The 70,221-nt window shown below is 37.0% G+C and overlaps 8 protein-coding genes across 11 annotated transcripts in view; 7 read left to right on the plus strand and 1 right to left on the minus strand.

Annotated features, from left to right (window-relative positions):
• LOC122059471 (probable WRKY transcription factor 14) overlaps window positions 1-804 on the plus strand; it is a 3,827-nt gene extending 3,023 nt beyond the window's left edge. Inside the window, exon 3 of the mRNA XM_042622260.1 lies at window positions 1-804. This exon is cut by the window's left edge and continues 523 nt beyond it. Coding sequence (XP_042478194.1) covers window positions 1-48 — 48 coding nt within the window. The 3' untranslated portion in view covers window positions 49-804.
• Window positions 805-7,191: 6,387 nt separating this feature from the next.
• On the plus strand, window positions 7,192-16,529 carry LOC122060062 (ribosome-binding ATPase YchF). Of its 2 annotated transcripts, XM_042623217.1 has the most exons (11): window positions 7,192-7,431; window positions 7,799-7,987; window positions 8,137-8,190; window positions 9,137-9,247; window positions 9,515-9,577; window positions 9,704-9,958; window positions 10,286-10,432; window positions 10,510-10,537; window positions 11,096-11,166; window positions 13,197-13,256; window positions 16,160-16,529. In XM_042623217.1, the coding sequence occupies exons 1-11, from the start codon at window positions 7,228-7,230 to the stop codon at window positions 16,226-16,228; spliced, it is 1,251 nt and encodes a 416-aa protein (XP_042479151.1). In that variant the 5' UTR covers window positions 7,192-7,227; the 3' UTR covers window positions 16,229-16,529. The 2 variants fall into 2 exon arrangements, with proteins under 2 accessions (XP_042479151.1, XP_042479152.1); XM_042623218.1 differs by lacking the exon at window positions 9,137-9,247.
• A 4,242-nt stretch (window positions 16,530-20,771) lies between these two features.
• LOC122058959 (auxin-responsive protein SAUR78) lies at window positions 20,772-21,468 on the plus strand. Its single transcript, XM_042621678.1, has one exon. The coding sequence runs from the start codon at window positions 20,944-20,946 to the stop codon at window positions 21,325-21,327; it is 384 nt and encodes a 127-aa protein (XP_042477612.1). The 5' UTR covers window positions 20,772-20,943; the 3' UTR covers window positions 21,328-21,468.
• Window positions 21,469-21,663: 195 nt separating this feature from the next.
• LOC122058958 (C-factor-like) lies at window positions 21,664-27,206 on the plus strand. Of its 2 annotated transcripts, none has more exons than XM_042621675.1 (6): window positions 21,664-22,178; window positions 23,541-23,693; window positions 24,385-24,478; window positions 24,658-24,740; window positions 25,050-25,203; window positions 26,691-27,206. In XM_042621675.1, the coding sequence occupies exons 1-6, from the start codon at window positions 22,038-22,040 to the stop codon at window positions 26,924-26,926; spliced, it is 861 nt and encodes a 286-aa protein (XP_042477609.1). In that variant the 5' UTR covers window positions 21,664-22,037; the 3' UTR covers window positions 26,927-27,206. The 2 variants fall into 2 exon arrangements, with proteins under 2 accessions (XP_042477609.1, XP_042477611.1); XM_042621677.1 differs by having other exon boundaries at window positions 26,766-27,206.
• Window positions 27,207-31,127: 3,921 nt separating this feature from the next.
• LOC122060208 (thiosulfate/3-mercaptopyruvate sulfurtransferase 1, mitochondrial-like) lies at window positions 31,128-48,981 on the plus strand. 2 transcript variants are annotated; one of them, XM_042623403.1, is made up of 12 exons: window positions 31,128-31,412; window positions 32,874-33,062; window positions 35,875-35,934; window positions 36,114-36,176; window positions 37,425-37,549; window positions 37,691-37,853; window positions 40,405-40,464; window positions 43,783-43,841; window positions 45,597-45,678; window positions 46,758-46,821; window positions 48,359-48,426; window positions 48,522-48,981. In XM_042623403.1, exons 1-12 carry the CDS (start codon window positions 31,311-31,313, stop codon window positions 48,615-48,617), a joined length of 1,131 nt encoding a protein of 376 aa, XP_042479337.1. In that variant the 5' UTR covers window positions 31,128-31,310; the 3' UTR covers window positions 48,618-48,981. The 2 variants fall into 2 exon arrangements, with proteins under 2 accessions (XP_042479337.1, XP_042479338.1); XM_042623404.1 differs by lacking the exon at window positions 31,128-31,412 and adding an exon at window positions 31,743-31,802.
• An 11,424-nt stretch (window positions 48,982-60,405) lies between these two features.
• LOC122058807 (transcription factor bHLH52-like) lies at window positions 60,406-62,167 on the plus strand. Its single transcript, XM_042621495.1, has 3 exons — window positions 60,406-60,569; window positions 60,929-61,603; window positions 61,702-62,167. The coding sequence occupies exons 2-3, from the start codon at window positions 60,941-60,943 to the stop codon at window positions 61,900-61,902; spliced, it is 864 nt and encodes a 287-aa protein (XP_042477429.1). The 5' UTR covers window positions 60,406-60,569; window positions 60,929-60,940; the 3' UTR covers window positions 61,903-62,167.
• Window positions 62,168-63,248: 1,081 nt separating this feature from the next.
• On the plus strand, window positions 63,249-65,248 carry LOC122060179 (putative leucine-rich repeat receptor-like serine/threonine-protein kinase At2g24130). Its single transcript, XM_042623376.1, has 2 exons — window positions 63,249-64,494; window positions 64,707-65,248. Exons 1-2 carry the CDS (start codon window positions 63,261-63,263, stop codon window positions 65,027-65,029), a joined length of 1,557 nt encoding a protein of 518 aa, XP_042479310.1. The 5' UTR covers window positions 63,249-63,260; the 3' UTR covers window positions 65,030-65,248.
• Window positions 65,249-65,979: 731 nt separating this feature from the next.
• Window positions 65,980-70,221, minus strand: part of LOC122058935 (alpha N-terminal protein methyltransferase 1) — a 6,767-nt gene continuing 2,525 nt past the window's right edge. Inside the window, exons 4-8 of the mRNA XM_042621649.1 lie at window positions 70,035-70,154; window positions 69,752-69,853; window positions 69,038-69,092; window positions 66,886-66,983; window positions 65,980-66,372 (exon numbers count right to left, since the gene is read on the minus strand). Coding sequence (XP_042477583.1) covers window positions 66,247-66,372; window positions 66,886-66,983; window positions 69,038-69,092; window positions 69,752-69,853; window positions 70,035-70,154 — 501 coding nt within the window. The 3' untranslated portion in view covers window positions 65,980-66,246. The remainder of the gene's footprint in view (window positions 66,373-66,885; window positions 66,984-69,037; window positions 69,093-69,751; window positions 69,854-70,034; window positions 70,155-70,221) is intronic.

Raw genomic sequence — 70,221 nt, forward strand, 5'->3', positions numbered from 1 at the left:
AAGGCCTTAGATCCCTTCAGCCTCTTTGATTGGACAGGAAACAACTGATAATTAGATAATATAGGAGGGGTTTATGGCAAGACCTTGAAACAAAACTACTAAACCTAATTGCACTCATGGTGCAATTTCACTTCAAGGTCTGGTTATAAACCTTAAAATCCAGTTTGATATGATATGATATGATATGATATGAGAAGGAATTCTACTTTTTTTACTTCTTGTTATTTACCAGAACAGTCTGCAGATTAGAGAAAGAGAATAGAGTGTTGGTTGATTGGAAACAGACCCATGAGACTCACATTCTTTGGAATATTGGTGGATGGGACAGAAAGTTGAGGAACAGAAGCTCTCAACAGTTAAATCAAGTACAGGTTTCAGACATGACTGAAAAGCCTTGCAAGGGAGTTGATATAAGATGGGACCTTTTGTTTCCTTTCTCTTACTTATCTTTCCAAGTGGGGAAAATAATTCAAGCAACAGTTTGTTTCGTGGGTACTCCTTAAAAAGAATAGAAAACCCATGATTTTCTTGCTTTGATCATGAGAAAAAAATGAAAGATTACAAGAAAGAAAAGAAAAGAGAGCTGGAGGGGAGAAAAAGGAAAAGCTTGACTTATCTTATCAGTCCTTTAAAGAGAAGTGAAGAGGAGAGAAAGAGAATACAAGGTTTTGTGTTCCACAGCTTTCTGTTCTTGAATCCCCTTTTCTCCAAATTATATGTTTTGGAGGTTTACATTAAAGTGTATCAGCTATTATAGATTGCTTGTGAGAACAATACTTTATTTTTCAACTAATTAATTTTCTATCCTTTGTCTCTTTTCTCTATTCTCTAGTTCATCATGGTTTGAATTATAAGAAAAAAGATTTCGTTTTAATTTTACACATTCATTACTCTAAGAACACATTGTTGAAGCAAATGTTTCAACTTGCAATGAAATCTCTTGCCTGTGCTGATGATGTTAATTAATAACCTGCATGTTAATGGCTTTATAATGAGACGACTTGCTTGATCTAGATCTGAGGAGCCAAGTCAATAGGATACATTAATAACAAATAATGGTGGTGGTGATGATAACAAAGATGTTCAATTTCATTAAAGCTCTAAAATATATGGTACCATTTTTCTTTTTTGAGCCAGTCACTCTTGATTGAATATGAAGAGACAATGTGGATGAACAACCTCGAAAATACTTTGAACATATCTTATTCTTAGAAATCTTGTATCTTTGGGTTGTTGTCGCAATTTTGATTGGCATCTTTGTCTTATAATGTTCTTTCTATTTTTTTCTCCTTTTGGGTTTAATATATTTATTTATTCACCCGGAAAAAAAAATGTGGATGAATAGCAATCAGCTGTAATCCCAGATCAAATCTCACTAAGCTTCCACTGGAAATATAAAATTAACCCTTTTTATAGGTAATATAATGACTTTTCATTGATATGACAAAGAATTACAATCTATGATAAATACACTAGTGATCAACATTAATTACACACACACACACACATATATATATATATATATATCAAATGTAGAGTCTTATATGATTCTACTAGTAAACTAATAAGGCTCCATTTTCATTTCTAGCCACAAATGCATTTTAGAGAGTAATTTTTTTCTTAAAATCATCAACCCACTTTGATAAATTTTCCTACCACTTGAACAAAAATGAACAGTCTAAAGTTCTCTTCAAATGGGTTTTCTTATTTGATTGATGGGGAAAGGTCACTAAATTTTTGAACTTTTGGGCATTATAGTTTATGGATCAAACTGTAGTCATGACTATAAAAAGACTAGAACGGTTAATTGAAACCATGCAGAAAAGCTTCATCAGGACCCTTTAATTACTCTTCTTTCCTTGAATGATGTTATGGGTATTGTTGTCGTCTTATCCTTCATACATGAATTTGAAAGATCACTTGTATTTTGGTCAAATGCTAAATAATTCACAAGAAGATTTTTCTGAAATGGTCAAGAAAAAAAGTCACCTAACTTGCTGAGGAAACTCTCTAATGACAAAGTAGCTAGTGGATGATACGATTAGTATATGGTCCCTTGCTTATGTTATCTTCCAATCTAAGAACAGTATATTAATTAGTACATTCTTGCTTGCTGAGTTGGTGAGGCATTTATATTTATTCCATCAATTTAATTATATTCTGTATATTAGTACATTCTTGCTTGCTGAGTTGGTGAGGCATTTATACTTATTCCATCAATTTAATTATATTCTACCAAAAAAAAATTATTTTAATTTAATTATACATACATAGTATAATGCAGTTTTCTTGAGTCACTATAAAATAAACACATTTTTCACGCATGAGACAACTAACTAATAAGAAGCTAACTAGGCAGCTGATGAGGTTGTGGTGTGATAAGCTCGCTCACCAAGAGCTCTCGAGTTCAAGTCTCCTATAGTTGTTATCTTCCCCCTCCCTCTTCTGTAGTGTATCCAATTAAAAAAAAAAAATGTAATAAGAAGCAAATATATATTGGACTATATTAGAATTCCTTTTTAGTATCAGCATGCAATACACAATATCTATCTATGTGGGTTAATATGAGTGTCAATATATGTCAAAATAGACCTCTCAGAGATGATAAACCATTAACCCTAATTTATTTTTCTTATATAAATATCAAAAATAATATATTAAAATATCTAAATTAGTATTAATTAGGAAAAAAGTTTGAAATCTTTTTAACATATACTTCAAGAAAATTCAATTTAATTAATCATACAATATTGTATGCTATGCATGTTAAAGCCTCTAATTAAGGTCAAGAGCTTCTCAAAGTTGAGTAGAGTTGAACCCACAATCACAATAAGGATCCAAAAAATTCCATTATAGTTTTTTTTTTGGTTGGAATTTGTGTTTGGCTGCCTTCAAAGAAAAGTGATCCCATGAGAATTACAGGAAGGTGTTTCATTGTGACCAGACACTGTAGAGAAAATCCCTTTTCTTTCTTTATTTCCTCCCACACACATCTTTCATGGAAAGCAAACCAAACACGGCTAAAAAGGATAACTTTGCTGGAGTGTTAGGTTAGTTAGGCATCTAGTCTCCCAATGGACTAGATCTTACCATTCTTCAAGAACTTGTCACTTGTAGTGTCGCCTTCTATGTTTTAATTAGTCAGCACCCTATATAAAACATAGAAAAAATCACACACATATGAGAGAGAGAGAGAGAGAGAGATAATTTAGTAGTAGTAGTAGTAGGTACTAGCTCGTACCTGCTTGACAACTCAGTAGATTTTCTGCACATATAATTGGAGAAATGGGTGACTTGTTCTTCCATCTCTCTCTCTCTCTCTCTCTCTCTCTACAGTGAATGAGTGCCTATGGCTATGGACATTAATTTATGACTACATTATTATTGCAAATTATATAGGAAATTTACTGAAAAAAATTAGTTAGGAGAGAGATAAGATTAGTTTTGTATTTAAAAGCTATGGAAATAACTTGGTTCTTCAAAATCTTGTCAAACAAGGGGCTGTTTGAATATAAGATTGATATTGCTTATCAAGACAGCTTGATGTTACAGATAACAGACTTCTAACTTCGAATTTCTTTTATCATTCTTCAGTCAAATTGTCAGCCGGGAAAGACAAAAAGACAAAAAGACAAAATATATATATTTTTTAAACTTTCGTTGAAAGATTTTTTGTGACTAATTCCTCATTCATTTCTCTATTTAATAGTGACATCTGGTTTCCATATATAGATTTTATTTTGGGGAGACAAAATAGATGATCAGAAACAATTCCTTACTTTATATATATAAGAGGTTAAGATGTAACTAATAGAATTAAAATAATTATCAAAATGTGTACAATGACTTCCCTCCTCAATTTTTTTTTTTAGTTGAGGATCTAGCTGAAGCTTGCGCATAGATTACCACATGTACATACACACTAGTAGTTATGCTAATTGATTTACTTTAATTTGTTTCAAACCTAAGATCCCTATGATAGAAAATGCATCTTACATAACATGGAGAATACACACTAACATGCAAATTAATACAGAGATGAGTGTTTAAGCATGTCTAGATCTACGATAGGAGAAGACGATTGTCTCTCTTGCTATGATGGTTGTTGGTCTTATCTACCCTTTTATCTCTCTCAACTCTAAGGGTTCTCAATCATATATTTAATGGGCCAATTTTGACAACATATGGAGTGAAGATAGGAACCAAACTTCAACTGCAAGAAAGTGAAGATCTCATTTCCCATTATAGGATATTAGAGTCATGTCTACACATGATGCATATAAACAATATTTATACTAACCCAATATGGGATCACTTCCCTATAATGTACTTACAGACGTACCCCAAATAATGGTCCACAGTTTGACTAATCTGATTTTAAAAACCAAGACAAAGACTATGCTAATCCACTAGAAAGGAAGCCTTATACTCTATTTATAGAAATAATATAGTTCATGACATAATCAATTTTGTTTAGATTAAAAACCGACTCAAAAAATAAATATTAGCTTAAGCTTGATAGGTAATAGCACTAAATATGCAGCTAAATTAAGATTTTACTAAGAAAAATAAAAAAAAAAAAATACTAAGCCTTATCCTAGAATTACCAATGAACACTACAAAATTATGACTCGATTTATATAGTTATAAGGTTAAACTTTAAACTATGGTGCAACCATAAAAAACCTAGCCCATTTTGTATAATTTGTTTTTCTTTCACATATTTTGTTTATCAATGTGTCTAACCTTAAGTCAAAATGGAAAGGGAAAAATATTGGTCGAACAATATAAATAGGAAGATCATCATGTATGGTCTAACCAATTATGGAGCATGGAAGGGTGGGTGATTTGATAATTCTGACTATTAATATATTTGAGATAGTTTAATGCATTTATCAAATTTCAAAGCCAAATTCATTTGTTAGTACCTTATCTATATTTGAATTTTTCCTTGCATTTTCAGATTTCCATTTGTTGTCAATCAATTTTCAAGAATTTTCATTTTCAATAATTCTATAGAGCTTTCTTTTTCACGAGGTCAATTTTGTATGAGTTGAAATTATTTGACCTTTGAGCTTAGAGCCTTAGGCCCCATTCAACCTTGCCACATAGCAAATATTACTTATATTTGTATGGCCCCTTCCTATGTGTGTTGGTATGGTGGTTGCGATGGGCCACGTTGAATGGATTGCCATTCATATGGCCTTAGGAAAACTCAAGTCATAAAAAAATTTACAACGCCACCCCCTAGAGAAGGCCACTATTATAAAAACATTCTTTATGTTTCACCAAATTAGAACCAGACCCCTTATCGTCAGTCATTGTTAAATGAAGAATTAAAATGACCAGTATACCCTTATGTGGATTTATATCTCTTAAGTGTTTCCTTCCTTTGCTTCCACCATGCCGTCATACCACCTTCGCCTCCTTCGCTGCTGCGGCTTTTGTTCGCACTAACCGCCAGACCATCACCGCCACCGCTGCCGCTACCACCACTTGATCCTCCCAATACTAATAATCACCACAACCATAGCGGCTCTCATCTCATCCCACCGATTTCCGGTGCCACCGCTGTAGGGATTCTCTTTGCAAAGTCCGACGGGGTCACTCAAACCTGAACACGAGGAAGAAGATGAAGAAGGAGCAGGAGCTGGCTCGCTCTTGTCACTGACCATCATAACTCTGTTCTCCTTTAAAGGGTAAATTACCCTTTGTTTTAAAACCCTTTATTTGTTTTAAAAAGAAAAGAAAAAAATGAGAGCCGCTCCTACTCCTTCATCAGAGCTGGCTCCTTCTCCTTTAAAGGGTTTTAAAACAAAGGGTAAAAAATGATGGTCAGTGACAAGATCTCGTCATAACAAAGGGTATGCCTAACTCTGTTCTCCTTTAAAGGTTGGGAGAATATCTCATCATTATTTTTAGTACTCTTTCTCTTCAAAAATATGCTACAGAGAACCCAATCTTCCACTTGCATGGTACAATCCGGCAAATCAAAGAAGAGAATTCGAATTAATTACAAATGGGTTTTCTTCCACTGAGGCTAAGATAAAAACCATTAAGATTACAAACTCACTTGGGTTGGGTTTTTCTTTTGTGGGAAAATGCAGGGAACAGTTCCAGAGTCAAAGCCAGCCAGATGATATGCATGCATGATCCAATCGGTTCTAGACCCGTAAGGAGGCTTTCCCCTGTAGAAAACTAGGGTCTTCTTTATCCCTACTACATGGTTGGTTTTAGAAGCTACGATTTTCATTTCAATTCCGGTGGCCTTCTAGTAATCGGAACCTGTTGCTGTCAAAAAATCGTCGTTAAGCTTATGGATTCCACTCTTTATAGGGTGAGCGAGAGTTCCAGAATGAGTTGTCACTCGCTGGGAAGATCAATTGCGGCCATATGGTGTCCCTCCTTGATTCCGGCGACGGCGAAGACTGGGAATGAGAGGATGATGAGGAACAAAATCGACTGAGAGTCGCTGCTAGTTGACGGTTGTGAGTCGTTGTTGGTTGCCGTGAGTTCTTGCTGGTCGCAGCTATCGCCATCCATCGTCGATGCAGCTGCTGCTACCACCGCCGCCATAATCTTAGGTGCTCTGAATGATCGCCGTTGGTCCAAATCTATCGATTTGGGAGAAGGTAAATTAAGTAAATTATTACATGGGTATTATAGGTATTTCATATTTAGTAAGGGTATTTTGGTATTTAAAATAAAACATAGTTTCTAACATCGGCATATGTGATATATTCCTTAACAGACGGTAGGGGGTCTGAGTAATTTGATGAAACAGAGCGGATGTTCTTATAATAGTGACATTCTCTAGGAAGCGGCATTGTAAATTATTCTTTTTTTATTGTGAAAAATACCAGCCTCGCCTTTTGAAAACTAACCTAACTTAAAAACTGAAAAAGCCCAGCCCAATTTTGGAAATATTTGAGCTGGCGTCAGATTTTTTGGGCCCAACTTGCGCCCTAGTGTTTTTTGTGTCATTCATAACTTGGGCTTTTACATCACTCTTGACAACATATTGAGCATGGACTTGTTCCTTAAGTCCATTGGCCTTCACTAAAGCCCATGGACCGTACGAAAGGTGTCTGTTGTCATTAAGGTAAAGAACAGGGGTATTCTTGGTAAAAGAACTGAATGGATTTCATCTCATTTCCCTCTATTTTCAATCCTCCTATTTCTTTTCTCATCGCAACCCTCTCTCTGTCTCTCTCTCTCTCTGCAACCATGGCGAAACTCGTCTGCCACCATTTTATTCCTCTTCTTAGGTCTTCTATCTACAGAAGCCAATCCCTTATGGGAACTATTCATTTCATCAACGGTCCTGTTTATCGGAGGCGATTCTCTTCTTCATCAAAGATTAGCATGAGCTTGAAAGCCGGCATCGTTGGACTCCCTAACGTCGGAAAATCTACTCTTTTTAATGCTGTAGTAAGTTCTTGATCTTCATTAAGTCTCTACTTTGCTTCGCGTGGATACTCAAATCCACGAGGGTTTTGTCCTTTTGATCTCTCACCTTGAAGAGGACTTCTCATTGTGTTTATTTTAGGAATAGTTTAGAGGGGAGTGTATGGTATTTGTGAATTCTTCAAGTAATTTTACTTGCTTGTTTTGATAGAGATTTCTAATTTGGACTTCTTTTCGAATTGGGCTTGAATTTTTAGTTGGAATTTAAATTTCCTTCAAATTGAATTTTTCCCATCTGGAAGAGAAAAGAAATATAGTGAATTCGGAGTGTCTGTTGTCTTGCTGGTATAATTATATCTAATAGATATGGTTAATGTTTTTTATTGAGCAGGTTGAGAACGGAAAAGCTCAAGCTGCCAATTTTCCTTTCTGTACAATAGAGCCCAATGTTGGAATTGTTTCGGTTCCAGATCCTCGGTTGAGTGTGCTTTCTGATCTCAGCAAGTCTCAACGTGCAGTCCCAGCATCTATTGAATTTGTGGATATTGCTGGGCTTGTAAAAGGGGCCAGCCAAGGGGAGGTGAGGTGATACTTTTATGATATGTACACTATTAGCTTTTGTTTCATGGTGTGAAGTAAAGTTCTGGTTTCAATACTATAAAATTTTCACTTTGTTTGTGCTTGTGCCACAATTTGTTGACTTTGAAATATTTTCTTCATACATTGCAGGGTTTAGGAAACAAGTTCCTCTCACATATCCGTGAAGTGGATTCCATACTTCAGGTTTGTGTATCTCTCGATATGTAAGCTATTTGATTTTTCCCAGCCACTTTTATGCTTTGCTAGGACTGAGAATTGAGATATGTATGTTTTCTTGTGCTCTATTAAATTTTGTTTAGCATTTTGTTGAAACACTAATGCACCATTCCAATTCTGCCATCACCCATTATGGGAAACATTTGGAGTGTTTGGATGTGTACGGGAAACTTATCTGACTGACTTCTTTTTATCAGCTGAGTTAGGCTATGGATTGTTCTATATGAATAAACATGAATCTGCATCTAGGTTCTGTCATTAGTCTTAAGACATGAAGCTGTTTTGACTATGGAATCAGAAAACATTTGAACCAAAAAAATCGAAAGAGTGCTTATTTTTATTATTCAAATATCAGTGCAGTTCTGACTGCATATTAGCAATTTTAGACCATCAACATTTGTGACACTTTTAATTAAAAGATCTTGCAGTTTGTGACCAAGTTGAGTTTGAGATAAAGAAGGGGGAAATGGTACAAGTAACTTCAATATTGAGAATTTTTTTCTCTAGTGCCCTTTGAAATCCTATAACATTTTTGCAACCAACATGTACTTGAAGTCTTTACTATATGTCAACCTAGGTACAATGCATCGGCATTTGTTGTGTTGCATTGTGTATTTGATGAATTACTTGATTTTTGTGATTTAGAGGCATCTATGAGGAATCAGCCACAATCAGCCAAATTTGAGCAGTAAACTTGTTCTAGTACATTCCCTTTTCTTGATCATTCTACAGTGCATTCCCTCTTCTTGATCATTCTAATTAGAATTTGCATATAGCTTCTTGTACTCTCCAAATCCTTTAATAGTGAAGCCATTCTAATAGATTTATTTGACAGATTTTTTGTTTGTGTGATCTTTACTTTCCATTCCATTTCACCAAAGACCTAATTTTCCTAGATAATATCTTGTCTCAGGTTGTACGCTGCTTTGAGGATAATGATATTGTTCATGTGAACGGGAAAATTGATCCAAAGTCAGACATTGATATTATAAACTTAGAGCTAGTTTTTTCAGATTTAGACCAGGTATGCAAGTCAGAGCTTGTACTGTCACAATTACTTCTATGACAACCCTAAGTGATCAGTTGGATTCACAATGATGTGCAGTAGGAACTGTAGAAAGAGTTCTTGTTGCTAACCTCTTCTGTAAACAATATTTAGAATAATAGAATCTAGCTGCAACCTTGAAAAAGTTGTACTCTTTTATAACCTTTCTTGTTGTGTTTTGGTGCTTACATTGATGAAGATATTTTAACTAATGGAACTAAGTTCTATATTTGATAAGAAATGCAGATTGAGAAAAGATTGGACAAACTAAAGAAAGGAAAAGGGAATAATCCACAATCGAAACTGAAGGTATTTTTTTTCTTCTTTCTTCCAACACTCCTTGCAAGCAGTATGGAGTCTGGCATTGCTTTGTTTAATGCATGTTCAAGTCTTATGGAGGCCCTTACACCGGGTATCTATTTCTCTTTTTCCCAGGAAGAAGCAGAGAAATCTGCCTTGGAAAGAATTCAGCAGGCACTTATGGATGGAAAACCAGCACGATCTGTGGCTTTAACTGATTTTGAAAAGGAATCCATAAAACATCTTTGTTTGCTCACAATGAAACCAGTCATATATGTTGCTAATGTGGCAGAATCTGAAGTTGCTGAACCTGATAATAATCCTCATGTTAAGGAAGTGATGAACCTTGCCTCGGAGCTGCAATCTGGACTAGTGACAATATCAGCACAGGTATGAGACCATGACTGTTCCAAATCATGCTTGGGAATTCATCATGTCTTGGTTGCCTTACCTAATTGGAAGAACTTTACCATGTCATCTGTTCCTTTGAAGAATATCACATCTATTTTTTCCCCTAAAACTTTTAAGACATCTTCGTGGACTGACAAATATTTTTGAGAGTCTTATCATGCCATGTACTCTTACTGAAGTTTGAACCTGCAAGGCCTTCATCTATTTATATTATCTGTTCTTTCTGTTAATGCATAGTTGTCATTAATGCTGCATTTGTCAACCAGCAGAGTGAAGTTACTAAACTAGCTTGCTCTTTCATTCCAGGTTGAGTCTGAGCTTACTGAGCTTCCTTCTGAAGAAAGAACGGAGTACTTAAATTCTCTTGGTGTGAGTGAAAGTGGTCTTGGAAATCTTATTAGAGCGACATACAGCCTTCTTGGTTTGCATACTTACTTTACATCTGGAGAGAAGGTGAAGCAGACAGTCAAGATGGTAACAAGTTACACTCTAGTTCATTTGATTAACTGTTTTTCCCTTGTTGATTGCAGGAAACAAAAGCTTGGACTATACTTGCAGGTCTGTTTGTGTTCTTTATGTTGTTTGTTAATGTACACCATACTGTGAGGTTAAACTCTTGGTATCAGACCCTGACTTTGTCAGGCAATGCCATTGAGTTGCAATGACTCAAGTATATTTGATGAGATCAGGACAAATGGATTATGACCTAGCATTTTTGGTTCGAGAGATTGGACTTGGATCTTGGTTCTGATTTTTGTCACATGTGAAACTGAAGTATTTTAGTGACCTCCAACAACATCAGTGCCATTTTTTGTGTGGCCTCAATCGATTTCACTTCTGTTTGGTTTAGTTGAAACCCAAACTTTTCACAGAAATCACCAAATTTTACTGAAACTTGAAACTCCATTGTCAATAGGAAAAACTACTATTGAATTGACTAGGACAATCCTCGGCCTGGATTTGTGCTTCTGTGTTAGATTGGTCGTAGGGTCTGATAAAATGTTAAGATGCATACTTACATGCTGAAACAGTATGATGTTATCCCTTTTTATCCTGATTAAATTTTTAGTTTGGTTGAAATGTTTGCTTGATACTTAAGCATCTCTGAATGTGTAGGAATGACGGCACCACAAGCTGCTGGAGTTATACATTCCGACTTTGAGAAAGGTTTCATTAGGGCTGAGACAGTAAGAGTCATCATCTGTTGTGCATTTCCTCTGAGCATTTGCCAGATCTTAATCCTTGCACATGCAAATTTTGGCAATGAATTATTGCTAATGGGTGCACATGATCACTCAATAAAATGTAATTTAATTTAACATATTGCCCCCACAGAATGAGAAAGAGATATGATCTTTTCTTGAAGCTCAGTAGTTTATGTTTATCTTATTTAATGGGAAGGGAAAGCTTTTGACAGCCATTGGCACTTTTATGATGTGGGAGGGCTTTCTCAACCATTATCAAGGGCAAGGGCAATAACTGTCAGAAAAAAAAAACACTCATTGGCATGAGGCTTGTTTTGTGGTTTTACTTGGGCTTGGAGTGGGCTTGTTCATGGGCCTCCAAGTGGATCGATCATAGGCTGCAAGCAGGCTCCATTGCACCCCACAATTTGGTTCTTTGGCCCCTTAATTGAACAATCGATACTAGCTTTCCTTCTTGTGTCTTATTTCTTTTGGGTCCTACAGTCTTATTTCCTTATATGTAAGCTGTCTGGTATACTGGTAGTTAATTACATTCTAAATTAGTATTTTTTTTCTTAAGAAAGCTTTTTGGGGTATTTTGTGTAGGTTCAGAGTCATTAATTAAAGATATAGTTAGGATGGTTTAGTCTTCAATAATCTCTGGTCGATTTATGTTATTAATACAAAGTTTGTGGGAAGTCAATATAAACTGGTAGCCATCCTCTTTTGTTACAGAAAATTGGACTGAAATAAATTAGTTTGAGACTTTGAGCTGGAGTAGCAGTTGTGAAATACTAGCTGTTGAGAAACTATCAACGGCCTTTTATTCATCTGATTGCTTCCATTAGGGAGTTCCTATTTTTCATTAGTATATCCTAAACTAGGTATGATCCTTTTATAAACCCTTTCTTTAGCAGTCAAACTAGAAAATTTATGACCGTACCTTATGCTGCATTGGGTTTGTCATCAGAGCCAAGGATCCTTACATATTTTTTGGAACCAAATCTTTTACATCACTGTGCTACTTCGTATCTTTCATTATGAAGTTTTCTTTACATTATTTGGCATTATGAAGTTCAATAGGTGGAAGGGTCCTGACCAGGTGAAATCGTTGCTCGATGTTGCCTAATTGGTGTTTTGACTATGCTACAAATACTCAAGCTTGACCCTGGTTATAGGAAAGGGGAACAATATAAAATGCTCATCTCTCTCTCTCTCTCTCTCGAATAATTTGACTTTCTTTCAGAGCCTATCTCAGGTACTGTTTGTGCAAGATGAGTCACTTGTGCCAAAATTTTGATTAAATTGAATGTCACTTTGTCAGCTGACATAATGGAAAAACTTGATAATCTGAACTGGTCTGGCATGTTCGAAAAGTTTCATGGAAATTTAGTATAATTGACCCAATGTACTACCGTCTCTTCTCTGAAATTCTTCTGACTATAATGTCTCAGATCATGCTGGCTCTTCCATTTTTTCACTGCTTAATCCATCATATCTCCGGTTTCCAAACTCCTCATATTCTGTTCCTACTTATATTTTCAGTGAATTGGTGGTGTTTCAATTTTATACCTGCATTAACTGGCTTTTGGTTTTTAGCAAATTCATAATATATAAAATAGGCCACATGGATGTGCTTTTTGGACTTCTTAATTTTCTGTAAATGGTACCCTGTATCACTTTCATCCAATATTGCACAAGCTTGCATCCCTTGTTGCATATGATTCAATCGTTTTGTAATCACTGGATACTTTATTCGTTCCCTCTAGGACCTTGCTTGAGTTATGATGAATATAATTATCTGTTGATAAATATTAAAAATGGTAAAGCAATTAAACAACAAAAACATTAGACCAAATAGACTCCTTGGTATGAGTTGTTGGTCCATGAAACCAATGCTAATGGTTTTACTTTATAGTAGAATTATCTTACAGTTCCTTAGATAGTAACTAGGTTTCAGGAGTTTGCCATTGCACATTAACCACATTGCCTTGTTTTACTAACTATTGTGCTTTTTGACGTGCTCATATCAGGTTGCTTATGATGACTTTGTTGCTGCTGGTTCGTTTGCAGCTGCAAGGGAGAAAGGACTTGTGAGTTGGGAATGAACCGTCATCATGGTTTCTTGCATGCGCACATTCACACATTCATTCTAATCATTCATGCTCAGTTTATTTAGATATTCTTTACCACTGATGCCCCTATGTTGCCTCACTCAACCATTTCATCCCAGTTTTGGTTGTTACAAGATTCACTTAATTTCCATTTCAATGAATTCCCTCAAGAAGTTACGGTAATTTAAATTTAGGGAACTCTTGTTAGAATATTCTGAAGTTGTGCAGACCTTGGCATAACGGTTAGGTTGCTCAAGTGTGACCCAGTGGTCGCGGTTTTGAGCTGGAAGCCTGGAAAACAACCTCTCCGCAATGCGGGGGAGGGTAAGGCTATGTACATTATGACCTTCTCCAGATCCCGCAGGAGCGGGAGCCTCATGCATTGGGTACATCCTTCTTGTTAGAATATTCTGAAACAGTGAAATTTTGCAAAATATGGGAGTTACTGGTAAAATAAAATGTTGGAATGACCTGGGGAGAATGGCGACAAAAGAAATCGATGTCTTTGGGTTGACAATGATTTACTATAAGTAGAGTTGAATACTTGAATGGAAAAACAGGATATACGGGAAAACGAGGAAGGATAAAGTAAAGAATGAACATATTATAGCTGATTTAGAAGTTGCCACAATTAATGACAAGCTCTGAGAAAGTCGTTTGAGGTGGTATAAGTCGTATGAACATGTTCAACGGGGGCCTAGGGATGCCCCAGTAAGGAGGAGTGATCTGATTCTGATTTAGGAGTTAAAGAGCTAGGAGTAGGCCTAAATTTACCATAGAAGAAGTTGTGAGGAATGGCATGCATAGTCTAGGGCTTGTCCTAAGTAGGACCTCGGGTAGAGGCGATTGGAGGGCTAGGGTCCATGTAGCTGACCCCATCTATCTGAGATTCTCCTGGCTTGCTGGGATGTGCCTCTTTCCTCTTAATTTCATTTTTTTTTTCATTTTTCATTTTCCATTCCGTTTCTCATCTCGTTTCTCATCCCTCATTTCTTCATCTCTTCATTTCCCCTTTTCTTTTTTGGACCCTCAGTTTTCCCTTCTTTCTTTTGCATAGATCTATTTAGCTAACCCCATTAAGTTGGGATAAGGCTGAGTTTGTTGTTGTATAAATATAGCTCATGCAACCATCACTGGAATCCAAAAAGAGATAAAAGCAGCTAATTGGTGATACGTTTCTTTGATGAATTTTCTGGTTACATGTGTTCTACAAGGGGATAGAATCTGCCTTTAGGAGGCTAATATGGGTTGCTGCAAGACATTTTGAGATTCTATACATTGTTGATGAGGCTATAGTCAGCTTATGCTATGACATCTGAAATGATGGAAATATATCGTGCCACCCTTTTAAATAGAAAACTAGAGGAATGCTACTATTCATATGATGAGTGACAATTAATCCACAGTGTCGGGACAGCACTAGAATGAAGGCAAAGCTTAAATTGATAACTTGTTACTCACCCAAAAAAAGAAGAAACAGAAAAAGAGGAGCTCAAATTTCTCCACTAACGTAAAATCATACTGCAAGTGACTTATTGGGGAAACTGAAAACCTCATCCTTTAAGAGCTACCAGTCTCTCCAAGAGTGGGAAACTTTTTATTTTGAGCTAGTTCACAGGGTCCTTGCCACTTAATAACCGAATGAAGGTTTTCAGCTGGGTAAGAGATGTCCCATCTTCAAGAAAGAAAAGAAACATGTCGCCTCAATATGTCTACTCTGCAAATCTAAGTTATCTGACACAAATATTTGGTGGTGCTTAACAAAGTTCTTGGAGACGCATGCATAACATCAATATCTGCATATGACCTATGCTGCCTGTTGAAGCATATTTGGGGTAATAGAAGATGGTGCCTTTGACATCTTTACTGGAATTTGTAAGGTGTTCATAGACTGATAGAAGAACCTTAGATGGTGGAAGACAGAACCTATGCCTAGCCATTGTGCATAGAACTTGTTTATACATACTATCAGTTGAGTTTTGGGGCATGCAAGGTACACCCTTATATATCTATTTTAGATCAATAACTTTTGTTACTGATGAGGAAATAGATGAATAAATAAAGGGTGCAGTGCACCTTATCGTCACCAAGGTGGTGAAGTGAGAAGTCGTAACTTCCTTTTGATTTCCCTTTGTCTTATTCTCAAAAGTTATTTAAGTTGGGTAAAAAAGGATTTTCAAAATAATTTTGAAAGGTATTTTTGATTATGTCATTTTCAAGAGCTGTCATTGTTCATATGAACTGACCAGATTCATCCTCATTGAAAAAATAAGTGTCTTATACTAAAAGGGCAAAAGAGTCGGGTTATAAATTTTTTTTCACCAATTTTGGTTACATGAAGATTTTTCCATAAATAAAAGTATTCAAAGTTGTAAAGCTGCATAGAGCTTCAGAGGTTGAAATGTTATAATTTGTGGCAGAAGAATGCTTTGTTCTATAGGCTGGTAGGGATGAGCTGGGTACATTCTGGGCTTGGTAACAAATCTCCGTATTCCATTTTCAATGAGAGTCTGGAGTTTCCACAAAGTTGCACTGACTGGAACTGGGAGTACATGAGAGTACATTCCTCTTTATTTGTCCACTTTATCAAACAGGGAAATACGTGAGATTCATTTGGATGTTCTAGATAGATGCCCTCATTGCTGCTTTGATAGATCCAATCATTAATTGCCAACCTCTTATGTTTATGCTTGAAACTAAAGACCTTTTCTGATCTAATTATAATTCTAAAAACTAATTCAAAAAGTTCAGGAATACAAATCAAGACATGGAGCTATATATTGCATGAAATCTGCCTATAACTTGCTGCAGTAATTTCTGCCCTGAACTGTAGTAGTTTGCTAGATGTGAAATGATGGATTTGAGTTGTCTTCTTAATGCAGTTGAGATCTGAGGGGAAAGATTACATAGTAAAGGAAGGAGATGTCATGCTTTTTCGATTCAATGTCTGACGGACCTCGCTACTGTTTTCTCTACTGTTTGAATTGAAGAGAAAACATTACATATTCTATATCTTTGTTCAATTGTTCGGAGTTATGCAGCGCGATTCATGGCAGCCCTCAGTTTTGATCTTATAAAGGCTCTGGTATTTTTTTGCTTTTTCAAATGAATGAGCTTGTTTTGTAAGAAAAATGCCACTTGGTTTATGTTATTCTTTCATATTGTATCAAAGGGAAGTTGTAAATTTTGCGTATTGAATAAATTAAGAAGCTCAGTTTCTACACAGCCATGGTAGAATCCTTTCTTACACCATTTTTAAATGCCAATGACTGCTATGTGGTAGATCATACGGGTCCAAAAATTTTGTGGACAAATAAACCCATGGGTCCTTTATTCACATGTCAAGTTTATCCTATCGGTGTCAAACCACGTGTCTAAATACTAAACAGGGCTTTGAAAATCTTGGCTATTTGATTGAATGAGACTGAAATTTGATATCCAATTGTAATAATATCTACAAGAATAGTGAACATGCGGAATATTCTTGCCAAGGCCATTTAAGAACTATGTTCCAAAAATTAAAACATGTAAAGCAAATATAAATTTAGGGGAAATGAATTTTGTCTGGGACTGCCCCCTAATCTCTCTCCTTTCATATGAAATGACCTTTATGCCACCTTATTAATTGAACCAATAGGGGGCTCTAATCGATTGTTTCTTGCTCATTTAGCCCACGCTATTAGACATGAAACATTTCTTCTAATTCTTTCGATTGCAAAATCAGTGGACAGTTAAAATATATGACATGTGGATTAGTCATTTAGTAAGATTCTAAGATGAATTCAATCATATGACTCATCACATATTAAATCTTTTCTTCAATAATCCAATCCGAAGTATATTTTACCCATATTGTAATATTGATATGATTGAAGCTTATGACATAGGGTGAAGGACAATATTTTCAGAAATTTTTTGTTAATCCAATCAATCCACACATGGTAAAACACGAAGCCAAGAGAAATTTAATGACATATACAACATGTCCATAAAGTTTGATGTCCAATTAAGCTGTCACACGGATAAGTAAATAGATATTAACAGATCATGAAGGAAATACCCAACTTACATGTGACATGTTATCTTTACCCAGTTATATTTTCAGATTCCAACCCCTTTAAAAAGAACAGATCCAGGATCTGACCCATTCCATCATGTCCCTTCTCAGAGGCAGTACTGGAGTAGGGTAAGGACCAGGAAAGGCAGCTCAATTGTCCTTGTTTAGTTTCATTACTAAGCAAAGGATTAGATACCCTAACTCATGAAAGTAATTGGATAAAGAAAGAAGGTCTCCATACCAATGGCAACACAGAGAACAGTATCATCCATATGGGTCCCAAAAATAAATCATCTTTCAAATATTCTTCATGTAGGGTAAGCCCTTCTTTTGGCAGAACTTAAGAATGGAAGATAGGAGGTCCCTTTCTGAGCTAACAGCACAATTTGTCTTTTATTTGCTCTCTTTTCTCATGAAAGCTGATGTTTCTCTGTTTGGTTCTTCGTTGAACGAAAACTTTATCAATTGAGAAACTGATGTTTTTGCTTCTAAGCAAATTTATAACAGCTGTTTCCTTGGAAGCAAAGCTTGAAAACCAAGCTCCTTTAGGCTTTTAACAGTTTCAAATTGGTACCCACTGGAGTGTTCAAGGTCCACATTTGAACACCACTTGATCTTCATCTAATGGTGGAAAAGTAAAGCTGGGTCCTATATGTGATGGTGTTCTATTCAAGCTAGGTTTACAAGTGGGATTTGCAATCCAAGAATTAGGGATTTTCTTGGATTGTGACAGCCCAAAGCTAAAGATTTGAGTACCACTGAGTAGTACATTTTTGGAATAGAAAGTTTAGATGCAAAGCTGATGTACTATCCATAAGATGGTCCACCTATCAACCAGTCTAGATTACATTTCCTAGGCTATGCTGTTACTTACGAGGCTGTGGATCCTGACCATTCCCTTGGTGGGCCACCTCTTATCATAGACTGGATTATTTATATATTATATTTTGTTAGATCAAACACTAAGAAACACGAATAATAAAGAGACAATAGATCCGTACGACACAGAGATTTAACGAGGTTCACACACCAGGGTAGTGTGCTACATCCTCGGGCGAAGAAGAAGATGATTCACTATGCAGAAGAGAGATTATACCCTAGCAGTGGCGAGGAAAAACTCGCCCTGAATCCCTAGCTGCATGAAAACCCTAGAATACAATAACTTTCTCAACAAGCAACAGTACATTATATATACTCCAAAATCGTGGGTCGACCCATCGGGTCGCGGTCGATCCGGTAGAACCATACCGCATCCTCATACGAGATCAGTGATGGGCTCCAGGCTTGGGCCTATCGGCCCAAGCCCTCTGCTTCCATCACAGATCTCAGAAAATTTTCCATTTGGGTCGCCACCAAAATATGTCGGAATCAGGTCAATCTTCAAAACGGGTCAAGAATTCGAGACAAACTTAACATATTTTTTGTTGGAGTTTGGGGGGGGGGGGGGGGGTTGTGGTTTCTAGAAGGTTTGTGACTATGTAAAGCCATTGTGGGCAAGAGTACCCCTATAATGTTCAAGGGCTGTGCTCTGGGTTAATTGGTTCAACCTATAGTGGATGGTTCCTCTATGTACTACCCTAATATCTGTCATGAATAGCCTTCCTTTCCCCTTTCTATCTATTGGATCAGTAAGGAGATCTTATGACTGTCACTGGAGCTCTGGAGGGCACATGCCTATTGCTGACACCCTAAAAGAGGAGTCCACTCCAACTTCTTTTCTCACTCTACCAGTTTACCATAGTAACAAAATCCGGACTAGTCTTGTGGGAGGAATTGGCCAATCCTAAGAACCAGCCTCTTACTGGATTAAACTGGATGATCCAATGACATTGCTCTGATTTTGGTTCACTCTAAAGTTATTAAGAAACTGTTTGGACGACATTGTTCAGACTTCAGGGGCTGCAATGTTGATAGCAATTAGTAAAGTAGGGAAAGTTAATTTGGTGATTCTTAACCACATGAATTGTCAATAATACATATGATCTAGATTGATGACTTCATTGAAGCTGTTAAGCTAATTAATAGGGTTTTCTAACATTAATTGTATTATCTTGGAAGGATATTTATCTCTATGGTTAATGTTGATTTAGGTGAGTAATAGATGTTACTAATAGGTGTTCCTTCCATTGCTCGTTTGTTTAGCGGGGAGTTAGTGCGTGAGAATGAGGGTGCCAATGTGAGCCCCGGTTTTTGAATTTTGAGTCCTTTACTTGTGAGTGAGTTTCCAATAAACATTTAAGTTAAGTGGCACTCTTTGATCCTTGTTATCATATACTTAATTCTTTATTTGTAATAGAATTATTCTATATTTTCTATCATATTTGCATTTTCGCTGTAAGTTGTATCAATTTATAACAGAGTTCTGATGCTTGGATTGATTTGAAATTCAAGAAGCAAACTCAAAGATTGTAAATGTGGTCAACAATCAATTTCTAATTCTAATCAATTAGAACAAATTCGGATCCGACTCCTCTCCTAAGAGGTGATCGTCCAGGTTAGCCCATATCTATCTGGGCAATTGACATGTGTCCAAGCGATGATTCAACGACTGTGTTTCTTCCAACTAGAAAAAGAAACCACACAAAGAGCTGTTGGATTACTGCATGGACACGTGTCGATCGCCTAGATAGTTATGACAAGACTTTGGTGATCACCGCTCAGGAGAGAATCTCAATTCAACAAACTCTCAATATTTGATGAATTCTTTGACAAAAATGAAAACTCGAAGACAAGTTTTTTCCAAGTGGAGAGCAGCCTATGGCAAAGCATTAAATTCTATGCATCTCTCTCTCTCTGTTTATGTTTTCTCACTCCTAATGTCACGCCAAACAAGCTTTTGAGTTTATTTTATGAAGTAGAAATAGATTTATTAAGAGCATTTAACTTTTCCTCCCAAACACGCCATAAACATACAAGTTAGGGAACTTGACAGTTTATCAATCTAATACTCAATTGGACTTATTTAATTCAGATTGGACCAAAGCTTCCCCATGAATGATCCATGTGGATAGGTCTAAGAAGGTGACAATACTACACGTGCAAAACTTATCAGATCATACTTCCTAGGTGAGACAGACAGTCAAGCCCCATCACTATGGCCCATTTCACCACGACACACACATTTCACTGAAAATTGGATGGGACCCACTTACGTGGCTCAATCCTAAAAGCCGATTCTACTTTTGTAGAACTCTTCTTGGATCCTAATTTGTTTTAGCCTTTGTTCAAAGAACCTCAGACAATGAATAGTTTCTGTTTTCTGTTTTTTTCCTGTTTTAAGTCTTCTGTGTGTTTGCACCCACCATTAAAAAAAAAACAAAAAACAAAAACAAAAACTTTATCAAGATGACTTGTTTTTTTCATTTCATTCGTTTGGTTGTGATGTGGGTCCCTCACATTCCTAGCACCGGAAAACAAGGATTGATCACCAGCCTCCCCCTTACAATCCACCAGTTTGAGTGAAATCTGAGTGTATTTCAAGGCATATCTCTGTATGTGTCTTCTCTACACTTCTTTCAAGCCTCTAAGCTCTTAACCCAATAACCCACTTCTCTTTCTCTCTCTTTTCTCTCTCTGTCTCTCTCTCTACATCTATGTGTAAGTGGATGAATGGTTAAAGGGATGAAGAAGATCAATTTGATAATAAAGAAGTGCAAGAGTTTATCTAGGCAATTGGGGAGGTCTTCATCTTACAGTAGCTTGAGGTCCAAATCAACAAGAGAAGAAATTCATGGGGAAGACACAACAGAAGAGGAGCAATGTGAGACTGTGTTTGTTGGAAGCTCAAGGAAGCGTTACATGATCAGTTCAAAACATTTGAATCATCCACTAATAAATGCACTCATTGAGAAATCAAAGCAAAAGCCTGGTGGAGGTATCTCTGTGAAGTGTGAAGTGGTCCTGTTTGATCATCTCTTATGGATGCTTGAGAATGCAGATCCAAACATTACTTCTGATTCACTAGAGGAGTTGGCTGATCTCTATACTTACTGATCAAATTCCAATATGGGTCTGTTAGAGAATGAAAGTTTAATTTGATTGTCAATGTTCCTAACTCGTTGCCATCATTACTGTTTGGTCTAATTCTATGTATTGAGTTCTTCATGCTTATTTATGATGATTATGTTGTGATCACTCATCTGGTTCGTCAATCTTGGAATCAAAAGAATAAGGATCTTAATCCATTCAAACCTTACAATGACAATCAGATTCTCGTATGATTCATTTTACTGTATGAACAGAACTAATCTGCAGACTTGGTTGAGATCCAAAATTTCTCAAGTTGAGGTGACAATGAATCATGGAAGCATTCCTTCTGAAACTTACATGGAAGGACTTAATTGTCTTTATTGAAAAGGATAAGGCTACTGTTGACATTCAAAGTTCAAAATGTAAAACAGAGCAGAATACTTTATTGCAATTTAGGTCTTAGAATTCTTATTAGAAATGTGAATAACCATAAACACCATCATCTACTTTAAATTTATCAAAAAGCCATTTTTTTTCATTAATTGCAACCGTTTTGAGCTGCTCCGATGTTGAAAAAAGAGCAGAATACTGATACACTTAATTCCTCTTATGGGTAGTTTTAGAAAGTTAAAAGTTTTGATTATATGACAGAAAAGTTTCTGCAATTTTGCATTTTCTTGAGATACCCAGATCCCTCAATTGAGTTTTCTTCCATTCTGAGAGGTGGGTAAGCTATGAAGCTCCTTATGCAGCGAAATTTCATGGCCACACCTCCGAGATCATTCCGCAGGTCTTCTTTCTGCAACTCTGCTTTGAAATGGGAAGGTGGTGTTTCTATGGTGCAGGGAGCTTCAAGAGGAATTGGGCTTGAATTTGTGAGAAGCACTAGTAGAACATTTCCATGTTTTTGATGGATTTTTTCATTCCTATAGTTTATTGACAAGAATACACCCCCCCGCCTCTGGATTTTTTATTTTTTATTTTTTATAATGTATTCTTAATCTTTGAAGATTTTATTTCTTATCTATGGAATGCTTATACAACAACCGTTTCATTTTTTATTAATAATTTGATTTTTTTTTTTTATGAAATTGATATTCTGCATCACGTTTACCGCATTTTTATTATGGTTTTACTAAAAATTTTGAAATCAGTTTTCAACCCTTCACTTGATTTTTTATTTTTCTTGTTGCAATTTTCAAAGGTAATGTTTCACACTGAATTTTATATTTTTTAGAATAGAATATAGTATGTTGGCTTCCACTTATATGATCATTTTAATTTTTCTTTTGTTCCAACACAAATTCCAATTCATATGAATATGAATATTTTCTTCTATGGTTTAATGGCAACTCGAGGAGAACCATCACTCTCAAGAAAAAGAGCCAATTTACTTTTGGGTTTTACTATTCCGGAATTTGATGCTTAGATGAAGGAATGAAAGTGACACCATGAAATAGGTTTCTTTGACTATAATAGAACAGAAACAAATTAGATTCTTTGGACAAATGCAGTCACAATCAGTACTAATGCATAGCTGAAGTCAGATTTTCATAGTTCTTGTGTCATGGATGACCTAGATCAGTTTCCCTTTAGTTAGTATAATTCAGATAAAAAATTGACAGCCATAATAAATTCATTTCTATACAGTATCTCTAAAGATCAGATACTGACTCTTGTACCAACTCCATTAGTGCCTGAGTGCCCGACAACCTTTTCGATCATGACAAACTGCTGATTTGATTTTACCAGGTCCATGATCAACTCTTCAGAATTCTGTTGATTTTTTTCATTTTTCTTGTTTTTTTTATAAATTTTAAATTTATATCTCTTATTATTTTTTAAGGGCTCCTTTTGTGACAGAAACCATGAAATTTAGACTTCAGTTTATTTTAGTTCAATGCTTTCCATCTTACAACAGCAGTCAAAAGTATAAAAACATGAACAAGCTCTGTAAATACTAAATAGTAACTAAGTAGTTCCTTGAGACTTTTTTTTTCTCAGACAATTAAGAATTAGTAATCATCTTCATATCTTAAATGTTGTCAATTTTTACTAACTTAAAGTGAAATATTTCAGGTAATTAACAAATATTTTCACTTTTGGCTATTATGACTGATATTTTGTTTGCGAAGAAATTATCCTTGTTTCCTGATTTCTGTTAAATTATCCTTAAAGGAGGTTTTGTTGTTGATGCTGCTCTCACATGCTTTTGTAACTTATCTTTTGATTCATAGGTCACACAACTGTTGGAGAAAAAAGACAAGGGGCACGTCATAGCCACATGTCGCAATCCCAATGGAGCAACAGCCCTTCTTGATTTGAAAAGGAAGTTTGATGAACGCCTTAGCATACTACAGTTGGATTTGACAAATGAAAATACCATAGAGGTAACTTTGCTGTCTTCTTCTTGATATATTAATCTCTTTCCTTTTGGAAGTTTATTCAATAGAATGCCAAAGCGAAAACTGTTGGTTGCTTTATTTGTAATTGCATTTTTTTTTTTTTTTCATTTTAGTCTTATACAGACAGAAATCTCTATACCTATACAGAATGAACCAGTATATCAATAGGGCATATGGCACATGACAACCTGTTGAAACTTCTCCAAAAGGATTCATGCTGCAACTATAGTTTTAGAAATAGAAACTCACTAAACCTATACAAAAATGAACTTTTAGATCAATAATGTTCAATAATGTTGAAACTTCTCCAAAAAACATTTGTGCTTCAATGATGTCTAAATGAAACTGTAAAGGAATGTTTTGCTTTCAATGTCCCACTAGTTACAGCAAGAGAAAAAATATTTTACAGCTTGCATTGTCAACTTTTAGATGTGGTGTCTCAGGGTTGAATGTTCATAATGTCATCTTGGGATTTCCATGTTAATTAAAATTTTCAAGTAAATGAATTTTGGCTTTGGAATTTGCAAAGTTCATAGATTTCTCTCTTAAACTTTTTATGGTAGTTTGATTTGTTTCTTAATCTTAGTTGCTGGATGCTTGCTATTACATTACTCTTTGGTCTTGAGGTGCCTCCTAAGGTCAACTTGAGATCACCTGATATAAATCATATTTTCAGGCATCTGCGAACTCCATAAGAGAAAGATATGGATCATTGAACCTTCTAATTAATGCTTCTGGTATTCTTTCGGTACCTGATGTGTTGCAGCCAGGTGTGGGTTTTGGACTGTGCTTCTTGAACTTCAAAGTTTAATAGTCATAATACCTCATATACTAGCAAGAAATGGAGTTAAATACCTTTAACTAATTGATGTGAATTCTTGAACAATTTAGTCTGGTTCTTTTTTCTCCTCTCCTTTTGCAAATTTATGTACTTGTATACCCTGTACAGAAACAACATTGAGTAAAGTACAAAAGTCATCTCTGCTGTTCGCTTATGAGGTTAATGCAGTGGGGCCCATTTTAGTGATCAAGGTAAGACCATAAGAGACTGATTTTCTTGCATCTCATATGATTTGTTTATTGCCTCCTTCCATTTTAACTTTAGCATTGAATGAAAGAAGTTTTTAACTGCTCAAAACCTATGAAGATGATTCTTACCCAATTTTGTTTTCTTCTGCAATTAAACATAAAGATAATGATTGTTCAAAAACCTTCCTTTCTTGAGGGTTTTCTCCCTGAAATGTCTTTCAAATTCTGTTGTAGTTGTATTACCTCTATCCTTTGCCGTCATGACTATCATTGTCGAAGAAAACTAATCCGTATTTTGTGGGTCTTGATTAGCATATGTGGCCTCTTCTAAAAGTTGGAGGAGTCTCCGGAGCTGAAAAGGATATTGCAGTTGTGGCAAACGTAAGTGCAAGAGTAGGGTCCATCGGAGACAATCGGTTAGGGGGTTGGCATTCATATCGGTCGTCAAAGGCAGCACTTAACCAGTGTAAATTTTTTACTTAGAAACATCTTCATGCTGATTTACCTTTTTTTTTTCTTCTTTTCTTTTTGGTGTTTGTATTTTCAAGTTTTGTGACTGGGCAGCAGGAAAGGCTATTAGTCCTCGCCCATCTGCCCTGAACCGGCAACACAGTCAAAGAATTTGAACAATTCAATCCACATGGCAAACCTGAGATACTGTTTTAGGAAGGAAGCTAAAGTATTATTTTTAACCATTTGGCAGGTCATGTAGGTTAGGTTTGACCTCAAGTATGATTGTCAAATCTTGTGATACATGGGGGGGGAGGGGGGAGTCAGGCCAAATTTGGGCTTAACTTTGAACCAAGATGACCCAGGTGGGTCTGTCTTGGGCTCAGTTTGGTTCAAAACTTATCTGTTTCTCCTACATAGGCCAACCCACCTGCACCCGTACAGTGATAATAATAAGCTGATTCTATGGCTTTCTTGGGGAAGAAAACTTTTCCTTCAGGTGTATATGGTGTGACTTTATGCCCAGGGTTCTATATATTCCAATTTAATATTTCAAAAAGTAGATAGCATTAGGAAATCTTCACAAGATTAAATGGTTTGCCACAGTTTATAAATATAACTAGAGCTTTGACTACAGAACTTGATGAAAGAATGCATTAGAGTCTCACCTTAGACCTCTAGTTCAAGATTGAGGTGATACGAGATGTTGCTGTATGAAATAACATGAATTTCCACTTAAATTTGAAGCATGAGTTGGTATATACAGAACCCCCCCCCCTCTTATAAATGACTCCATTTGTGTTGGTAACCACCTCTTTCTAAATCCTAAACTTCTGGACGTTCTCTAAAAGTTCAGAAGTAAAATCTAAATATGCCCAACCCCACAAGGCCAAAAAACAAACTGCTAAAGGACCTAAAAGTAGAAAGTAGTATCCTAGAATTGTTTTACCAACAAAGGAGTTGGACATATATAGGAAATATTCAAATCTCTTTCTGTTGATAAGAGGGCACTTGCGAAATTGGGCTTTTCGGTCCAGTTTGGTAGTAGTTCGTTTCTTTTTCGAGTATCAGATTTCTACATGGATGGAACACTCTTTTTGGTGATGGAAGGGAAGACAATATTTTTCTTGGAAATCAAGTTCTTGCTTCTTCGTTCTTTGTAAATATTGCAGTCTCAACTGCAGTACAATTCTTAGAGGTTACAGGTGGAATAATCATATTTCATTTGATTGGCTCATAACCATTAATGAATGCATGCTGCAATATTATCTAAGGACTTCATCTCACAATTTGAGACTTCTTAAAAATATTCCAAAATCTAAACAACGAATTTGAAGTGAGAAACCCAATGTTATATTAAGATAATAGATTTTATAGGTAGAAAATGGAAAACAGAGTGATGAAAATTCTATACCCAACAAGCAAGTATCTATTTCACTCTTTTATCTTTTCTCTCAATTAGGAATCCTTGTTTTAGGTTTTTGTCACTGTTTATCCTAGCAGTGACAAAAACTGTGTCAATGGAGTTTGCACAGAAGAAAAATCCAGTCATTTGTATTTTATTGCACCCAGGAACAGTGGATACAGATCTCTCAAGGACATTCCAGAGAAACGTTCCTGAAGGCAAACTCCTCACCAAGGAATTCTCAGTGCAGAAGCTCTTAGGCATCATTGACAATGTGAAGAGGAATGACAATGGAAAGTTCTTTGCTTGGGATGGTCAGGAGATTCCTTGGTAATTTACAATTTTTTTCTACCACTACAACATAATGTGGTTCTTTTATTCCATGGTTCCCAATGCCTCGAATTATGAGTAAAAGTTACATGGGTTTTTATTTATTTTTCATCTTATCATGGTTTTTTCTTCTTTCTGCAACTATTCCATTGTATCATTCCCACTAGTAAAAGTTCCATGGTGAAAGCAGGATAAGAAAACTTTACAAGCTTGTAAATAAGCTGAAGAGTAGAGTTCTATTGGGTATGTGTAACAATGGATCTCATGAAGGGCTAGTTGAAGTATCTCTCTGCCCCAGCTTCCAAACTTCCATTCAAAAGTGTGCCAGTGCCTCCTTTCAAGTAATGACATGCCCACTGCCATTCCAGGCAAGTAAACAAAGAGACCAGTTGGAAAATTCAGATTAGTCCATTCAAAATAAGTTTGCACCATCCAGATTGAGGCTTTGACCTTGATATAGAAGTTGACAAAGAAATATGCAATGAGTGGCAGGGGAGTGTGTTGCAATATTTCATTAATACAAGAAACCAATGAAGTAATGCTAACATGGCCAGCATTTTAAAGGAGCCATGTGAAGCATCCTGTTATAGTTACATCCTAGACTGAATATTTAGTCCTTGTAGATATCTAACTAGCTTGATTCTTTGTAGCATGTCTTAACATTTTACTCTTGGTGGACATTTTGATCTGTTTAGTTCTATTAAATAGCATTTTTTTTTCTAATTAAACTTGATTTTCCTGAACTAGACAGATGATTAAGGGCAAATCAGTTATTAGTAGTGATCCAGAAAGCAGGTTCGAAGGTACGGATCGACACACTGTAAACAAGGCATGATAATCTGTCTCAGTATACACCAGTGGACAAGCCAGTCCAAGTATTAAGAACCTGCTATCTGAATCTTTTCCTTTGGCTGTTAGAGTTGCTCTTAATTTTCAAATTTAATTTCATCATATAGGGCTTAAAGGACTTGGAAAGAAGAGATGAAGATGACAACTCATACGCTAAAGCTTGGTGCAAATTACATGACAAAGCCAACAGTAGGGTCTCATTTAAACCCTAAAACAAGGATTCCTAATTCTATTTATTCAAACTCTTCCCCACATTTCTCAAAGTTTTCTACTCCCATGCCACTGCAACTTCATGGCAGCTCAATGGATTCTACAAAATATGACTTAGAATCAATTGAAACTCTTCAACCAAACATTACAAGACAAAAATTGTAGAAACACAACCCTAAAACAATGCAGAAGATAATGGAAAACAAGAACAAGCAATGCACACAAATTTACGAGGTTCGGCAACATTGCCTACATCCCCTGTGAGATGAGATTTTGCTTCACTATCAACGGAGAATATGGTTACAACTCTCGTCCCTCACACCTCTCAGTATTGTTTGCATTACAGAGAAAGAAACTCTTGCTACAAATATAGCGAAAAACCCTAATCTAGAAAGTACACAATTGCCCTCAAATAAAAAATTCGAATGGGGGGTTGTGCCCCCTACACCCCCTGCTATGCAAGGGGGCCTCCTGCTCCCTTGCAACCCCCACGGCCTGCTAATTGGTTAGGGGGATCGTCGTCCTGCTTGTCGAGGCACTGCACCAGTACTCCCTGGATTAAACTGTGACGGAATATAAAACATCGTACACAACAAAAGTTACATGTTCAAGACCTATAGATCAAATATTCACACTTCACAGTACATGTTCATGGACACTGTGAACCCAACATTGATGTTGCAGGTTTAGGTATTGATCCTTCAAACTAGGAATCAACTTAGCTCTGGCCTTCAAGTACCGGCAGATCGCCTTCTTATCATCAAATGTCTTAACGGATTGAGCAACCTATAATACATGAAGCTGCCTTGGCATTGATGGTACTGCATGGTATGGCAGCTTCGCTCACGTAGGCAGTGAAGAAGAGGAGGAAGAGTTGGAGGAGGGAGGAGCATTGTTACTTAATGGTTAACTAACTTGTTAACTGTATTTAACTACCAATAGTTTCTCCTCTTTTGAGTGTTGGGTCTTGGGTGATGGTGCTGTTATGGGATGGTGGGTTTGGATTTAGCCTTTGGGTTTTGGAAAGTTTGGTTCTTCCAAAGTGATGTGGTAAATTCTGACCAAAAAGTAAATTCTTTAGGACTCTCCGCCTTCCCACTGCAAAGATGAATTAGTCAGCAAATGGGCACCAGCGCGGCCATAACGCAATCAAGGTTCAGGTAATTGTTGAGGTACCCCCCTTTTATCACAAAGCATTATGCTGCACAAGTTGCAGGTTATTTCATCAAGAGTAATTAAAGTTTGACTTGAGGGTTCCTGCCTGCCCCAGATGTGCATGGGAGCATGGGACACAGAATTCTGGCTCTGTGGTCTGTGCCTTCTATTGTGAATCCCAGGTTTCAAGGTTTAAGAACAATTATTGTTGCACCAACGAAGAGAATGGAAATAGCATCTAAAGGGTGTTTTGGTAAATATGAGGATGGGAATGGGCCGGGTCAAACTTGGAGCCCACCTCACCCACACAGCTTAATCAGCTCATAGTAATTTCAGAGCAGGAAAAAGCTGGATAGCCATATGTTTGATACGCTGGTTGAGCCTGGCCAAACTCCACTACATGTCCATATAAAAGGTTAAAAGTATGGGTATCCATGCCCTAGCCTATAAGATTCGATTAACTAAATGGTAGGTAATGTTACGGGCCTTAAATTGGTTTGATAGAGATTAATTAGACCTGAACAAAATTGGCTGGACCTAAGCAGTTGACACCCATAATTAAAAGAATTTGATGCAAAATCAAGCCGTTTTGAAACAAAAGAAAATTAGATTGGTAGGCTTAATGATTGAGATTAGTAATAAAACTTGAGATACAATCAGGGGACCTCAGCATCCAACAATTAAAATGATCAAATCAATCTAAAGATAGTAAAACATATTTACCATTGGCATGGTCCTGACCTTTGTATTGAGCCCTAGGGTTTTTCAAATCCAGTTTGGTTAACATAAGGGAGATGCCAAAGCCATATTAGTTTAGCCCTTTAGCTAGGTTGAGATAGCCCAAGTTAAGAATGAAGTACTCAATCTAAACCTGGCCCGTTTACTAATTGTTCTGAAAACACCAAACCAGATCTAATATTATCACGGGGAGTGTTCGCTACGACGTCAGTGTAATTTCTCACCAACAAGGGGTGTAAAAGCAAATCTTCTAGTAAGGGGTTTTAATGAGAGAGAGAGAGAGAGAGAGAGAGAGAGAGAGAGCCACTTAGGATCTGAGAGGGCGTGGCATGAATCTACGCATAATATCATAGAGAGATGATATCCATTTGAGCATTAGATGGATAAGACATGATCTACATTAATCACATGTCAAATTTTAGAGTTTAATTCAATCAAATACTCTTTCTTTTTCTATTTACACACACCTCTTGTATGTCTATGCATGTGCACCAATTTATTGTGCACGTCCTCAAATTTAAGAACAAACAATGTAAATTAAAAGAAATCATAAAATAAATTAGATTTAAATGTAATGGGAAATTGTGACTCGTCCAAATTAGCTATGATTAATCACCATGTGTTTGGGGGAGGGGTTGATTAAAAAAAAAAAAAAAAAAAAACCTTTTTTTCTAATAATGTTTTCAACAAAAAACTGAATAATTTAACAAAAAAAAGAAAATTTGAGAGGTTGGACCTTGTTCGATGGGTTGATCAGACCACAATGGTGGTTCATCCAATTCAACCAAACTTAAGGAGATACGCATAATGGCAGAACTTCAGTTCTATAAATAAAAATATGTTATATAAAATATAGAGAGAAAATGCAAAAAACTAATCTATGGTTGCGTGGCCTGCAATCCTCGCCTTTTTATACTTATATGCGTTTTGTCATTGGCCCATATTGACAGAGACTGCGCACTCAAGAAACATTCTTTACCACAAAGATGGAAGATTGCAGATTCACTCACCTGCTACTCATGCGAAAAGTTTCGACACGATAGAAATTTTCTTGGCCAAATAAAAGGTTTTGAGATTTCTCATATTACTCACAAATGTTTTTTTCCCATCAGACTAGTGCCAATTAATTGTCAGAGTAGTAATATTAGGTTTGTTTGGGAAAAAATAGGATGATCGAATGGTCAGGGACTCAGGATCAACAAATCACTGATCCACGTGGCAAATATACAAATATCCACTTGAGATTCCTTTCCACCTCCCCGCGAAACGGACCTTCGCCCATAATATAAATTTCTCTTGGTTTCTGCTGCTACTGTTTACGTCTGATCAGCAGCTATGCTTGAATTCTTTTCTTAAATTCTCTGTGGGCGCAGGCCTGAATAATATATTTTCAATTTTATTCAATTTTTTATGTTGTAAGAAAATTTTCTGATAAAATGGCTTCTTCCCTTTTAAGGAGGACATTTGTGGGACTTTGTTCGATTCGGCCCTCGATTGCTTATTCTCAGAAGTCTCAAATTTACAGTTCTTTCGTCAATGTAAGTTAGATACTCTGGTTCTCAATCTCCCAACTGTTCTTTTTTTTTTTTCTTCTGTTTGTGGGTTTTTGTTGATTGGGTTTTCTACTAGCGGATTGAACCCGAAAAGTGTTGATTTTTATGTGTAACAGAGGCTTTCTGTGGTCAATGCCTCTGAATTTTTCTGTTTTCTTCTGCGGGTTGTCTATTACATGATCGTCGTATCCTTATATGATTGGGTTATGGGTATTTGCTGATTATTACTGTCCTCTATAAATGATTGGTTTTTGTGGGTTCATCGTCTCTTTGATTATGCACAAAATTCTTGGCTTCACCCTTTTTTCAGAGTAGCAAGATTGCGTTATTGCAAGAGAGAAAAAGGATTCGAATACAGTGCCGATGGTGGGTGAGGTAATCCAGGACAAAAGTGAAGGGCAAGAACTGAAGATGAGCATTCTATACCTTAGAAACAAGAAACCCAATTTGGGTCTAAAACCCCCCAGTGTTTTGGTTAATTTTTCAGCATGGTTACTTCTTCCTTCAGAAATAGGAGAGTTCTTCTTAGCAAAGAGGGCCTTGACAAGGACGGCGTATTCTCTTCAATGAATAATATTTCTTTACTATGTTCCATCTGATTGCATATGACTTGAGCTTACCATTTAAATTGAGTCATCACATTGTGTTCCATTTGACTACATATGTTTTCCTTGTTTTTGCTAGCATTAAAAATAAAAATGAACCTAAAATATAATCTAATCTCAACTGTCAGATGATCATATAACTGATGACAAACAGGATTCACAGAATAAGGTTTTCGAAGGGGGGATTATCTTTTGGAGAGCTTGTGGTTGTATGGTGTCATAATGTCTGATTCTGATTGTTCACCCAGTTTCTTCTCAGTAAGAGTAGATGATTGCTTGTTTATCTGTTTTGTATATCATATTGTGTATGTACAGGAATATTATGCATACACATGGTTTGTTTAATGCTTAGAAAATGGTTTTGTTTAGGGTTTCAATGCTTTTGATAAAGGTGTTGCAATGTGCCAATTATCACCTGAATAGGCAATGAAAACCAATGCCTACTTCAGTGAGAGGGAATAATATGGTGTAATTTGGAAAAGTTAAAAGGACTTTAACGGGGGATTTTGGTTTTCTATTTTCTCTACTTCGCTTGCTTATTAATTCCTTAATGAATTTGACTATTAGTTCTTATATGACTTAGCTTGTGTTTGATAACTGTCTCAATATTCTTTCCTGGTTGAGTTTCTATAATTGGAGTAGAAATTTTGATTAATTGAAGAATGGATATTTTAAGACAATTGCCAGTTATGTTCCTCAGCAGAGTTGATAAAGAAATTAGATAGAGATATTCCTGGTTCTCTGCTTCCAGGAAGATTTGTTTTCTTAAAAGTAATATTTGCCTCTCTTTCCTTTATTTTCTTGGATGAGTTCTTAGGTTGCTTTATTTTTCTGTTTCCAGATGAATACATTTTGCAGAAGGGTTGACCCTTCTTCTCTGGCATCTACAACTTGTGGCTTGGTCCATTTGGCTATGGTTTTTTCAGCAGTTGGACCAAAAGCAACATTTGTCACGGAATCTGTGTCCCCTAGTGATCCTGTTGTTTCTGTTGATTGGCTTCATGCTAATCTTAGGGATCCTGACATCAAGGTGCTTGATTGTTAATTTCGCATTCTTTTATTTTAATTGGCATTTGACTGTTAGTACTATTTGACTGTTTTACCGCTTAAAAGTTCCTGAATTCTGTTTGTTACTTTATGCACTCTGGTCAGTTTGAAGTTTTCCGTTCCTCATTTTAAAAATTTTCTTAGCCTGACTAGTTTCCTTTAAAACCCCAACTGGGTGAACCATCCATTGCACCGACTATGTCTATCATTCCATACTTAGATTTAGAGAGGAAGAACATATCAACTAAGAAGTCACAAACTGGCAGAGTTTCAATTAAGGGGAATGGAGAATACAAATTTTATATTTGGATGGAGGCTCGTATGTGGAGGAAAAATCTATATATTTTGGCTTTTACAAATGCCAGTGAATGGTGTGTGGTTATAAAGACATCAAGGATCTTGAAAGTTGAAGTGCTATATCTTTTCTCAGATAGATAATGGGCAATCTCTATACCAGTGAAGGGACTGCTGGGGAACTATTCAATAGGATCTTACGTTTGAACAGTCATAGTTATCATGGTGACAAGGAGACCCAACGTGCTGGCCAGGTTCCTAAGCAACACCTAGGTGACCTAGGCACATGGTTTAAAGTATCTCAGATATCGATACGATACCCTTCAATACGTATCTTAAATTTATCCGACCAATACGATACACACCGATACAATACATGGAATTTTTAAAATCCTTTCGTATCGATATATATCCTACGAGACATCGATATGCATCAATGCACTATCGATACATACTGATACTCTATGAAAAATATAAAATCGAGGTGAAATATACATTTTGGTATGTGTCGGTACGTATCAGTGAGTATTTGTATGTTTCGATCGGTACGTATCGATGAATATCAGTACGTATCGATGAGTATCGGTATATATCGATCAATACATATCGATGAGTATTGGTACGTATTGGTGAGTATCGATATGTACCGATACAGTGCGCTACGGTCATATAATGGTCAAGATGGGTATTCTTTTCAGAAAACACGATTTTTTGAGGGGTTTTTGTTCCAAAGTTGCTGTCAGTCATATATCTCTCTAACTAAAGTGGAAATCAAGGTTGAGAACAAGGATTTTACATTTATGGGACAACTACAAACCTTGAATTCTTAGTGCGATACCCTCAATTTAGTGTTTATGCATAATACATGTTATCAATAGCTTTTTTTAATAAATTTTTTATGCAAAAGTGTTTAAAAAGGTGTTTCATATCCATTTATGTGCGTATCTTAGCATGTCTCTGATATACGATACCCTCAGATACGTATCTTAATTTTGGTCGACTGATACGGCGACTGATACCGATGCTGATACCGATACCGATACTTTAATCCTTGCTAGGCATGCATAATATATATATATATATATAGCTTTTCTATTAGGCCCTAAGCTCTTAAGCTTCTGGCAGAAGAATATTACGAACATTAACTTGATCCTCAACTTCCAAAAAATTGCACCAAAGAAAGATTAAAGCATCTACATAAAAGTAACATGTGGTTGATGGTATAACATAAAAACGATTAGCAAAATTGACCTAATCAATGGTTAATGGTAAAGGGACTAGCAGGACTAGAATTACCGGTTAGGTCCTATAAGTGCAGCAGTAGCAATGTAATCCAGACATTCGCACTGTCTTTGTTACCTGTCACACTCCAGAGCCTTGGGTTCCACCTCTTCAATCTTCTATTCCCTCTTCTTTCTTTCTTTTCTTTTTTTGTTTAATAGCGTGCATGCTATCTATCATGCTTGATAGTGTATGTAACGAATATACACAAGTCAATCAAAAGGTTAGAGAAAGCGTCAATTACTGTAACATAAATAATAAAAAATTGGAGACCAAGTCAACCGCCCAGGTTGGACAAGGCAGCCAAGGTGACACCTTGGATACCGAGGCGGGCACCTTTTGTGCAAAAGTAAGGCAATTACACGCCTAGCCTTTGAAAAAATGCCTTGTCGTGTAGGCAGTGGCGAGGCAACTATAATTCAATATTCATGTATGGAAAGCAAAACTTAAGGCTTAGGCTCTTGGTATGTAGTGAATAAATGTGATACTTGGGGGGAAAAACACATGTTTCAAGCAACAAACAAACAAGTAAAACCAAGTTTCAAGCTTAAATGTGACATTTGGCAAGCAAGAAAAACCAAGATTCTAGCAAAAAAAAATTATCTTTTTTATGTAAGAACTATATCGAACTGATACAAGGGCCAGGAACAAGAAGATTCAATCGGATGACGAATTCTTGCGTGGTCCAAGGAAATCAAAGGTCTGCTTCCACGATTTCATCTATATCGAATCAACTTATCAGAATAGCTTTTATAGTCATGATTCAATTCAGGTCCACTCATGAGCAGGTTGAAGAGAGCTCTAACAGGCCTTGGAGGACCGAACCCATGTATGTGGAAAAATACGGGGATGACTTGTGGCTAGGGGTGAAAGGTCAACCAAGATCGGATATAGCTGGTTTTCTGCGAAATCTATTTCGGTAGAGCGTGGCCAATCTTGCTACATCGATGTATATCAGAGCAGTATGTTGATATGTATCGATACTTGACACCTTGCATTGTTCTCTGAATAAAATGATTCTTATCAAAATTTTGACTTCTTAGGGAGGGAATTTTGGATAACCATATCTGGAGTTTGAATAGATTGTGGCATGATTAGACGGAGATAACTGGCTGAATATGTTCAATGGTTTTATTTTTGTTGCAAATCTTAATGTTTAGTTGTCCCTTGATGCATTTGTGTACATTCTTCAGCTTATGACTATTGAATTGTTTCTTCAGGTCTTGGATGCCTCCTGGTACATGCCAGATGAGCAGAGGAATCCAATTCAAGAGTATCAGGTGCAGATTATGAGTCTGTTTGAACTTTTCTTGATATTACCAATATTTTTTGCCATTGCATTGAAACTCTTCCATATCACTTCTATGTTTGCTCTGAATATCCTAGAATACTATTTCAGCTGCAACTCTGTTACAACTTGTGCTGGTGTCTAACTCTTATTTCATTTTTTCATATGCAGGTTGCACACATTCCTGGTGCCCTTTTCTTTGATGTGAATGGGATATCAGATCAATCAACAAAAGTGAGATTTCTATGACATCTTAAAACCTTCTTTCTTTGTGCATTTATTGTTGGGGAAAGGTTAAGCTACCAGGTCGAGCAGGCAAGTTTGGCAACATGAGTCCTTGATTTAAGCCATCTAGTTGATGAGTCATTCCGCTATCAGATTGATAGGGTACCCTCTAAATCATCCACATACAAATTTCATGGTCTACTGTACCTCAATGACTCAATTATATGGTGCATAGTATAATGGGCATTTCCCCTGGTATCATCAGCCACTGAATCATTTTTTCACAATGTGTAATTGTCAACCATATTCTAAAGCTTTGTCCTTTTTATCTCCATTGGGTCTAAAACCTACGTGTGTCAGTAGGGGGGATGTGAGCTGAAACTTCTCTCACAGTTTATGTGTGCCCCTTTCTTTATCTTGCTCAGTTTGCAATAGTAGATAAAATTGTCTCTCTGCTAGTGATCCTTTCCTTATCATCCATTATTGAAATTTCTCTTTAGCCGCTTTCTTTATCTCACTCATTTATTTTGTGATAGTAGATAAAATCTCTCTCTCTTGATGATCCTTTCCTCATCATCCATTATTGAAATTTCTCTTTCGCCCCTTTCTTTATCTCTCTCATTTATTTTGTGATGGTAGATAAAATTCTCTCTCTCCTGGTGATCCTTTTCATCATCCATTATTGGAAAGTTTTCTTTCTCATTGACACATTTGTGCCTTATTTGTTAATTCTTAAAGGCGTCTTGAGACATTGAGAGCTGATCCAATGTTGCTTGTAATAATCTGATTTATGCTGCAGTTGCCATAAACCGATTTGCTTGGTTCTGTGTTCCGAATTTTTGGTTCTGAAGTTTTTATTTCAAATGTAGGGACAGATAAATTAGTGTTAGTAGACAAAACAGAAGATGACACTCTTACATGCTAACTAAACTAGATGACGATGAGTTTATTTGGATGTTTGCCAATGCCTTTTATGACCAACAAAAAGGATTTGATTAACTAGTTGTCTGCAACCATCTAGATAGGTCGTCTAGAGGGTTGAGAGATCTTGCAGTGGGTGATCGTGCACTTTCTTCCCCTCTATCCTCTATCCTCTATCCTCTATCCTTTATCTTCTATCAGTATGCCTCTGGCTGAGAAGTTGCAGTCAATCTGGCTGGGACTTGTGTTTCTTTGTTGATGTTATTTTTCTTATTAGAAGATATCATCGTCATCTAATGGATACTCTATTCCCTTAATTTAAATAATTTGGATCAGTTGCCACACATGTTGCCATCGGAGGAAGCTTTTAGTGCTGCTGTTTCTTCGCTTGGCATCGAGAACAAAGATGGAGTGGTTGTTTACGATGGAAAGGGAATATTCAGCGCAGCTCGTGTTTGGTGGTGAGTTGCATGCTTGATACTTAAAAGCCAATGTCATTGAACATCATGAATCAGATACCACCTTCCTTGCTTAAGTAGCTATAACTAATTTCTTTTCTTTTTTTCCCTCCTTTTTTCCTTTTTCTTTTCCTGAATGGAAAGGATGTTCAGAGTATTTGGGCATGACAGAGTCTGTGTATTGGATGGAGGCTTGCCACAGTGGCGTGCTTCAGGTTTTGATGTTGAATCCAGTGCTTCTGGAGATGCTATTTTGAAAGTTAAGGCTGCCAGTGAAGCAATAGAGAAAATTTATCAGGGACAGACAGTAAGTTATTCATCCATCTAGACATGCTATTGCATTCTTTCTTTGTGTGTGATATATTCAAGGGAAAATTACTGCTATATGTTTCACCTAACAAAGTTATACAACATTAACTTTTGAGTTCCCCTTACAAACTACCCGCTATATGTTTCACCTAACAAAGTTATACAACATTAAGTTTAAGTTTACAAAACTACCCACTACAGTGTCTCTCCCTCCCTTACCTACATTATTTGAGATTTTTTACCCCTGATCTTGTCCCTTCCATCCCACATCTCTTCCCTGCAAACCTCGCATGGCCCCAGCCTCACCTGTCCCTGCGACCATCCCCTCTGTCCCGCCTCTCCCTTGCTGCAACCCCACCTTGCCATCCATTGCCATCCCGCCCCTGCTTGTCCTACGGAGACCCAATGACCACGCTGCAATCCACCCCACCCTGGAACCCATCTTCATTCCCATTGCCAAAACCTGCAACCCATCTTTAACCCTGCCCCTGCAATTGTCCAACCCAACCCCGCCCTAGTTTGAAAATTTCTACCTTTTTCTCTGTTCTTTTTTTCCTTAAAAGATCGGGTAGAAGTCAAAAGGGGGTTTGATCAATTCTGATTTGACCCAGGAAATCCTACTGATTTTTTATTCGACTCAGGCAATCGTCCAACCCAAACTGAATGAAGAATTTCACAAGGCTAATGGAGGTGCCCTTCAAATTCAACATGCTGCACCAGGAAAGAGACCTGTTGGACATGGACCTGCTGGCGGAGTTGGACCTCAGTGATGACAAGGTTCTGGTCATTAATATGGACACCCCCAGCCCTGTAATTCTCCCGCTCTCACTCACCCTGTCCCTACCCCTCCCTCCCCTGTTCTTCCTACCACCGGGAGACCGTGTACTTTATTGCCGATTCCAACAAGGAGAAAGAAGAGCGAATCAACTCTATCAGTTGCTCCATCATTCAGCTCTCTCAATCTGTTACCGATAACGAAGTTGTCATTCACAATAGCAGGCGGTGAGGATCAAAGAATCCGATCTCCATCCACAGTCCATGTTCAATTCTATGTACACTAGAGTGCGCCTCGATCTTGAATTTGTATCTTGAACCGTTTCTTTTTCAATCACTGCTACAGGACGAATCTGCATCCAAACATCTCACAAAGCATGTGAGCCTTGTTCCTTCTGTTGCCAAAGCTTCCTGTTCCTTTGCCCTGCCTATATATCAAACAAAATTCTCAAGTTTTCACCCTCGTTCATTTGGTTTGAGTTTTCTCTATCGAAGTGTTGACGAATCCTAAAAAGAAAGTGTGAAGGCTGAAGGGAACATAGACTCTTGCAGGGGTGGGGCGCGAGAGGTCATAGTTCCCCCTAATGCCTAATGCTCGCTGCCTTAATTTCCCCTTGCAATACCAGAGAACTATTGAATGGCAATTGTCAGTAAATCAATTAATCAATCACAAAATCACCTCAGTTCTTAACTGTATCGAATTAGTTGTGTGTGCATGTGGAGGGAGAAGTAGGGGGTAGGGATGGGCTGGGTGGCAAGAAGAGGGTAGGGCAGGTGGGGAGGGTTGGGTGCAGCAGAGGGTGGGGCCGCGTGTGCGCAGGGACATGGCTGGAGTAGACGGTCTTATCGGAAGAATCTAGATCAGTTAAGGGAGCTGGGTGGTAGAACCGTCAAACATGTCCTTAGTTGAGGGAGAAACACTGTTTTGGGTAGTTTTGTAAACCCAAACTCAAAACAGTGTATTAACTGAAACAATGAGTGCTTAGTTTTATAAGAGCAAACCTGATTTTGTGTAATTCTGTAATTTTCCTTATATGCATTCCTTAGCCTCTGGATTGCGGTTTACTTACCAGTCAGTAGGGATTGCTTTAACTGTTCCTGGTGAAAATTTCATAACTCAAATATTAAATGCATTAGAATCAAGAATTCCTTCTTGAGTTGCTTCTTTTTCCTCCAAAATTTCCTTCCCTCTCACCTTTTTTTTTTTTTTGGGGGGGGGGGGGTGGGTTGGGGTGTGTGTGGGGAGTAGGTGATAAGTTGACAAAGTATAAGGAGCTAAAATTGACTTGTATAGTTGTATGAAGATTTCATATCCAGATTTGTCCAAATCTGTGCTTATATTGGAACATTTGGATTGATGGCGAATATGTTCAATTGATTTAGCAAGTCTCCATGCTCACATGGAATTATTCAAAACTATAAGTGTGCATGTTTAGGAACTGCCTTCCACTGTTGTTGAACCTGACCATGGCCAACTGAGAAAAGAAAAAAGGTTACTGGTTACTAGTTCAACCACTTGGTTGACCCAACACAACTTAGATTTGGTAGGTGACAAACTTCCTTTGCCCAGATAGAACCTTCAAATGTACTTCAGTTTTTCTTTCTAGTAATATTTATCTTGAACTGTCCTCAACTCTTGGAATTTAAAAAACTTGGTTTCTAGCTTACTTATGTCATAATGCTAGATATAAATTCTTCTAACAACTAAGAACTTCTCTGTTTTTCCTGTCTGCTTTTGGTTTTATTTTTTACTTATTGCAGTCTTGTCTCTACAGGTTACCCCAATAACGTTTCAGACAAATTTTCAGCCACATCTTGTCTGGTCACTTGAACAGGTTTGGTTCTTCATTAGTTATTGTTTCTTATTTATAGAAACGTGGCATGAATCCTCAACCTATTGCTTCCTCAATGATAAGCAGTTTGTCTAAATTCTAAATATATAAACTGCAATTACAGACGTACAGTGGAGAAGTTAAATTAAGAATCAGAATCACATGCATAGTTGTCATAACGTCTAGGCAACCCAAGGCGTTGGAGGGGGGCCTAGACGCAAGTGAAACCAACAAGGCAACTAGACACCTAGGCAACACCTTGATAATTATGATCATATGCATTATTTGTTCTTTTAAAGCTTTTGATTCTTCTTGATGTCGAATTTGTAATCCTGAAGCAGTTGATCCTTGTGGATAATTGTTTAAATTCATTGGTTATTTAGGAGATGCATGTAAAATCTGGACACTGATGCATTAGAGAATCACTAGGGTACTTACTGTGACCTGTGTTGCTAGGAGTTGTAATGCAGTTAAATCACCTATATGGACTTATTTTATTAGAAATAAGCTTTGGGTTGGGACCACTTTAATGGACTTATTAAGTGTTTTAGTTAGGCTGGATGGCCTGGATTGGATTCTATAAGTTCAATCCTGTTTTTAGTAAGCTTCCTTCATTATTTTAGTTTCCTTGTCAGTTTATGTTATCTTATTAGTTAAGGATTGGTTTCTGCTTTTCTTTTCAGAGTTTGAGTTTTTTTTTTTTTTTTTTTTTTTTTTTTTTCTCCCTATTTAAGTTTGGGTCCAGCCATGTACTCGAATTTGATCAATGAGATTTTGGTCTGAACCTTTTGCTGCTGAGACAGTATGCTACTATGAGAGACAGTGACGAGTGAGAAACTCTTGGGATCAGAGAGATTCTAATCCAGGCCTATTGGTGGGAAATCAAAGGTCATAATGTCATATCCTTCTTCTCTATGCTTTTTTCTTCTTTAACTATTGATTTATCTATTATCTTCAAGCTTGCTGGAATCTTATTTAACCTGAGTTTGGAAGGGTTACTCTTCAGATGTTATTGCTGTTCATATCCTATTCATATCTAGAGTTAGATCACAGCATAGAATTTCCAACTAGAAGCTGGCGGCAGCCCTGTTTTGGCTCTATTTTGCAGAAGTTGGCATTGGTGATATAAGGGAATCTGGCCAGCAGATTACCCTCATCTCTCAGGGTGTAAAGGGCCTCCTAGTAGGCTCCTTCGACCAGGGTTGTGGATGATCAGACCTGTTGATCTGCTGTTGTGTTAATTCTCTCAAATTCTGGTTATGGGTTTCGAAATTTCACTGTTTTGACTATTCACCCATATCTGACTGTTAGAACATTGCTGTTTTTTGGAATTAACAGTTTTTTAAACATTGGCCAGAATCTGACCTCCATCAGATAAGGTTGACTTTGACCTTGTCTTTGACCTAAATTCTGTTTTAACCTGTAAAAGGGGTGTGTAATCTGAACCTAGGGTTCATCCTTCCTATCTACCCCCCCCCCCGGCCCATCAGTTGCTTTATATTCTACATCTCATATCCTAGCGTGACTATCGAATGGAAAGGGGATTTGATTCAAATGCATCTGTATAACTATATTCCTTGCAGATTCTCCTTGATGGCCATATTTGGCACATTTGGGAGGGTAGAAATAAAAGAATTCTCTGATAAGAAGTCCCATTGCACTTCGGATATTGCTAATAAAATGGAGATGATGGCCTGCCACTGGACTAAGATAAGTCATTGATACTTGTCTAATTTTGGGCAAAAAGAGGTGTTTAAAGGTGCAAATTTTGAGAGAGTAGGGGATTTTGGCTTAGATTTCCCCTAAAAATTCATTTTAGTCCTCAGGTGAATTCTTTCAATAGTTGTTCACATGCCAACTGGAGTCTTTGTGACGAAGAGGTGAGAGTTGCTCTTGTCTTTCTCATGTCATCGGAGTAGTCTGAGAAACTGAAGTTTTAACTCTCCTTAAAGGCCTAAACGTACTTGAGGAAGCTGTCTATTTACTTGTATTTTTTATTTTTGGGTGGGCGGGGTTTGCAGGGAATGCCACGAATGGGAGTTTTCAACTTCTCATTTTGGTGGGAGATTCTAGCAATGTTATCAAGTGGATCTCTGGGGAGAATAACAGTGAATCTATTGCTTTGACGGTGTCTTGCTCGTCATTTCTCAGATTGGCTAATGTTTTGGCAGATCCCCTGACGACGGATGGTGTGACACCTAAGAATACGGCAAGTACCGGACCCACCTGGGAGATTGGTGAAGTGTCCCGCCAAGAATACGGCAAGTACCAAGAGTTTTGGGATATCGGTGAGGGAGTACAAATTTTAGTCCCACATCGCCTAGGGAGGGATTGCTGGGCTAGTTGATAACCTCGAGCCTCCTCAACATGGCACAACGCATTTTAAAGCCTTGAGGCCCATGGGTCATAGAGGACAATATTATGCAAGGTTAATGGGGCCGGGGCATTACAGAAAAGTTGATTGCGAGGGTGATCTTTGATCTTCTTCCTTTGCTTTTATATCCACTTTCCTCCCCCCCCCCCCTTTTGAACCGAAGTCTCAAAGTTACTGGAATAGGAAATAAGCATCTCAAAATACAAATGTGAGGGAAGATATTTGAGGTTTCGATCCTGTTCACACTATACTGTAGTTTTATTCGGCGTAACATACCTGGTAACTGTTATTTTGGAGTATGTTTAATGATTATATGTGGTTCAGAGTGTTTTTTGGGTCATTCTTTTGAAGCACGCTTTTTTTGTCATTTGATTTTGGTTCTTGTATCATTACTTAAATTTCAATATGGTTCTCTATTTCTTCTAGATAAAAGTTCCAAATAACAAGTCTTGCTGCATATAATTTTTTTTCCTTTCGTGGTTGTAAGCATTTTCTTTTCCCCACCCTTTGTCCAGACCTCCCACATGGTATTAGCCAGAGTTTTTTTGTTTATGTTAGCAAGCTTCCTGTATATTTGGTTCCTTCTCTGATTCACTTCCTGCTGGGCATCTGACATGGTGAATTTTTTTATGGGGTGGAGTTGGGGATTGAGGTCTCAAGGGGATACTTCTGCATCATTCTGAAATTTTATAGTGGGTTGTCTGTCTGGTGACTGAATGGTCTAGTTTTCTGAAATATCTTTTGTTCAAAATAGGTGACAGCTCAAAAAGCCTGATGGATAAACCAAATTCCTTGAGAACTGGGCTGATAATTTTATTTCAACTCAATCTTAAAAATTAAGTTTAATAAAACTTGTTGAGGTCCTGCCATATAAAGGGGGAAGCATGATTGAATATCATCCGAAGCAGTGTTTGCATGTCCTTCATTCCTCATTCCATTTGTTTCAGGTCAGAAAAAATATCGAGGACAAAGAATACCAGCATATAGATGCTCGATCAAACGCCAGGTATGTAATATTCCTATTATATCCTTATCATATTAAGTTTTTATTTTTTTGTCCAGGTTTCTCTTGGCTAGTGTCAATCATGTCACTCTGTCTGTGTTTGGCTTCTTTCATGATTTAGCATGAAGTAGAGCAGTTTCAATCAATTGAGACTGGACTATCAACAGGAAGAAATCTGGCCAGGGTAGGGTTTGGGTCTTACTGTGTGAAGCTTTATGCTATATGTTGCAAGTTCTGTAGTAATATTCATTTTGATGATTTTATCCTAAAAATTAGTTGTCCTTGTATTGTTAATTGTTGAAACAAAGTTGCACTTCAAGCATGAATTCCTCTTCCATTTGCCAATTTATATTCTTGTCCAGACTTTTGCTCATTCTTAGAAGGTCTAATTTTGTCAATGATGAGGTTATGACAAGAATATTACCTCGACATTCAAAATGGTCAAACAACAACAACAACAACAAAGCCTTACCCGAACTTAATGGGGTCAGCTACATGGATCCAAGCAACTGAAGCAAGGACAAAGAAAAAAAAAGAAAGTAAAGATGAAAGGAAACAAATCACGAAAACATTAATGAAGTAGAACACAGCTAGATGGGGCTCGCTACATGGATCCTAGCCCTCCAATCCGCTGTATTCAAGATCATACTCTTGCCCTAATCTGTGCATGTATTTCCTCACTACTCCTATAGTCCTATGGTCATTTTTTGCCTGCCCCTAGCTATTTTAGATCCTTCTATCTGGATTAGATCACTCCTCCTTACAGTTGTATCTGCATGCCTCCGTTGAAGATAGTCATACCATCTCAAATGACTTTCTCTAAGCTTATTGTGGATTGGGGCAACTCCCAAATTCGCTCTAATGCTTTCATTCCTTACTTTATCTTTTTTAGTTTTCCCGTACATCTATCTTAACATCCTCATCTCCACTATACATAGCTCATCTATATGTCGCTTCTAAACTACTTCCGCCTATACATCATAGCCAAGCATACAACTGTCCTATAGAATTTTCCTTTAAGCTTTATAGGGACACATCAGTTGCACAAAACTCCAGACACACATCTCCACTTTAATTCTATATGATGCATCAGCCTCTTTTTTCACACAATTTAGGAGGATAACACTGTTTACTTGTCTCTTTATTTTCTGAATCTCCATTTGTTTGAATGGAAATATATTTCCTGAAAAACTATCTCTCACCTCCCCTTTTGTAATATTTTGCATGATAAGGATTCAGGAAAATAGTCAGCTATATGATATGATAGGGTGGCTGTCCTCCATGGGTGGTGGTTGTATGAATAGCCAGGATGCAGCCCCTTTTATTAATTGATAAGAACACTGGAATATTTGATTGTATGCTGTTTTCCTATTTTCTGTATTGCATTTCAGTATTGATTTAGGAGTCGGAAGCACAGCCTAGGTAACAAGGACTCGAGCACAGACATGGCACCTGCTGTGAAGTTGACAAATTTACAACAGAGTAGTGTAGTTGTCCAAAGTGAACATACATATGAACAATGTATTTCTGAAACTAAGGCTGAATTTTGAAAAACCTGAAGCTTGCTTTTTACCTTGATTTCAACTGTACAACTGAAGTTGGGGAATTCCTTTCGAGTGCTAAGAACCTTTCGAGTTCTAAGAACTACTGGATTAGCAAGGAAACAAATGCCTAGAAAATAAACAGGATTTCTTTAGGTCCATATCTTAAGGAATCTTATATTTGGATTTGATAGAGATGTTGTTGGTCCTTTTGCAGGTTTGATGGAGCTGCACCAGAGCCTCGAAAGGGAATAAGAAGTGGTCATGTACCAGGAAGCAAATGTATTCCTTTTGTTCAGGTGAAAAGCTTACCCTTGGTTTTCTTCATCGTTTGGCATCTGTTACAGCCACTTATCACAAAAGATCAAGCTGTTAAGTAGGGGTCACAACAATTGATTCAACACTCCCTCCCCCCCACCCCCTCCCCCCCAACACCCAAAAAAAAGACACTAATACACAAGGCTCTGATACCATATTACAACTGCTTATCCAAAAGCTCGAGTTATTAAGGGCCACAACACACAACAATGTATATCAACAAGATTTATATTCTTCTACAAAATGTTGGTGTCTACATTCATCAAGTTCTTAATTGTCCTATTTTTAGTTGAATCCAAAGTTCTAAGCCAACCTGTATTTATTTATTTATTTTGTTTTGTTTTGTTTTGTTTGTTTTTTTTTTTTTTTTTTTTTTTTTTTTTACCATAAAAAAAATCTTCTTTGGGGCTATCTTAGTTGCGTCTTCATGCCTCTCCAAAACTCTCACTTTCCCTTAATGCAATGATGAGTTTCCATCCAGATTTTATTTCTACATTCATTGGGATTCATCCTTTTGAGGAGATTTTGCAAATTCTAATGTCAATTGAGCCTGAAATGGGTGAAGGATAGAAAGGGGAAAGAATTGTAAAAGATATTAGTTCTTGTAGTATTCAATTCTACTAGGCCTTATCCCAACTAACTGTGTTTGGTTACATGAATCCTATTTGACCATTCAACTCAATTCAGTTATTACTTTTTTTAGTATAACCAAAAGTATACCATGTTTGAAAGGGTAGATCAAAAGATATGATTTTAACGAGCTAAAAATTTTAAATTTTGAGAGGGCTTGGTGGTTTACTCATGTTGCGCCTCTCAGAGTGTTGAGCCCCCTCCATTGTTTTGCAAATATCAGGACCGTGAAAACTAATCTAGTAGGAATATTTCACTGACTTGTATTATTTTACTTGCTTAAGGTGTATTGTCCATCTTGCATGCTTTCCTTAAATGTCTTGACAAAAATATACTTGTCAAGGGAAATCTTAATTTGTTCATCCATCATATTCAAATAAAACTTTACCTAATGAATTTATTCTATAACTTGTGTGCTGGTCCCTTGCAGATGTTAGAAGGTTCACAGAACCTCTTACCTCCGGATGAGCTTAAGAAACGATTTGAACAAGAAGGTCCGACCTGTAAATTATTTGTATGATCCAACTGATTTTTTCTGTTATCTAGATACGGAGATTCTCTGCAATGTGGCTGATATATATATATATATATATATTTTATAATTCTTTGACAAGTCATGAAATCTACCGATTAATTATGGGAAAAAAAAGGCCTAGAATTTTCCGCTAAAAAAAAAGTATCAGTTGGTTCTAAAATCAGGAAGCTGTTGATGCAATGCCAAACTTGAACTAGAAATATCCAGTGGGAGATTAGCTTGCAACAGGATCACAGGTATTGAGAAGAACCAGGTTTGAGAGAAAACCATATAACTCAATTTGAACAATTCTGATCAGCCTGAAATTCTGGTCGAATGAACATACAAGAAGTAGATTGATGTAAAATATGATCCGAATCTGATAGATAAATTTGAGGCAATGAGACAGTCCTTCTAAAACCCAGAAAATCTGAGAATTCAATGGCAGAAAATTTTTATCTCTTGAAGCTCTATATAAAATTGTGGGGAAAAAATTATAAAGGAGAAAAATAGACAAGATATGATCAGGAATCGCAATGTGATCTACAGGATAGAGGTTGACCATAGGATTCAAGAACTTCAATTTGAGAAATTCGAACTTTCCTTGGCTGTTTATAATCTACACCCTTTTCTTGGGTTTTTCCCCTCTTAGCATTTTATTCTTATCAATTTTTTCAAGTTATTAGTTGTTATTTGCCTACCGTAGGAGTAGGGATGGTAGTGTCTTTCTTCTTTTCCTTTCTTATTATTTATGGTTCTTATGTTATGCTGTTAGTGAAGGGCAGCTATGCAATTTCTCTCTTATAAGCTTATTATTAACAGACTTGTGTTGTATGATACGGCTAACAATCAAGCCTATCGTCAGTGTCACTTGTCTCTCTCACCGACTTTTTTTCTCCTCATGTACATTTTATTTCCCATGTATCCTTACAATCACATTCCAGCCTATTCTAGCATATATTTATTGGAAATTAAGGGTGGATGGTCAAGAATAATGAGATCTCATGGCAATTGGACGGTACACACACACACACACACAATATATATATATGGCAAGTGTTTTCTGTGCAAGAGCGGCTCTGTGCCCAGACACATGGGCGCCCCCCCCCCCAAAGGAGGGGCATGGTGGTCATTGCATGCCCCCTTGTGTTTTGGCGCAGGGCCACTCTCGAACAGAAAACTGTCCCAAATATATATATATATATATGTAGAGAGAGAGAGAGAGAGGAATATCATTCTACAGGTGTTTTGGCTGATGTGATGCTTACAATCGACTCAATCTGGTATGGGTTCATCCTTCTATGTAGTTGGGATATAGTGAAATATTATTTTATCCTTTTGTATATTGTGAACTTGCTTTTGCTGTACATTCTTTATATGTTTATCAATGTAGTCCCAGAGTTCTATATGTTTACATGGTCATAATTAGGTTGCAATATTTTTTTGTTTTAATGAAATTTCAGTGGATGTTTGGTCCCCATTCCACTTTTATTATGTTCACCATATTTTGTTTGCAGGTATCTCTCTGGATAAACCTGTGGTCACATCTTGCGGCACTGGTGTCACTGCTTGCATTCTTGCACTGGTGAGTTTTTCTTTGGTAAAATGAGAGATTTGCTAAATCATATTCTGGAATCTGGATTATGGCATTGGTAAAGAATGCTTACACTCACATTCCAGGGTCTCCATCGACTTGGGAAACCTGATGTTGCTGTTTATGATGGATCTTGGTCTGAATGGGGAGCTCAAGCTGACACACCTGTCTCCACTTCATAGGTCATGCAGTACTACAAAGGGTTATTCATGAAGTATGCCCTATTATGCAGATTTTCTTCAAACCCAAAGAATTCATGATGAAGCTGGTTGTACTTAAAACGGATCAAATACATCTGGGTTGCTTTTATTTTGAATCTGTTATAGAACATCAATATTTTTGGAGCGAGGACTGTCAAATTTTAGAACGACTAACTGACAAATCAGATGTCCTTAAAAGAATGTGATTGATTAAATTATTAGATTCAACCTGAACTTGTATTTTACACATACCCAAAAAAAAAAAAAAAAGAAGAAAAAAATTGAACTTTGTTATGGTAGGGAACGGTTTTTGAGATTGAAGGAAACATGAATCTCAGTTTTCAGTTACATTATCTTCTTGGATGTGACTTTTTTCGACAAATACCATCTTCTACTCATAATCTTCCAATGGACACTGGAAAAGGGATTGAAGAAAAGCAGAACTTGATATGGAATTGGTGTTGCGTCTTATTGTTGATTCATACTAGGCATTGAGATGCTTCCAAAATGTTCTCCTTAGTTCTAAGCCATAATGCTTGCAAGGTTTCCATGGATAAACAGGTCGTCAGATTTTCCCTTTCTTTCTGAAATTAATCATGGTGAGAAATTGCAATCAGATTACCTACCTAATATATTTCCTTTTTGGCACTTACCTAAAATGATTTGTTTTGCCATAGGGTTACATTCATTGCATCGGTGTGAGCTTTTTATGGGAATTGATATAATGAAGTGGAGGGTAGTTCTCTTCCACTGAGACTGAGTTAGCAAAGATGAGCTAATTGGGTCCCAGCATTAATGTTTATACCAACGATCAAGCACACATTAGTGATGAGCTCAGGAAAAAATTCAAAGCTTCAGAGCAGCTCTACGGTCATGGGAGTTGTAGCATCAAAATAGATATGATAGGCCTTAAAAGACAACAATAAGCATGTTCTTTGGGGTATCGGTTATCCTATGGTGACTCACTAATATTCAGGAATCATGCTTCTAATCATTTCATTTCCCAGGATTCAAGTCCTGTGGTGCCTCTTTTGTTCCATTGCATCTCTTCTTGTCCCTCTTCTGTTTAACCAGGGTTTAAAAATCCAAAAAATTGGAATCTGAATCGGTCCTTTCTGATTCAGATCTGAATTGGATTAGAATCGGTCAGGATGGGTGGTCAATCGGTAAAAATCAGCCAAACATAACCTTTTTATCACAACAGATAAAATATAAACGGAGGGTGAGATCCGCCTAGGCCCTATGGTTGTCAATTTCTAGCCCGAATCTGTTGGGTCCGTACTGACCTTTATCGGTTTGAGATTTTATGAGATCGGTAGGTATCGAACCAGATTGACTGAATGGGCCAACCAAAATTAAAATCAATATAAAACCCGGACCAAAACAGATAAAATTGATAATAATAAAAAAACTATTATCAGTATTTTTTTAATGCATATATGTATTTGAAAAACCGAAACCAAATGGGGTAGCTAACCGACAACAACCCGATAAGAACCATCACGTAATAAAAAATAAAAAAATAAAAAAAATCCAAATCAGACTGCACCCAACCGATAGCAAATCACTAAACATCAATTTTTGCCAAGTTTTTGCATTCTTATTTTATATCTTGCAATATCAACCAATATCAACATAAAGAGGATTTCTTGGAGCTTCAAGAAAAACCATTTTTTCCTCAAATTTCTTTTTTTGTTGAACATAGTAGGGTTTTTTCAAAGCAACCGTGTGTACCACTTTTGTGAGTGATTGACTCAAAGTAGGAAATCTCTATGTCAAAATTGGGTTTATCTACAACTCTAACTAATAAGGATTTTAGTTGGAGATATACATGGACTCTAAAAACCAAAGCAATAGAGGATTCTAATTCTCTCCTCTTTTATATAGTCATACTCGTCTCCCTCTCTCAGACACGCTAAATCCCTACACTAGTAATTGAGTGGGAATTAGGGTTTTGTGAAAACCTTAACTATTGATGAAGAGCTTGGACTCAAACGGAACACAAAGTTGTACATATGAGAAGGACTCACTGCGAAAGGGCTAAGATCGCATGGAGGCTCTACTCTTGTAGAGTTTCAGATAATGATCTAAACCCCTTTATTAATGGTTGATTGAATGTTTGACCCTACCAGTGGAACGATCCAAATCGTTTCTGCACCTTCAGTGGTATCTCATAACCACTAAGGCTTTGTTTTATATTTCATGTGGATGATTATTTTATGATTCCGCGTTACATTTGATGTATGGTGATATTATCACCCTATTGTATTTTTAGAAGAGATGACTATTCTCGTTTCTCTTAACTTAAAAGCAAGTGTGATATGAAAAACTCTAACTGCTGAGATTTTCATGGCCTCCCTTAGTTGGTAAATGTAGAGGTCACAGTGATATACTTTTGTAGATACCGATAGGATAATGCTTGAGTAGTTCTCTAAGACAATACTTCGATAGTAGACAGTAGTCCATAATGCTATGATTCACTCTGAAACAAAGGGTATACACTTGACTTGAGTGTATGTTAGCCGATAGGAATGGACATGACACTCAAGTGGCCAAAAAGTATTGTAAGTCTTCGAGACGGACAAAATAGTCCACTCAACAAACATGTATATGATGAACTCCGATAAGCTAAGTTATGTGCGTAAGGGTTGAGATGTTCTAATCACACATCATAGCTAAAGGGAAGTTTAAGGTGTGGGTAATCGTTGTATTTAGACTTGCCCTTTCTTTTCAACGATATCAATCATGCTAATTTTTCCTTGTACATCATGTAGATATTCAATATGTCAAACCAAATGAACTATGCTACCCTCATTAAAGACCATATCCTGACTGAACCCAATTATGTTGACTGGAGGAGAAACATTAAATTGTTCATAATTGCAGAAGGTCTAATTTCTGTCATAGAAAATGAAGAACCTTCATTCCCTGACATTATGGAGGGCGAGGAGAAAGTTGCTTATGAGTTATTTCGACAAAACAATTCTAAGGCCAAGTTCATTGTTTTGAATTCAATAGACAAGACCATTAAGGATTCTATAAAAGATCTAAGTTTTGCAAAAGACATGTTGGAGGAGTTGAAGAAGTTGTATGGTAAACAAAACAAACATGCACATCATCAGCTTGTCACTCTCCTCCACAGCACTAAGATGACTTCAGGGATTTCAGTTATCGATCATATGATGAAATTACGAAATTTATTCCAAGAACTAGAAGCACTGGGGACATCCTTTAAGCTGAATTATAAAACTGATGTCATGCTCTACTCACTGTCTCAGAAAATCTATGGATCTTTATTTGTAACTGCAATATGAATAAAATTTTCGTAGAGCTTCCAGAGCTAGGCAATATGTTGTAAGAAGTAGAGGCGGCACATAAGTTGCAAAAGCTTGAGTTCTTGTCTACTGAACAGAAGCCTTCTTTCTCTAAAACCGAAGGTAAGAAGAAGAAGAAGAAGAAGACCAATAAGGGTAAGACCTTTAAGGTGGCTAGTAAGTGAGTGGAGAATGGCAAGAAACCTAAGAAAGGACCTTGTTTTTACTGTAAAAAAGACGGACATTGGAAGAAAAATTATCATAGATACCTGACGACTCTAAAGAAGAAGTCAGATGAAGGTATATCCGAAACATATGTCCTTTATGAGTCTAATTTGTCAGAAGAACCATCTAATACGTGGTTGGTTGACTCTGGTTCGACCACCCATATTTGTAATATGTTGTAGGGGTTCGGGATGACAAGAAAACTCAATAAGGATGAGGTTCGTCTCAAGATAGGAACTAGAGTTGAGGCCACAGTAGAGGTCGTAGGAGAGTTTATTTTGCATTTTGAAAAAATAGTTTTAATTTTAAAAGATTGTTATTATGTTCTTTCTTTTAGAAGGAATATTCTTTCTGTTTCTAAACTAGTCGTTGATGGATATTCATTTCAATTTGGATTTAAACTATCTATTCGTTTGAATAGTTTATTTATTATAACTGGTTGTTTACAGAATGATTTGTATTTCTTGAAACCTGTTTTAAATGCAAATGAATTTTCAAATTTAACTTTAAAAAGGAAATTAGCTCCAGGTAATTTTACTTATCTTTGGCACCTTGGGTTAAGTCATATTAAAGTAGATAGAAATTACAGGTTGGTCAAGGATGGCCCTTTGGAAAGTCTAAAGATAGAACCTTACTGAACCTGTGAATCCTGTCTACAAGGAAAAATGTCCAAGAAACCCTTTTCATCTAAGGGTAAGAGGGTTGAAGACTTGTTGAAATTAATACACTCTGATGTATGTGGTCCCATAAATGTTCAAGCGAGGTATGGTTATGAATATTTTGTAACCTTCACTGATGACTATTCTCGATATGGATACATTAACCTAATGCACCGAAGATCGAAAACCTTTGAAAAGTTCAAGGAGTTCTGAGCTGAGGTAGAAAAATAATTGGGTAAGTGCATTAAGACCCTTTGATCAGATCGAGGAGGAGAGTATTTATTAGATGAGTTCAGGGACCATTTAAAGCAAACTAAGATTCTTTCTCAGTTGGCAGCCCCAGGGACACCTTAATAGAACGGTGTAGCAGAGAGACGAAACCGTACCCTATTAGATATGATTCGGTCTATACTCAATTATTCAGAATTACCTACATTTTTTTGGGTTTTGCCTTGGAGACCACCATCTATATTTTGAATATCCAACGAAATCTGTCCCTAAAACACCCTTTGAGTTGTGGTATGGGCGAAAGCCTAGCCTACAACATATTAGGGTTTGGGGTTGCATTACACATGTAAGGAAGTAACAAACAGATAAGTTGGAATCCAGAACAAATAGATGCTACTTCCTAGGCTACCCTAAAACAACAATTGGCTATTACTTTTATGACTCTGTTGATAAAAAAGTCTTAGTTAGTAAACGTGCGACGTTCCTTGAAGAGGATCTGGTCACTTGTAGATCGGATCCAGTGATCATAAAATAAATATCTAATGACTAAGAACCTTATGCACCTATTGTACCTTCTATTGACATACCCACTGGAGTGAATCAATCCCAAGAGCCTCAATGGAGTGGGAGGTCCATCAGGAGTCTAACTTATTTGACACTTCTCAATGAATATGATCAAAAGGTGAAAAAGTTCCACATGGTTTCTGACTCTTCGGAGTCAGACCCATTTTCTTACAAAGAGGCTTTGAAGGATATTGAATCTGTTCAATGGAAGAAAGCCATGCGCTTTGAGATTGACTCCATGCATTCCAACCACGTCTGGACTCCAGAGGATGTACCTCAAGGTGTTAAGCCTATGGATGTAAATGGATCTTTAAGAGGAAGAGATGTGTGGATGGAAATGTGGAGCGTTTCAAAGCAATACTGGTGGTAAAAGGTTACACCTAAAAAGAAGGGGTGGATTATAATGAAACATTTTCACCAGTAGCGATGATTAAATCCATTAAGATTTTATTATCGATTACTGCATACTATGACTATGAGATATGACAGATGGATGTACAGACCGCTTTCCTTAATGGACATTTAGATGAGGTTATATACATGCATTAGTCAGAAGGGTTTGCTTCCCCAAGGGAAGAAAACAAAGTATACAGGCTTTTGAGATCTATCTATGGTCTTAAATAGGCTTCTAGAAGCTGGAACATACGTTTTGATCAAACCATCAAAAAGTTTGGGTTTGAACAAAATATTAATGAACCATGAGTTTACAAGAAGTCCAGTGGGAATATTATTTGTTTTCTTGTCCTATATGTGGATGATATCTTGCTTATTGGGAATGATGTGGGATTGCTTTCATCTGAAAAGATGTGGCTATCTAAGACATTCTCAATGAAGAATCTTGGTGAAGCCAGTTACATCTTAGGAATAAAGCCTGTGATGGATAGTAAGAATAGGATGTTAGGCTTGTCACAATCCACTTATATTTACAAAATACTAGAAAAATTTAACATGCAGAATTCCAAGAAAGTGAGTGTTCCCTTCAGGCATGGAATCACTCTATCAAAATGACAATGTTCTCAAATTATTGAGGATATTGAGGCAATGAAGGGAATCCCTTATGCTTTGGCTGTAGGGAGTTTCATGTACGCAATGTTATGTACTAAACCAGACATTTGTCATGTAGTAGGGATTGTGAGTCGTTATCAATCTAATCTAGGACAGGAGCATTTGACTGCTATCAAAAGCATCCTCAAGTATTTGAGGATGACCAAGGATTATTTCCTTGTCTATGGTATTGACCAATTGTCAGTTGTGAGTTATACAGACTCAGATTTTCAAACTGACAAAGATGACAGAGAGTCTACATCATGAATGGTATTTGTTATGGGAGGTGGTGCTATAATTTAGAAGAGTGTCAAATAGAAGTCAACGGCCAACTCCACTATTGAGGCTGAATACCTGACAGCTAGTGAAGCAGCTAAGGAAGGGGTTTGGCTCAAGAAATTCTTGACCGACCTAGGGGTGGTCCCTGAGCTCGTCGAGCATTCCATCATGTTGTATTGTGACAATCGGGGAGCCATAGCACAAGCAAAGGAACCAAGAGCTCATCAGAAGAACAAGCATGTGGAACCAAAATATTACTTGATTCGTGAGATTATACAGTGTGGTGATATAGCCATAACTAAGGATGACTCTGCTCAAAATTTGCCTGATCCTATGACTAAGGATTTGTCGCCTAATGTATTTGAGAAACATGTTGAGGATATGGGCATTAGGTTTATGAGAAATTGGCTTTGATGTACAAACTTGTTTATTTAAATTTAATTATTTAATTTAAGTTTTAATTAGCATGACTATTTATTGAGCTCAGTTTGTCTATAAGTTGTTAACCTAAAATTGCTCACCACTAGGGGCTAGATTGGACACCTTGTCTTTATGGTGGTCACATTGTGTCTACCTAGAGATGTTGATTTCAGGGCACAAATGTGAATGTACATACTGTGTCTATATTGGACTAGATCACTTAAGATTTTCACATGTGATATACTGTCGGTTTATAAGAAAATGAAATTCTCTTAAGTAGTTTATGATCAATCTTTTGACCTGATGGGTCCTCATCGATGCAGACATGCACTGCGTTGTGCCAACGGTTGATGTCTCTTTGACTATATATCGATACGCTGGACTCGTAGTGTTGGCTCGTATTCAAAAGAGATTCCCAACAAGGAATCCACTGCCCTTTTTGGAAGAGCATCAAACAGAGAGAAAGTTTGTATTTGATTGGATAAAATCTAGATCCGGGGGTATTTCAATAAAATATTTTTAGTGTTTGAAAATTTTATATAAATTATTATTTATGTTAAAAAACATTATAGAAATGTTTTTTTGGTCCAATCAAGTATACAAAATCTCTGAAATGGTTTTTCGGTTCATTGGGGATTTGACAGTATTTAGCGCATGCCCTGTAATGAACTATGTGATATTACTCAGTAGAGGATAGATGCATAAATAACTATTTATTTTGGGTAATGATTGTTACATCTACTTGGCAACATATGTATTAAGTAACCTTGTATTGTGAATACAATACTGTTAAGATACATAGTATGCTAGGTGAAATCCCAATGAGATCCTACCATTTTCATATAAGTTCAACCCATATGTACATCATCAGATGATCTTGGATTCTTTTTCATGATCTAAGATTTTGGATCCTCTTATGAGATATGATTTCATAATAGAATGGAGGAAATTGTTAGGAAAAATGAATTATTATATTACTTATTATTTAATATCTTATCAATAATGGTAATATTGGTTTTGTGAGTGTTTGACTCCAAATAGAAAATCTCTATGCCAAAGTTGGGTTTATCTACAACTCTAACTAATAGGGAATTTAATTGGAGATATACATGGACTCTAACAACCACAATAATATAGGATTCTAATTCTCTCCTCTTTTATATAGTCATGCTCATTTCCCTCTCTCGGACACACTAAATCCCTACATTAGTAATTGAGTGGGAATTAAGGTTTTGTGAAAACCCTGACTATTGAGGAGGAGCTTTGACTCAAAGGGAACGCAAAGCTATACATGTGGGAAAGACTCACTGCGAAAGGACTAAGATCACGTGTAGGCTTTGCACTTATGAAGTTTCAGGTAATGATTTAAATCCCTCCATTAATGATTGATTGAATGTCTGACCCTACCAGTGGAATGATCCAAATCGTTTTTGCACCTTCAAAACCGTATATGATTACTTTTAATACGCTTTTGGAAGCTTTATGTAAAAAAATTGACAGGCTTTCTGATGGAGAGAAGATTTGGGCTAAAATATTGAACACTAAAACCACCAATTGTGCTCCTGATGATAGAAGTTTTGCTACGAAATTGGATGGATTGATTCGTGGGGGAAAGACATCGGTGGCGGTTGAGCTATTGAAGGAAACCACAACCATGGGATTGAAACCTAAATTGTATAGTTTTAATCCTCTGATTATAGGGTTTCTGAAAAAGGGGAATTTAGGATTTATGATGATTTAGCCAAACAAGACTGCATCCCAAATAAAATGAATATGGAGGAAATCATATATTGCCTCTGAGAGAAGGGAGACTTTGATCTAGCTTTTAGAGTTTGCAAGGATGGTCTCAGCCATCAGCGCTTGGTGGGTGCTTCACCCGAAAAAAGAGTGCTTGATAGATTCTTATTACTTGAGCGATGTAGTGGATGGATTGGTCAAGCAGTCGAAGCTTGATGAAGCTAAAGAGCTTGTGAATCTTATGAAGGGAAAAAAAAAATACTTCCCCTATAAATTAGCAGACATGGAAAGGACAATTTCCGAAGTAAAAGATAACTTTTAATAGATGTAGTTTTATTCTTTTGTTCGAGTTTTATGGTTATAGTTTGATATATTTAGGTTTTGCTGATAGTTTCTCTATGTAACGTATCAATCGATGGACATTTAGTTTTATTAGATTTCAATTTTCACCTTCAGCATTGAGCTTTGAACAAGGGAGACGATAGGATTTGGGGTTTTTTTTATTGAAAAAGTATAAAACATACTGAAGTTACCTATTTACCATTGATTTTGAGTAATGAAGTTACCTATTTACCATTCATTTTGAGTAGTTTTGCATTAAGATAACAAAAATCAACATAAATTATTTGTTGCCATAAATCACAAATAGTTTGAGTAATTTGTGATTTGTGATTTATTCTAGTTTATTATAAATAGAAACTAGGTGCTATAAATTATATCAAACACTACGTCAGCGATTGTTTATTTGATTATCATTAAGTTTCACTTCTTATGTAATTTGCTATCTAAAGTAAGGCACCTTAAATCTCATGATAATGAAAAATCCACAAAAACTAATGATAGAACCATCTCATTTCCATCCGTTTAGGAATCCCCAGGTTTATCCCATTAACTAAACATGACGGTAATGGTATTAACACCTTTGGTATCGATATTGATACAAACCCATCTCGAATATCGAGAATTGTCCTGATTAACCCGGGTGCATGCAATCATCTTCACTATCTTTGTAAAATAAGATTAAGGGGCGTTCTTTTTTCCCTTAGAGCTAAATCAATGTTATTCAAAGATAAATCTGCTGGAATTAAACCATTCAAGAGTTTCTCTATCTGGGCCATATTTTTATCCCAAAAGAGAAAAAATAAAAAAAAAAAGAGTGGACCACATTGTTTAATATTCCTTAATATCGTGACGGTGTACGACCGACACCAACCGACACCAAACCTATACCCCAAACCTGTGAGAGAGAGAGAGAGAGAGAGAGGCTCTGGTCTGGAGCTCTAGATTATCTGTGGCAGTCCATTTCACTTGGGAATACAAAACACGGAATCGGGATCCAGATCAGTCTCGGTCTGGATCGGATTGTATCAGTCAGAAATTTTTTATATTCTAATTTTTTTTAATGGTAAAAAAAAATTTGCATATTCTTTGCATCTAGGTTTTTTCAAGGACTGGAAGAGCCGGATCAATCGGAATTGGCATCGTACCACTTCTATCCATTCAACTCTAACAACCGTTGGATCGTCTACAAAAGAAAAAGAAACCGTTGGATTAAGATAATTAATTCACATAGGATTCTTGAACGACAGTTAAAGCACTCCTGTGCTGTTGTCCCGTAGAATACTGCACCCATTATACATTGCTGCTCCAGGATAACTGAAATACCGCGAATCTCTGGAACTGGAAATATGAAAAAAAAAAAAATATATATGTGGGGGACCCATTAGCTATGGGTTCAGATGTTTTATTATAAGGCACGTGTCCAATATATGCATTTTGATGAGCGAAATCCAAACTATGAGAACCATATGATTTTGACAATGGGACCCAATGGATATTAGTGCATCGTGTCGACAACCGGATTGGAATAAAAAAAGAGATAACCAAAAATTACATGCATCCACTAAATTATAGAAGACTGTTTGAAACCGAACCAAATTAAAAGCGGTTCAGTTATGATTTCATCAATTTCAGGATTGGGAATCGAACTGAATTGGTACTGAATTGAATGGCTAGAATTGAACCAAACTGAACCGGTTGACAAATCAGACACACCCCCTGCACACCAGCACACGGGAATCACCCAATCAACGGATTTTCTCTTTTTTATAATGTAGGCTTTCAAAAATATTGCAGCTGGCCAAAAGGAATCTCTACATATGAAAAGATTGACGGTTGAGATCACGCATAATTTCTCATCTTTGACACGTGATTACCTTCTATACGGACTTCCGTGCACCAATGCGTGGGTCCCAAGCATTATAACTGTTTTTCCGTTTTATAAGTGGTATAGCTTCCTGGTACTTCCCGGGAAAAGCCGTTACGAAAATTTGGCGCGAACGATGTACAGATTGACACGAGGATTTGACAGTTAAATAGCCGCCATATGAAAGCCGCATGTACTTAAAAGCGGCCGCTGGAAGGACGGCTCAACTTTTCTTTCCATTTCCATCCTCGTTTTAAACCGTCAGTAACTCCTTGTGCTCGTTAAGATTCCATAATTATTAGAATAAAATGACTAAAATGCCCTCATGCTGATATACTACTAGGTTATTTGTCATCGTTAAGACTTTTAACCCTACAATTATTGCTAATCAATGCACAAATCATAGTTCTCATGGGAGTGTCCTCGTTGCAACATGTGGGGCCTCCTGGATTATTGTGGGGATCAGATTTAACCGTTGAATGGGTCCCATAATATCCTACTTGATTGAATTGAATTTGATTCCAATCTGACCAAAAAAAAAAAAAAACAATACCTCATGGTGATGATTTACTCATTAGTTAAAATGTTGGGGATTTGGCTCCTCTCCAACGACTGCACCTTCCAATTACCCTCCAAAGATCCATCTAAGGGTTGGAAGGGCTTGGACACATATGTCAACACTTGCCAACACCTGGGGATATGTGTCTAAGGCTCCAAACACTCTCAACCATTGGATGGATCATTGAAAGGTCGGTGATGTTGGAGAGGGTCTTTTTCCAAATGTTGGTGGGAGCTCACATGTGATACTACTAAAGATAGGTGAGAATGTATGAGTAACCATGCAACTGAGATGTACCCAATCATTTAATTCTCCTCTATCGTTGGTTATTGCACGAAGCAATTAAGAAAAGACAGAAGAGTAACGGTTTAGTGAAACAAAAAAGTAATGAGAGAAGGGCAAGGGCAAGTTGGTAAAGTGAATGGAGAAAACCCTAGATTTAACCAGTGCGTGCCACGTGTGACTTAGTAAATCAGCCTACTTAACTGTTCACCCTTACCTGTACTCTTATTTATCCACCCAACAGTAACTCCCACGTCTCTGTCTCTCTGTCTCTCTGTCTCTCTCTCTTTCCTCTATTCTCTCTCTTCTCTCTCTCACTCACAGAGAGATCAAGTCGGAAGAGAATCTCATTGGGTCCACTTCGGTTCAACGGAAGAGAGCAAATCATTCGCTCCCTCGAAATCTCCTCACCCTTAGGTATCTCTCTCTCTGTTTATGGTTGGTTCTAAAAGATTTAATGTCTGTCTGCTTCTGGTTATCTTCTAGTTATCTTGTTCTAAAGGATCTACCATTATGTTTGTCTGCTTTTAGTTAACTTGTCTTTCTATGTACATGAATGTGCATGAGTCTCTCTCTCTATATATTGCTCTCTCTCTGTTTCATTGTGTAGATGACTCTGTTAAGTTTATGGGTTCTGTTTTCTTACTCTGTAACTCTATAAATTCCAGCATCCATGGCTATTTCATGCTAGAATTCAGAAAGATTCTTCATTTCTCTTTAATTTTATTTTCTGCAACTACTTAATTTAGTGTTTCACTTTATCTCTTTCTCTCCAGGTTCCAATTTCCATGGCATTAAGTTTCTGTTCCAACTGGGCAACACTTCAGCAACTAACTCCAGAGATGAGTACCTTCCAACAACGGCAAGCAGAGGTAGCAAGACAGGTCTTAGGCCTCTACGACAATACCTTCGTCGATCCATTATTTGATCCCGACGAGTTCCTTTACACAGACAATTGTGCTTCCCTTCCATACTTCTCTCCTCCTCCTTCAAACCCACTAGTTTCCCTCTCACCTGAACTCTACCCAACCTATGATTTTGATTACTGTGACTACCCAAAACGCCAGAAAAGCTTTGAAGACTTCTATTACCCTGATTTTGAACCCAATTGCTTTGATGGGTATGGACTGAATTCTTATTATTCTTGTAATTCTTATCCTGTGCCTGATTTCTTGCCGGAAATGGGTTTTCCGGCGACTGAAGTTCCGAATCCGCCCGTTTATTCGAATGGCAGTGTTGATAACATGAAGCCCAATGGTGGTGGGTCGTCGGCGCAGAGTGTTGCCGCTCGTCAGAGGAGGAGGAGGATCACTGAGAAGACTCAAGAGCTTGCAAAGCTTATTCCTGGTGGGAATAAGCTTAACACTGCTGAGATGTTCCAAGCTGCATTCAAGTACGTGAAGTATTTACAGGCTCAAGTGGGAATTCTTCAATTCATGGGGTCAATTCAGGTAAAATCGCACTTTTAGGATTATGAATAATTAAAATGATTTATGGATTTTATGTAATTAAGATTGTTTTTAATTTTGGTTTATTACCCTTTGTGCAGGAAGGTAATAAGGATGAGAGCAATGTGGAAGGACTAGGAGTTGTTCTTGCATCCCCAAGAATCGAAGAGAAGCTTTACTTGGAGGAGAAGTGTTTGGTTCCAAAAGGGTTTGTAGAAACCCTAGCTAAGGATCAAGGGATCAAATCAAATCCGACGATTGCGAAAAGTCTCAATAGGTTGATCCAATCAGAGTCTTCATGATTGGATATTAGATGCCAACCTTAATTAACCACTAATGGAGTTTTCATTTTTAATTAATTTTTACAATTTTTTGTTGTAAATATCTTAATTTAGCTGCTCTGCTAATTTTGTTGTTTTGCTTAGTTAGTTAGTTAATCTTTTTCTTGTAAATATTATCTAATTTTACAAGAAATAGATTAGTGTTGTGTCTTTGTTAGAAATTGTTGGTTGGTTAAGATGTTTATTTTGGGCAAATGTAATAAGAAGATGTTGGGATTTGGTCCAATTGTTCAAGGAATTCTTTGGTCATAAATCAAATTATCCAAATCATTTATTCTTAATATCAAATTCTATATTATTACTTAGTTTTTTTTTAAAAAAGAAAAAAGAAAAAAGAAAAAAAGAAAAGTGGAAGGCCATTCACCCCATTTCATTAGTTTTCAGTTGCAATAGTCTTTTATTCTACTAAGTGTTGTTGGTCAATGATCAATCTACTGGGCCCATGCCCTACTTGTAGTAGGGTCAACAACCACCTACTGACAAAGTTCGATCCCACATAACCTCCTCCCTTGGGAGTTTCGTGATGTGAAGCAATAGTCACTTGTGTATAAACATGGGGGGATCTAGATACCAATCTGATGGCGAAAAACATATGAACTAATGTGCTTAAAAACCATGAGATTAATTAGCATAACAATTTTCAGAACAGACCAAATGATAAAACAAGGTTTAAACCAGAAAATAGACCAGTGACCTTTCCGGTTCAGAGAGAGAGAGGGGCGGCGGGGAGAAACCGTTTGTCCGCTACTGCGTTAATGCCGAAGAAGATGGAAGGGAGATTTAGTAGGACCCACCACCTACGAGAGATGGGGGATAATGGTTAATGGGTGGGCAGTTAATTACTTAAGAAGAGAGGGAGAGAAATTAGGGCACGATTAAGTGCTCCTTGGTCAGGTTTAATGAGGGTGGACAGCATGTATCAAAGTTGATAGGTAGATACCAATCTCATGGCACATAAAATCCTTTGAACATGATCTACTATAGGCCATTAGATTGGTATCATTCTCTATTCGTTCTTATGTTGATTCCAATCTGATGGTACATAAGCTCTTTGTTTGTGAGGCGGAGAGATTCATGATAATACAGAGATTGGCTGTAGATTCCAATCTGACGTTGAACATATTCAAAGGGTTGAACACCTCTGGTGATGATAATAATGATGCTCACAAGAAGGCGTAAGATTCCAAATCAACGAATTTTATAAAGGGTCTATGATCTACACATATACCTTCCCAGTTCCCAACCGTTTTTAAGTTTCAAAATTTGAATTTCCTCTTCCCCTCCTCCTCTCCCTCCCTGTCTCTCACAGAAGTTATTCCATGGCTTCCATCTCTGCAACTTTGCTTCTCTTCAACCTTATTTCAATCTCTATTTCTCTATCCCTTTCTGCATCAGTCATAGAAGATTTAAATAACCTAAAACCACCTCCAGATTTCAACAGAACAATCTCAAACAACTGTATGAGAGACCCAGCTTTAAGATACTGCAATTATATCTCCATAGACCTTGAAGAAATTTTCAAATCCACAATCGTTGCAGCCCATCTCTGCAACGAATCAAAGAACCCCAATTGTGTTGAATCCTTCCCAAAAATCGATCTTCGAAGCAGCCCAAGGATTGCGCCACTGTACTTGTCCTTCAGCTTCTTCTGGAAGTATTGCCCTCTAACCATTCTCTCCATTGATCTCTCCAGTAACTCCATCCAGGGGCCTTTCCCTTTGGAAATTCTCAACTGCTCTCAAATCCAAGCCCTTGATCTGAGCCATAATCAACTCACTGGGGATCTCCCCATACAAATCTTCACTCCTCTGACTAATCTGACTCTTCTCAATCTCTCTTACAATCACTTCTCTGAAAGTAAAATCTCGGATTCTCAGTTCTTTGCAAAGTTCAATTTCTCAAGCTTTCTTCACTCGGGTTTGCTTCCGGACCATAAGGGATTCAGAATCAAGGCTGTGGTCTTTCTCATCGGTTTCCCAATCTTTATTATTCTGTTAGTTGGTTGTTGGGGTTGGCTCTGCTTCTGCCGGCCGGATATCTTGCCATCAGTCTTCCGGCAACGGCACAAATTCACGCCGTCAATGCTGAAAGCAGCAACAGAAGGGTTCTCAGAGAGAAACTTGGTGGGGAAGAGCAGAGGAGTTAATATTTATAAAGGATTTCTTAGAGATGGGACCGAAGTCCGGATTGAAATCTATACAGAGAAGATTTCAAGTGAACAGCGCAGAAAATTTGTGAAAGAATGTAAGGCTTTTGTTCAATTGAGCCACAGGAACTTGGTTAGAGTGATGGGTTGTTGCAATAATGGTGGGCTGAGGGCTATTATAACGGAGTGGATAGATGGGGAGAACATTGAGATGTGGCTATCTGAGTCTCCACCATGGAAACACAGGTTGAAGGTCATGATGGGGGTTGTGGATGGAATGTGTTATATGCAGGAGCAATGGCCTGAAATTGGGTATGATCTCAGGACTAATGGTGTTCTGTTATCACAGGAACGTGGGCCATTGATTTCAAGGTTTAAGGTTGGAGAACAAAATGGAAACACAAAGAGTAAGGCTCCATTTATGTTTCTCAATGAGGTTGATTTTTTTTTTTATCTATTTTATCTTCATAGTTCTTTCATGAAAACCTGGAAGATTAAATAGCTTGAAGCTATCAGTCATTATCGGGTTCTATTTGGTAACAAAGCTGAAGTTCCATGGTGAAATTTGTAGAAATCATTAAAAGCTTGTGAACTGATAATTTGTGTGATGTGGTTTCAGAGATATACAGGTTTGGAGTATTTCTCTTGGAGATGATAACGAACAGGCGGCCCCAGGAAGAGTTTGAGAAGGGTGAGAGAGGTTTCATTGAGTGGGTAAGTATGCACTACCCTGAAAACACACACAAAGTAATTGATGAGGGAATGAAGAAGACAGGAACTATACATGAACAAGCTATAGAAGGAATTGGGATAGCTTTGATGTGCACAGATCTCTTGACGGAGCATCAGCCAAGTTTGACTCAGATCTCCAACATATTGAAAACATTTGAGTCCTCTCTGGTTTCTTCTTCCAATAATAAGAAATCCCAGAGAGAGAGGTGAAAGTCACAGACAGTGAATTGGCTGGATGTATGGAGATCCACACTCCTTGTAAATAGAAATGCGCATTCCAGATGGTGCTTCATTTCTCTCGGAGGTACGGTACGTAATGGGGCAAGTTTGACAATGCCTAGTAGGTTTCATTCAGTGAACCATGGTAGCTTGGTCTATATGCATCTGTGATTCTGTAGCCCATATATTGAATAGTTTCCTTATGCTTCATTACTCTTTCCATCAAATTTATCTGCACCTCTCCTGCTACAGCCAAACTCGCTCTTCTTCTTCCCTTGCCTTGTGACACCTTATTTTCCGGTTAGATTGGCTTCAGTTATAGCAGGGTTGAACTCGTCTACAATTCCGATCTCGTACAATTCCGTGCAATACCACCTTCAGGCGTTGACATGTGTATTGATACCAATATAATGGTCCAGATCTGGTATAACTAATAAAACATTAAATCAGTGAAGAGGCATTTAAATCAGATCTAGACCATTGCATTGGTATCAATACACGTGTCACCCCCTGAATGTGATATTTCATGAAATTGTACAAGATCGGAATTGCAGACGATTTTTGTCCGTTATAGCAAATTCCTGTACCGGAATCTACCTGTTGGCAATGTTAACAATAACCACAATCAGATGGGCCGTGCAGGAAAACAGCGACTGGCCTCATTCCTAATGGATACACTGCAGATATGTCTTATTTATGTTATGTTTCTATTCCTTATATTTGTCTGCTAACACAAGTGAACATCAGCTAAAATAGTAACAGCTACAGGTTGGGGAAGTGCATCTAACCTAAAAAGAGTGAAATTTGTTTCTCCATCTTGTGTGAGGCAGATTGGATATGTAAAAGGATCAAGAGTTACAACTTTGATGAGATCTACCTAGGAGATGATTCAACTCACTCCATGTAGTATTATTTGATCTGTGATATAATTTTGAACACTCTTCATGAAATGGTCATATGGTTCATTCGAGTTCAATATGTCGCATTAGCTTCAGTTGCATAAATTAGATAAATGAAGCTTTAGGGAACTAAATCAATGTATGTACATTAATGTTGCAAGTTGGCAAATTGGATGGTATAGGAGACGGGAGTAGAATCAACTAAGCCTAATTTGTACTACTGCAGTCTGCACATGAACCTTGTTCTGCCCTTCAACTGACTACTCAATGATAGCACAGCTCCATCTCTTGGATTCTTGGAGAGCAAATTCATCCCTTGATGATGGCAGGTTTATGTGAATGCACTCTGCTGGGTCTGCTACGTTTTTTTAACATGTCAGTGGTTAGTGCGTACATCTTCACCGCAAATAATTCCTCCGGAAATCCCTTTTGATCCTGAACCAAATAAAGGTATAATTCAAAGCAGGAAGAAGAAAGTATGTAATATCTAACAAGGATAATTTGATCTTTGGGGTGGGCTGGGGAGGATGTGGTAGCAAAAGGCAACAGAATGGTCTGTGAAGTCATAATAATGACACCCAATCACAAGGTTGGGGTTTCGAAACTGAGGCTTCTAATTGTGAAAAAATGATTTCAGTTAATTGTAATAAATTGGCAACAATGGCTTTGTCCATGGAGATGTACATACCACTTAGATGAGATCAAGAAAACTAGGGCATGTTCTGAAATTTAGGTGCTTTTAAGCATTGCTAGAATGAGGCAATAACGGTCCTCAATGAATTTTATGAGCTTGTATAGTAAATGCATGCTTTCTTTCTCTGTTAATTTTTTTTTTCTGGGATATGTCACTCTTCATTAACTTATCAATCAATTAATTGTCAGTTCTGATTTATAAATTCCATGTGATGGCCTAATGGAGTGCCAAGATATGTAATACTATGAGCAAACCTTTGACTTGTAGAGATGCAGACCACATCGATTGAAGAGCTCCTTGAAGTACAAATCAGACCTTGTAATGCTTTTGTCATCCTTGTCCAACACAAATCCTGTAAACATGCATTGATTAGTCAAAGTAACTTTTTGCTTGGACTGGCTCACTTTTCTTTTTATTTTCATTTCCTAGGAAGTTCTGTGAGTCAGTCAGAGCCAAAAACTGAGTTGACGCAACTAGGACTCAATAAAATCTTTGCAAGTGTTGAAGAAATATATTAAACTGTCAAACCCTAATCTTCAAAGGGCTGAACATTGAATCAACTACATGTTTCTAGCTGATAAAAACAAAGCGAAATAACTAAGGATTGTTAGTATCATGCTGCAAATAATGTTCTAATGTATATTCATAGGGGGTTACCTCAATAAAGATGTTTTTCTTTCTTTTTTCTATCCTTAAAAATGTTCTTCTATCAAGGAACCCACAGGAAAGGGGAGGGCTATTGTATTGCAAGTTCATAAAGCATTCTTTTACTGGCTAATGTTTTCTTTATTGGACATCAATAATGAATGCATCTACATTACTTGCTAGTTGGTACATGAAATTTGTATATAATTGTTGTAAATTTTGTGTCCAATGACTCTGATTTACTATGAACTAGAAGATAATCAGATGATACATACGAGCCAATTTTTGGGTCAACCAAATATTACTCCTATATGCATATCCACAACTAAGCCTATGTCAATCACCCTAGAGTTTCTCATATTACAAAAATAAGAGCAGGTAAGCAGAGACCTTAGTACCAGTGTACCACTCTTGACCTTACGCTATGTTTCATGAACTGAGAGGAAAGAACCCAAGTATATTTATCTCAAAAGAGAAATGGATTCTCAATATTTCAATTAGTGAGTTCTTAAATCAAGGTTTTAATCATGGTTCAATAATTTCAATCAACAATAGCCAAACAAGGAGGGGGAAAATAAGCTGAAAAGGGAAGGACAAATATATCCAAGAGAAAAAGTTATAAACAGAAAAAAATAGTACAATTAAAAGGCTTGAAAATGTAGTATTGAGCTCTAGGTGAAGAAGCTGAAATCTGTCTCAGCCTGACAAATAACCCTCCTAGAACAGGGATCATGTTGCTCTCCACTTGGAAATTCCAAGACATTACTCTCTTGAAGACAACTAACAGACATGCATATAAGATTTAACTATACTAAAATGCCAATAAGGCAACAAATTTAATTATACATGGATGCTCTACATTTTCTTTAAGGATTGAGACCATAACATCCAATAATAACTGAATGAAGCATGTCCTTACAAAAGATGACACCTCACAAAGAACACTACTCCCAAGCTGAAGCATAGGACTAATGACCACCAGCTTAGCCAAATGTTGGCCAACTCATTAGCTACCTTTAGGTATTATAGTTAATGTTAGCTATCTTCTTCTGTTTTTCTTTTCCCTGTTTAAAAAAAACATTTAGGCTCCGTTTGGTTGTAAGGGGAATTCAAGGGAAATTTTTAAACTTAAAAAATAAACTCTTTGTAATCATTACCCATGTGATTATATCATTAACTCCAAATCATTCCATATTTGTTTATTAAATTTTACTTTACTTAGCATCCAAAACCCTTTGCAATAAAATGTAGAAGAAAAACAGGCAGTGATTTGGAAATAGGCTTCATCGACCCCTTTGACCCTCTGCCTAAAAAAAAAAAAAAGCACTTTACATGCACAGAGATGAACATTGCTTGCTTATTCTGGATAGAAGAGAAACTATATGCTTAAAGGTTCGCAAGTAGACAAAGTTTGGTAATAAGGATTTAGCACATAGAGAAAGGGATGCTCCGGTAAGGGGTTTCCATCTAAAATGGGCAATCTTTATGTCAGTCCATGAAGATAAAACTGCAGAGAAATAACTATTGTCATGTAAGAAAGGAACATGGACCATTATTTATACTTCGTAAGTGGCCTAGTTATTGCTAACTTCTTAGAGAACACATAAGAAAAGCTTTGAAATGCATGTTTACCAACTTTATAAAGGTGCAACTAATTTTTTAAATGAGATGTATTACAGTTATATTTTTTTTGTTTATTTTGATATCTTTACAGGCAAACTACAACAACCAAGAGGGAAAAGATGCAAGAGAGAGATGTACCAGATTTTGCGATGTTCTCCTTCAGGACAAAAAGACCACCAGGTTTCAGACCAGCCTGAGAGGTGCCAAGTTAATCAGGATCAAATTGAAGACCAAATGAAGTAATAATTAATAATTTGAATTAGCAAACAAATTTTCTTCCTATTAAGAATCTTATTGCTGTTATGGGCTATAGACATGAGTTTATACTAGGGTTCAAGAACTCAAATTGGGATCCAGGTCATGGAATCGGGCTGAATCGGTTAGGAATTGGCTGGAATCAGCCATAACCTGCCCTAACCTAGTTTCATACATGAATCAGCCAGAATCGAATTGGCCGTGAAACCATTTTTCCTCATATGGGGGTTTTTCCCCAGGAACCCAAAGGAACAAGTCAATAACTGCTAGCATTGATCTAGACAAATGAGACATCCTCGAGGAATTTCCTTAATAATTTTCAAGGTTCAAGCTGCCCTTGTGGTACTTGGTCTTATAAATTCCTTGAAAATAGCTTCTATTCCGGGAAAAACATGGAGGGAACTTCAACTAGTGTTTGAAAGAAAAAATGAGTACGGTCGAATGAATGCTTATGCTGATCAAAGCTTCAGAAACTTGAATGTTCCTGAGCAATAAATTCCCCTCTTTAAGTTGGAACCTTGAACCAAGTACTTCAATTTTTTTTATCATGGCTTTCACAGAAACTGAAATCATCCTTAGAAATCAAATTGTATGTACCATAGCTTTTCTAAAGAATGACACAAAATCATCATCTGCAAGCTGCCCAATACACCACTGGACCCATATAACATCATATCTTCCTGTTTCTGGAGTGAATTCCTGCAAGAAGACAAAGTAGGTTATCCACAATGTTGCAACTGAAATTCCTATCAAAGGGCGTAGAACTACTTATCTCTTACTTAAAAAATAAAGGCTTATAGGTAAATGAAAATACTCAACATATATAAAGCACATAAACTGCAGTTAAATCACCTTATGTGATACTCTCCTCATATAATACCTGAAGTGGGAGGCAATAAAAGTTGGCAGCCTTGTGCATATCCGAGACTGTACCATTCTCAGGAGTCAAACTTTCACGAGCAGCTTCCAGAAAATGTGATACTGGCTCAACAAGATCAACCTATATTGAAACATGGTGAACCAGAATGAAGCAGATAAAATGAAACCACAGAGATACAAAGCATTTC

The sequence above is a fragment of the Macadamia integrifolia genome, chromosome 13 (genome assembly GCF_013358625.1).
Source record: "Macadamia integrifolia cultivar HAES 741 chromosome 13, SCU_Mint_v3, whole genome shotgun sequence".
NCBI lineage: Eukaryota > Viridiplantae > Streptophyta > Magnoliopsida > Proteales > Proteaceae > Macadamia > Macadamia integrifolia.

Bases quoted from the DNA above. Each gene is read 5' to 3' on its own strand.
- LOC122060062 (XM_042623217.1), top strand. From the start codon at position 7,228: ATGGCGAAACTCGTCTGCCACCATTTTATTCCTCTTCTTAGGTCTTCT. The intron at 7,988-8,136 runs GTGAGGTGATAC...CATACATTGCAG, and splicing joins AAGGGGCCAGCCAAGGGGAG to GGTTTAGGAAACAAGTTCCT. The intron at 8,191-9,136 runs GTTTGTGTATCT...ATCTTGTCTCAG, and splicing joins AAGTGGATTCCATACTTCAG to GTTGTACGCTGCTTTGAGGA.
- LOC122058959 (XM_042621678.1), top strand. From the start codon at position 20,944: ATGGTTAAAGGGATGAAGAAGATCAATTTGATAATAAAGAAGTGCAAG.
- LOC122058958 (XM_042621675.1), top strand. From the start codon at position 22,038: ATGAAGCTCCTTATGCAGCGAAATTTCATGGCCACACCTCCGAGATCA. The intron at 24,741-25,049 runs GTAAGACCATAA...GGTCTTGATTAG, and splicing joins GGCCCATTTTAGTGATCAAG to CATATGTGGCCTCTTCTAAA. The intron at 25,204-26,690 runs GTAAATTTTTTA...TTATCCTAGCAG, and splicing joins AAAGGCAGCACTTAACCAGT to TGACAAAAACTGTGTCAATG.
- LOC122060208 (XM_042623403.1), top strand. From the start codon at position 31,311: ATGGCTTCTTCCCTTTTAAGGAGGACATTTGTGGGACTTTGTTCGATT. The intron at 31,413-32,873 runs GTAAGTTAGATA...TTCTGTTTCCAG, and splicing joins TTTACAGTTCTTTCGTCAAT to ATGAATACATTTTGCAGAAG. The intron at 46,822-48,358 runs GTCCGACCTGTA...TTTTGTTTGCAG, and splicing joins GAAACGATTTGAACAAGAAG to GTATCTCTCTGGATAAACCT.
- LOC122058807 (XM_042621495.1), top strand. From the start codon at position 60,941: ATGGCATTAAGTTTCTGTTCCAACTGGGCAACACTTCAGCAACTAACT. The intron at 61,604-61,701 runs GTAAAATCGCAC...CCCTTTGTGCAG, and splicing joins AATTCATGGGGTCAATTCAG to GAAGGTAATAAGGATGAGAG.
- LOC122060179 (XM_042623376.1), top strand. From the start codon at position 63,261: ATGGCTTCCATCTCTGCAACTTTGCTTCTCTTCAACCTTATTTCAATC. The intron at 64,495-64,706 runs GTAAGGCTCCAT...ATGTGGTTTCAG, and splicing joins ACAAAATGGAAACACAAAGA to AGATATACAGGTTTGGAGTA.